The sequence below is a fragment of the Scardinius erythrophthalmus genome (genome assembly GCF_964197995.2).
Source record: "Scardinius erythrophthalmus genome assembly, chromosome: 2".
Lineage (NCBI taxonomy): Eukaryota > Metazoa > Chordata > Actinopteri > Cypriniformes > Leuciscidae > Scardinius > Scardinius erythrophthalmus.
This window is the reverse complement of record NC_138222.1, coordinates 6505638-6566585: the sequence shown is the minus strand read 5'-3', so window position 1 is coordinate 6566585 and position 60948 is coordinate 6505638. Positions and strand designations below refer to the sequence as shown.

At 38.1% G+C, this 60948-nt stretch overlaps 2 protein-coding genes across 15 annotated transcripts in view; both read right to left on the bottom strand.

Annotated features, from left to right (window-relative positions):
• Positions 1–4107: 4107 nt before the first annotated feature.
• parvab (parvin, alpha b) lies at positions 4108–25392 on the bottom strand. Its single transcript, XM_081355566.1, has 13 exons — positions 25155–25392; positions 18451–18540; positions 18289–18359; positions 16799–16901; positions 16580–16720; positions 16212–16327; positions 15747–15805; positions 8947–8966; positions 8002–8063; positions 7840–7908; positions 7657–7758; positions 6009–6081; positions 4108–4264 (listed from the first exon to the last, which is right to left on the bottom strand). Exons 1-13 carry the CDS (start codon positions 25288–25290, stop codon positions 4191–4193), a joined length of 1116 nt encoding a protein of 371 aa, XP_081211692.1. The 5' UTR covers positions 25291–25392; the 3' UTR covers positions 4108–4190.
• Positions 25393–55855: 30463 nt separating this feature from the next.
• The window catches only part of mical2a (microtubule associated monooxygenase, calponin and LIM domain containing 2a), an 83931-nt gene continuing 78838 nt past the window's right edge, over positions 55856–60948 (bottom strand). For 4 of the 14 annotated variants that reach the window (XM_081358837.1, XM_081358827.1, XM_081358828.1 and 1 more), the window contains 4 exons: positions 59103–59179; positions 58936–59014; positions 56303–56340; positions 55856–56079 (listed from right to left, as the gene is read on the bottom strand). In XM_081358837.1, coding sequence (XP_081214963.1) covers positions 56306–56340; positions 58936–59014; positions 59103–59179 — 191 coding nt within the window. In that variant the 3' untranslated portion in view covers positions 55856–56079; positions 56303–56305. Of the gene's footprint in view, positions 56080–56302; positions 56341–58514; positions 59015–59102; positions 59180–60948 lie in introns of those variants that run through there. The other 10 variants (XM_081358838.1, XM_081358832.1, XM_081358834.1 and 7 more) reach the window with 7 other exon arrangements.

The following is a 60948-nucleotide window of genomic DNA, read 5'->3' as shown; positions in this document are numbered from 1 at the left end:
ATATGTTTGATCATTATTCAGACAGCAGACTTGTAGGCTATTAATAAATAATGGATACATACAAGCAGATGACAAATACGTTATAATAACCGTCATTAAACTACTAAACTATACCTGTTTCATCTCTATACAACACTCTGACTCTGTAGGCATTATTGTCCGACTCGAACTGAACGCCGTTACTGAGAGTTTCTGATATTATCATCATTCCGTGAGATGAAATTGTCCTGAGAGACTGAGCGCGAGCTCATGAAGCTCCGCCCCCTGTGTCGTCCAGCAGCAGCTTATTTGCATTTAAAGGGCACACACTAAAACAGCGCGTTTTTCTGAGCCCCAAAAAATGACAATTTAAACATGCTGTAAAAAATGATTTGTTGGGTATTTTGAGCTGAAACTTCACATACACACTCTGGGGACATCAGAGACTTATTTTACATCTTGTGAAAAGGGGCATAATACGGGACATTTAAATACCACCTTACTCTAATAGGAAATACTTCTAAGCAAACTTTTAGACATGGTGTAGACTTGTATTGTTCCCGAGTGCAAGAATTCAAAGAGTGAACGTTTAGAGGGAGTGAGTTACTTCCGGTTTCCAGTGAAGGATCCAGCGCGTTACAGGCAGCGGCTAAAGGCTGATTTATACTTCTGCGTCGGACCTACGCCGGAGCCTCTACGCTGTAGGCAACGTGTTGGTTTTCATTTATACTTCTGCGTCGTTGTCCGCGTTGACCGCGCAGAGCGAGCATGTGAAACCTGAGGGAGTGGTCCTAGCAGATCAATCACAGCGCTTGCGTCCGCGTAGAGTTGACGCGTTGTTACATTTTTGAAGAGGTGCACGTCAGGGTACGCCGAAGGGTACGCGCGCTACACACAGCCTATGACGTAGCTACGGCGTAAGTTCGACGCAGAATTGGGCTTAAAGGCTGTGGAGAATCGTGAAAATGGAGAGAACACGGAGTAGCCAACTTTAGTGATTCAGAATAAGACAAAAAACTCGGTTTGGAAGATGGATTCATTATGTACAAATTAAACATTAATGTAATGTAATTTTAATTTACATTTTGAACATTTTGTGTACCATTAATCTAACTATCTAAACCACATGCCCACAGTCCGTTTAATGACTATTTCTTACTAAACTGCTTTCCCGAAGAAGAAAAGTCAAAGTCTGATTGGCTGATAACATGATGAACACCATGAGGCTGTAAAAGTTGATTCGTGTAGAGATGAGTTTACCTGTTTGGCGACATGACTTTTAATGTCTCTGACAAACTCTGCAGTCCCATTTAGCCACTAGTTAGTAATGAATTTTTTTTTACGAGATAAGTAAAAGTTTTTAAAGAAATCTAAATGGAGTACTGATGTATTTTATATTGTAGGGGAAAAAATGTGAGCTTTTGTGAGCTTGAGAGCCAAGACCTTCAGTAATAAAGGTCTTGTTACACAAGGCTACCTAAATCACCAAACAGAACCTTTAGTTTAGGTTCTGTTTGGTGATTTAGGTATAGCCTTGTGTAAAGTAAATATGGAGAATTCCATTTTATGAAAATAAATTTAAACACTAGCCCATTGCAATTTCTATTCTACCAACACAAGCCCTTGCTAATAAAACGTAACATGTAAAAAGCTTCAAAAGCACTCTCTGGTGGGAATAAATGCCAGAGGCATTCTAATAATCCTCTAAAGACACTGCTTAGATGCTAGAATCAATTACTCGTAATGACCAGGATCTTTAGTACAAATCAATAGAAGCTCAGATCAGATGCTTGGCCAGTGAGAGTCAAGCATTTAGCAGCTATTTCCGTGGCTCCTCGCCTCACCCCTTTGTATTTGTGAGTAAACAGCGGTTCTGGCTCGGTGAAGCAGAAACGCTCTCATGGTCTTGTTTGATATTATGAAGGGAGGGATCAGAAGGAAACTCAGGGGAAGGTAATTGCAGCGGGCTGCTAATGGTGGGGACACCACAATGCAGGACACCTTCGCGCAGGACGCTCGATTGCACAGGTGTTCTTCTCTGTTATTTCTGCTCTCAAAGGCTCTTCTGTGATGAAGACACACTCACCACTAAATCCCCTACCTCTAGTGATAATGGGGCGGCAGAGAATGCGTCGGAACAAAGGTTTATCGAAAGGCAATTGTTGCAGACTCTCCTAAACACACGTTTCGTATTAAACACCAGCACTTAACACCAGCCACAGTACATGATAGGGAGAACATTATTTTTAAAAACACTTCATATGCCCGGACAGCCTGCAATGCGGGTCTGCAATTTAGTAGCTTCACGAAACAACAGACAACCTGCAATTTTTAGGACTGATCCGTTACTTTTGCGCTTGTCAGTATATGAGACTTTATGTGGAATTATTGCACTGGACCTTCCTGTCTCTCCTCTCCACATACATTGTTAAAAGTGGTGACATGCAATCGTTCCCCTAAACCAATCTAGCCATTACTGTAAATCTGGCGAAAAATTTCCTATGCAAACTTCACGGTCACACGAATTTGCTGCATTGATCAACAGAAAGTTGCTTGGAAACAGAAAGTGGCTTTTGTGTGAGCTGTGCTGTTTTATACACCGCCTTTATATTGACAAATGACCTTTTTTTGACCTTTTCGAAACTTTGCTGAAAATCGCTAATGTGACCGCCTGAATGTATACAGCTGAATATTGAAAACCTTGAAATTAATTGAAAACATTGACAATAAATGTTTGCATGCTTATGTATGTTCCGTGCCCCGTATGGCAATAAATGCTGTTTGATTCAATCCAAGAGTTGTCATGACTGAAAGAATTATTATGATGTTTGAAGGTCAAACTGACCCAAATTGATTTTAATACAATTAAATTAAAAAAATCACACTTATAAAAACAGTAAAAAGTAACCATTGCAAATAGTAAAAATATCAAAAACGTTACAAAAACATGTTATAAAAATAAATGTAAGACCATATCATAAATAAAACTGTATTAACCATTATCTTTTAACATTTTAAAATAAAATTTACCATTTCATTTCACAAACAATGACTATAATGTAAAACATTTTTTTTTTAAGTTACTTTATGTTTATCCTTTTGGAAATTGATCTTTAGTCCTACTAATCATAATTTAGCTCATTATTTTGTATTTTAGACTTATTCAACACTGTAAAAAAAAAGAAAAAAGAAAAAGTTGCTGCCTTAAATTTTTTAATATAATCAACTTGGATGTCATTTCAACCTAAATTACATTAAACTGCTTTAAAAAAAATAGTTGTATAACTTCAAAAGAGTTACTGTAAAAACATGTTTTCAGAACTTCTTGATAATATAATTGTTTACAGTAAACGTATGTGCTTTTTGCAAATGTAATTATTTAGTTGATTTATTTATTTTTATTTATTTTTTAGGGCGGGACTTGATTTTGTCCAGGAGGAATTGATTGGATGGTTGTGGTTTGCTATTGGTGGATCTCATGTGAGTGACAGGTTGCCCCGCCCTCGTCATCAGAGAAGAGAAGAGATGGAGAAGTTATTTTGGGAAGTTATTTTGATTCAAAATTATGAGGGAACATAAATAAATGTTTAAATCTTTATATAATAAAAACTACATATTCCATAAAAATATAAAATTGGTCAAATTTGATTTCATGGTGGCTTTAAACCTCTACAGTGCAAAAACAATTTAATTGAATCTATTTTAATTGAATGCCCATGCTACTTTCTTAATCTAGCAAACATCTTCATGCATCAATATAATTATCCCACAGCCTAATTGTTCTCAATCCATTTTAAAAGAATAGGTTACTATTATATCTTGTATCTGCTATCATAAAAACACACTTCATATATATTTAAATGCATTTGATAGATGAAGCCAAAGAATCCAAAGTGACTCTTTGTTTTTGAAGAAATCAAGCCAACAAACAAAATACATTTACAGTATCACAGTATTGTGCATTATTTCCATATGTCCATTACCATATTCATCATAAAATATTATATTAATATTATATAAATAGGTCAACGGAATGTGATTGCTAAATATCTTTCAGACTGAATAAAATGTATATGCTCAATTTCAAACATAAAAGAAATACAAAAAAAAATAAAAAATACAACAGCAATATAATACTGATACGGATGTGATCTCTGTGTACTGAGCATTTTGGCTTTATTAAATCAAGCAGTTTCGCTGCCTCTCTGCCACTACACATTCCTGTACTTGGTGAAGAGATTGTAGAGGACCCTCAATGTGGACTTGAGGTCACAGTTGACAATGTCTGAGGAGACACATAAAAGATCAGAACATCACTGAGGTATGACTGTATGCACTGTTCATTTCAATCTAAAACATAATCTTTCCTCTCTCTTGACATACCAGACACCTCAACTGCTAATGTCAAGTGCTGCTTCTAAAATTAATTAACAACTAGATTTTCTCTACAGAATAATGCAAAAAATGCAATAAAAACAACAATGCACTTTAAAGTAAAACTTTTCATTTGACATTGCACTTTTTAAGTGTATTAAAGGGTTAGTTCGCCCAAAAATGAAAATTCTGTCAGTAATTACTCGCCCTCATGTTGTTCCAACCCCGTAAGACTTTCGTTCATCTTCGGAACACAAATTAAGATATTTTTGATGAAATCTGAGAGCTGGATCACTGCTCCATAGGCTTCTATGGGATCCAAACTTGCCGGCCCAGAAACGTTAGTAAAGACATTGTTAAAATAGTCCAAGTGACTACAGTGGCTCAACCTTAAATTTATCAAGTGGCAAGAATACTTTTTGTGCGCAAAAAACGAACAAAAATGACGACTTTATTCAACTCTTCATTTTCTTCTGTGTGGGCCTCTGAGTGAGTTCACGTAGTGTAACAGCACAGCGCTTCTGGGTTGTACGTCAGAACGTAGGCTCACTATTGGCCGACGCTGGTCATGTGTGTGATGCGTGTGATGCTGGCCAATAGTGAGCCCAGAAGCGCTGCGCTGTTACACTACGTGAACTCACTCAGAGGCCCACACAGAAGAAAATGAAGAGTTGAATAAAGTCGTTATTATTTTGTGTTTTTTGCGCACAAAAAGTATTCTCGTCACTTGATAAATTTAAGGTTGAGCCACTGTAGTCACTTGGACTATTTTAACGATGTCTTTACTAACGTTTCTGGGCCGGCAAGTTTGGATCCCATAGAAGCCTATGGAGGAGTGATCCAGCTCTCAGATTTCATAAAAAATAACTTAATTTATGTTCCGAAAATGAACGCAAGACTTACGGGGTTGGAACAACATGAGGACGAGTAATTACTGACAGAATTTTCATTTTTGGGTGAACGAACCCTTTAAGTAATATGGTCATGGAAATCCTCTCTTTAAGTAGGCCTACACTACATGTGCACATTCAATACAATTAAGCACACTTGTTCACAAGGGATTCTAAGTGGTTGTTAGGGTGTTGCTAAGTAAAAAGAGCCCACACCCACATCAATATCATGTTCTGGTCACTAGCTATATTTTAATCTCTCACCCTGCAATGAGAAATAATAAAGACGCTTGCATTAGAAATCACCACTAATAATTAACAGCAACACATTTCATGGTGTCAATGTATTTTGCATTAAACCTCATTTAGTAACAGCCGCCCATAAGGCATATTCTCAGTTAGATCATCTGCGCCACATTAACCAGATGTTGTTTAAGCCTTGAGATTACACAGAGGAACTCTGTTGCAGCGAAATGGAAATGCAATTGTAAATTCAGCATGCGATTGAGGCTTTAAACAAAGCCTTCGAGTAAAGCAACCACAGCACAACTCCAGCCCCATCTGTTGATTAGCTTCTCATTCAAGTAGTTCAACAGCAACAGTAGAGGAGATCAATTCAACTAATACACATGGCAACTCTTCTTAACTACAATAAACTACTGCAATCAGGCATCATGTCATGACTGTTCCTTAGAAATCAAGCACCGTGAAGCACATTATTCATTACAAGGATTGCAAGAAGCTGGGAGAAAAGTTTAATCTCACCTTCTGGCCTGGGCTTTGGCTTCTCCAAATCGCCATCTTGCATCAGTTCAAAGGAAAATGAAACATTGTGCACCTGATACATTACATGTGAAACAATGCTGTGAGTAAGTGGCATTGAAAAATCAACTATTTTAAAACAAATATTGGCATTAAAAGACCAAACTGACCTTTTTTTGTTAATGCATTTTACTAGTCTTATTGTGAACGATTCACTAGTGTATACACTGAAAAAATTTGAAGTGTTATTTTGTCACTTATTGGAATTAGTATGCTAGCTGAAGCCATTTACATCCAGTCTTTGTGCTAAGCTAGGCTAGCGGTGGGTGCATCAGACAGAGTTACGGCACGCACGGAGATGAAAAAGGTACGTATGGACTTATCTAACTCTAGGGGATACGGTGAATAAGCTAAAGTCCCAAAAAGTCGGCGTGTTCCTTTAAAAAGACTGCATGCATTTTGCAGAAGAACATTGTTTTGGTTGTGCTTCGGCTCTGCGTGACTGTGTGGATGAATATGACCATTCATAATAGATAATGTTTAACAATGAACTCTGTTAGAGCACATATGGCAATTTATCTGTACAATAAAATACCTTACCCATCTGTTTAGTAATAAAAACGCCATCATCTCCATGTCGCTTTTACAACATTTTAAATCCCTCAGTTCTCGACATCCCCGAAAAAACAAGCCGATGTTGATTCTTGTTTTATTACGAGCTCTGTCGCGTTCTCTTTTCTCTCCTCTGTTCGCCGTTTGCTTAAAACAGATGATTTCCCGGAGGTTGGAGATTTAGCGGCTCCATGTCAACCTTTCTCATTCGTTGTGACAACTAACCTATGAAACTCCATATACGTGTCCAAGTAGCCACAGCAACTTTACTCTATTTACGGATATGACGAGATGCGCACGGGCGAGTGACATATGTATGGAATTTCTCGTGAAAATCATCTTGCTAGGTCTAAAATATAAGCACTTATAATATGCTTACCATAGTGAATCAGGGTAAGACAAAAACACGTTTTGGAAGAAGGATTGATGATGTATTGACATTGAAATTTTGTTCATTTTGAACAAAAAAAGTTACGTATTGTACCTTTAATAACACTGTCCCTCCATTGACAGTGCTTTCCACCAAAATTTTCAAGCTTCAAAAAGTCATTATAAAAGTAATCCATATGAATCAAGCAGTTTCACCCAAGTCTTCTGAGGAGATTTTGTCATATAATATGATGAACTGATTTTTTTTTTCATTTGTTCACATACAAACATAGATCAACACATATTCATAGAACTTCAAATATAGAAAATGAAAGTGCAAACTTTCTTGCTTGAGGTTCGTTATTGCATGTCATGCAAGCATGTTTGAGCTGCCATTAACCATATTTGATGTGCTCTATGTACTGTATGTACATTTATAGAAGAATTAATCTGCATGATTCATATGGATTACTTTTACAATGCGTTTAAGAACGTCTTAAAGCTTGAAAATGTCATTTGATGATCATTAAAATACAGTTCCTCCCTACATAGTTTTCTTATCCAATGAGCCTTTTTTACTCAGAATTATGTCTCAAAACAGAGGTCAGTAGTAATTTATATTGCCTATTTTAATCTTATAATTATTAACAATATTGTCACAGTAATTTACCTTATGATCAAAATTTTCAGGGATGAGGAAGAAGTTATAGAGGGGCACAAAGTATCCTTCTAGGAGTCCCATCAGTAAGACCAGGTACACGCCATCTGCAAACTATAGGGAATCGCATACATTAAGATTTCAGTTTTTTGGATATGCACGTCTGTGATATTCTGTGAGTCAAAATCATGTTACCTGCGTTTCCAGCTCCGACACATCCAGATTTAACTTGTTTAAGTGCTTGTTCACAAATGTGATAAGAGTCTGAAAAAAAGAGAGACCAAAAGAGACCAAGAGTCAAGTGTCAAACCTTTCAGTGTGTAAAACCTCTCAAGAAATAGTGTGATGTGCACTTGCCTCTTTCACTACATTCAGCTTATCTGGCGCATGGTCAAAAAGGGTATCAAAGGCATCTCGCTCTGTTAGAGTAAAATATGACACGATTGCTCATTTGCAGGGAGGCATTAGAAAACATATCAAATTTTATTTTTAAGGTTTAGTACATCACATCAACTATGAATATTTGACAACAATAAAGTGTCCAAACTCTTACAGGTTCATTTTAGAAAATCCCTTTTTTCTAATTGTGCCACTTTGCATTGCTATTCAAACCACATATTTTTTTTTCCTGTATTTTGGATATAGTACAATATTAGTGTAGGCTACATATTCAATGTCCCCTGTGGTGAAAATTAAGTTTTTAATGTTATTTATATGTCTATGTGGTCTTTTGAATATGCTTTAAGAAAAACCATGTGTAAATTCATAAGTCGGCACCATTGCTGAGTGTTTTCTCCTTAAAACTGCAGTGAACCAAAGACAGTCTCAAAAACGCGGTTTGTAATCGCTGGCGTTTCTGACGTCACAAACTAGCTTGTAACCAATCAGATCAACGTGTTATCGTCAACGTGTGGATCTCTGAGCTGAGTGAGTGAGTGGAGGCGGGGCTCATTTGCATATTCATAGAACCATAAAAAATGAGGAAAGAGTGTAGAGTTACATTCAAGCTACTTTAAGGCATGAAGACTTTTTTCAAGGAAAAAAAAACGCTTAAATATGTCATTTTGGTGATCAAAGATGAGTTTTAAGGGATAAAAAAATATTAACTACTGGAGGACTTTAACTGATACATTTTTGTTTACACATTACATCATTTTGCTATTCAAAAATGTCTAATTTCATTAGAAAAGAAATTCTATTTTAAATCTATCTATCTAATATAGATGCATTCATACATTGTTCAAAATGTTATTCAGGCCACTGTAAATGAATTTTAATATAAGCAAACATAATAATACACACCATATCTTCCAGACAATGCCCTATGGGGAAGGGAAAAGAAAGGATTATTATTTCAATAATAATTTGAGCAACAAAAGAGACCCACAATCTATTTATCTTTGACTGAAAGGGTTTTACACAAACATTCACTAAATGGCAAAATAACAAGCAAAATCAGAGGGTCGTATCAAGAGTGCCAGGATGAAAGGCAAACAAAAAGATTAGGGGGGAAGGGGATGCTCCGGTCCCAGGAGCGGGCCGATCAAACAGAACTGGGTTCCAGGATATTGGCCTAGTGGACGTGTGCCCGGCAGCGGCTCCACAGTCAGTTCTGCCGGGGCAGAGGCATGTCTCAGCAGCTGCTGCCCGAGGAGCTGCTCTCTGCCTTATCTCGAGCCCACTGGACCACTGATAATCAGCAGCAGCAGTGGAGAACTGGCAGAGCAACAGCCCCGCTGCTCAACCTCTACAACCACTGCAAATCACACACACACACTGCTACATGACTCTCATGTCACTGCATGATAAAGCCACCGGATGCCTGATCATATTTTAACATGTTAACCCAACATATACACGTTAAACAATACGACAGACACTGTTGTTCTCTGCCTTATTGTTCATTTTCTCCATTTTTTTTGTCCTGCAAAAGGGAAATAAGGCCCCGATATACTCACGGCGAAGTTCTTTTTTCACTCTTTGACACCCATGACACCCACTGCTGAGAGCAACGTTTAGATGAATATGTAAATATGTGTTGCGCGCTTTCCTCTCAATAACAAAATAAACACATCAAAAATGAAAGCGGTGAGAAAACAGAAGTTAAGAAAGCATAACTCTGCAATTCAGCACTCCAGTTAAGTCACGTCAGGTTAATTTATATAGCACTTTATACAGTAAGCTGCAGCTTTACAGTATTAAACATGAAACACAGGGTCAGTGACTTTTTGAATTAGAATTACAACTTCAGTTTGTTCTATAAAGCGGTGCTCCGGTGTGTTTACGTTTTCACTCACAGACATCTGACCTCGACGTGGATCAGACTCCGCGTCTACCTATAGGAATACGATGCCTATCACAGCATCCATATATAAGCTCCTTCAGTATTATCAGCAGCTATCGCATTTCTCAGGAGCGAATTACCCTCCTCCATCTCCAGCTCCTCCTGTCTCCAGTCAGTATGGCATTCTGATTCCCCTTTGAATCAGATTAAATTCTCGAATTATGTTGCACATTAAAATATTGAATTAATGATATCTGCAATACATTCATGTTGGTTCTGTTCTGTTTACCCTATAAGGGGGGTTATTGCTGCTCTTATCCATGCTAGGCTGTTCTTGCCCTGAACAGAACCATCCTTCCATCCAAACTGTATGCTACTTGTCAATCGTATTTGATGATAGTGGTCCTGACAGAACTACAGTGTTGGCCTGATTTTGTTCAAAATGACGTCACACAGGTTCGTTCTGCGATTTCGCTTGAAGTATATCGGTGCTTTTAGCATTATAAATGCATTTACAGCATATAAAGTTTTTTATAGATAAACTAAACTAAGAATAAAGAGGAGCCTATTTTATAGTATAATTTATTCATATTGGTTAAAGGATATTTGAACCAATATGAAAGGACACGTTGAGTCTCTTTTTTTTTTTTTTGGATGAACTAGAGTGGTGGACATGTAAATTTTGACAATGGGTCCTGTCTCGATTTTGTGACTCGTTTAGAATTGCCCATGACCGCTTCAGAGTGGCTGTCTGGGCATGCACAATTTAACATGTCCTTAAAACAACCCTTAACGTTCGTTTTCAAAACTGTGCAACTCACCGAGTGGTTAGGGATGTTCGTTAAAGATTAAAAACAAATATATCGGCGCAATGCATGATTTCAATCCGTATTATTTGCTAGAGTGGAACTATTTTTTCAGATACCTTACATCAACCGCGTATAAACTTCCGCTCGGTATTTGAGTCTGAAGCGCAGTAAAATCAACGAGCAATGACGCCGGTTTCACACCGCAAGCGTCAGCGGCGCGTGAGCAGCACGTATTTTTTTCGGCGTCCATGTTATTCAATGAGTGCATTCACATCGCACGCAGAAGCGGCGCGGCAGCGCGTAGCAGGAGCAGAGCAGGAACAGCAGTGCAGCGATAGTTTCGGCGCCCAGTCTATTTTTAACGCGCCGCTTACGCTGAATTAAAGTGACACGCATTGATCATGGGCAAAATACACCGCAGTGTTATCCAAAAAGCGCATTGATGATATCTATTGTGTTTTAAACAGTCACTCAAATGACCAACAGCAATTTAAAAAGAAAACAAATGTCCAAAAACAAACTTGTTGCCCGAACAATAAAAACAAAGACGAATCAAAAGTTATATAAATGAAATGATTAATAAAATAAGCTTCTTGACAAGTCTTTTCTCTTAAATGTATTTGAAAACGAAATAAAGCAATGCCAACTTATCCATTATAGAGTACTCTGTCTGTACACAAGCCGCGGTTCAGCCGCGCGTGACAAACGCTGCCAGTGTGAAAGCAAAACGCGCGTGTCCTGCTCCTGCTCACCATACGCACTGCTCCTGCTCTGCTCACGCTCTGCTATCGCGTGCAGTGTGAAACCGGCGTAAGTCCTCCAACAGAAATCAGAGGGATTTTACAAAATGCCAAATAAAACACGACAGAAACTGTATTTTGCTACTCTACTTGTTTAGGAACATCAACGAACATCACTAACCACTCGGTGAGTTGCACAGTTTTGAAAACGAACGTTAACCCCTCATTTACACCGCACACGTCTGCGGCGCATTACGGCTGCGACACGGCTACCGGAGCTGATCGCGCCCATTCTAGTCAATGCTTGTGTTTACACCGACCGCGACGCGGCGCGTTTCAGAAGCTTCCCAGAAGCGGCTCTCCGCGCCGCTTCGCTAAATATAGGCGCCTAGTCTATTTTTGACGGACGCGCGTCCAAGTCGCACCGGAAATACAAAATAAAAGTAAAAGAAAACATTGTCAAATTCAAAATAAACACCCTGTGCAAACTCCCAAACGTATTACACACCAATATCCTTGGTAGAAACCATAGACTAAATGATAGAAACCCCAACATCAAGAAAAAACACGTCGGACAGGCAAATCACGTGGTCTCGCGCATCCAGTCGCTCCGCTTCTGTAATGCTCCTGGTGTGAGTTGGCACCGCGTGGAGGACGGAATAAAACCTTGTCGCAGCCGTAAAGCCTGGTTTATACTCGACGCGTCCGAACGAGCGCGAAGGTGCGCGCGGCAAAAATGACGTCATCGCGGAGTGGGCGGTCGCGCGCGTTGGGTGCGCAAGGGCCCATTTCGCCTGGCGGTGTGCACGGCAGATTTTGTAACAACGCGCGCGGCGCCGCATCCGAAGATGAACGACTTCGAGCCGAATCTGGCCGAGCTCGAACTTCTCACCACACTAGCACCCAGTTTGCACGTCTAAATGAGTTGCTTACATTTTAAAAATGAGCATACAATAGCATAAAAAGTATTTTTAAAGAACATAAAGGTCCATGTTTAATAAAAATGTTCACAAAACTTAAATGTTTAGTGAAATTAGAAAATATGTAAGAGATTGTTAATTTAGTTATGTTGTATACACATTCTCATATCCATATATTTTGTTTTATTGTCACTAGCAATAATCTCAGGGTTTACTGGGTTTTACAGGATTCTTTTTGTAGTGTGGTATTGGTGGCCGTGTACTAAAATAAACATTGTCACGTGTGTATAGCTTTCTTCTTCTCATCGCTGATTCCTGGTGGTTAGAGGATAATTACTGGAGTCGCCCCCTATCGTTTCAAAGAATAGTACAACGGCGAGCGCGTCGAGTATAAACGCCTCGTCCGTTTGGGGAGGTGCGCGCGCAGTCTGCGGAGACTCGCGCTGAGGAGCCAGGCGAAAGTATAACCAAGGCTTAATGCACCACAGGCGTTTGCAGTGTAAATGACCCCTCATTTACACTGCACACGTGTGCGGTGCGTTACGTCTGCGACAAGGTTTTATTCCGTCCTCCACGCGGTGCCAACTCACACCAGGAGCATTTCAGAAGCGGAGCGACTGGATGCGCGAGACCACGTGATTTGCCTGTCCGACGTGATTTTTCTTGATTTTGGGGGTTTCTACCTTACAGTCTATGCTTTCTACCAAGGATATATTGGTGTGCAATACAATCGGGAGTCTGCACATGGTGTTAATTTTGAAATTGACAGTGTTTTTTTACTTTTATTTTGTATTTCCGGTGCGACTTGGACGCGCGTCCGTCAAAAATAGACTAGGCGCCTATATTTAGCGAAGCGGCGCGGAGAGCCGTTTCTGGGAAGCTTCTGAAACGCGCCGCGTCGCGGCCGGTGTAAACACAAGCATTGACTAGAATGGGCGCGATCAGCTCCGGTAGCCGTGTCGCAGCCGTAATGCGCCGCAGATGTGTGCAGTGTAAATGAGGGGTGAGGGGTTACGGCTGCGACAAGGTTTTATTCCGTCCTCCACGCGGTGCCAACTCACACCGGGAGCATTTCAGAAGCGGAGCAAGTGGATGCGCGAGACCACGTGATTTGCCCGTCCGACGTGTTTTTTCTTGATTTTTGGATTTCTACCATACAGTGGTTTCTACCAAGGATATTGGTGTGTAATACGTTTGGGAGTTTGCACAGAGTGTTTATTTTGAATTTGACAATGTTTTCTTTTACTTTTAATTTGTATTTCCGGTGCGACTTGGACGCGCGTCCGTCAAAAATAGACTAGGCGCCTATATTTAGCGAAGCGGCGCGGAGAGCCGCTTCTGGGAAGCTTCTGAAACGCGCCGCGTCGCGGCCGGTGTAAACACCAGCATTGACTAGAATGGGCGCGATCAGCTCCGGTAGCCGTGTCGCAGCCGTAATGCGCCGCAGACGTGTGCGGTGTAAATGAGGGACACGGCTACCGGAGCTGATCGCGCCCATTCTAGTCAATGCTTGTGTTTACACCGACCGCGACGCGGCGCGTTTCAGAAGCTTCCCAGAAGCGGCTCTCCGCGCCGCTTCGCTAAATATAGGCGCCTAGTCTATTTTTGACGGACGCGCGTCCAAGTCGCACCGGAAATACAAAATAAAAGTAAAAGAAAACATTGTCAAATTCAAAATAAACACCCTGTGCAAACTCCCAAACGTATTACACACCAATATCCTTGGTAGAAACCATAGACTAAATGATAGAAACCCCAACATCAAGAAAAAACACGTCGGACAGGCAAATCACGTGGTCTCGCGCATCCAGTCGCTCCGCTTCTGTAATGCTCCTGGTGTGAGTTGGCACCGCATGGAGGACGGAATAAAACCTTGTCGCAGACGTAATGCACCGCAGACGTTTGCAGTGTAAATGAGGGGTAAGGCCGGTGACACACTGGATGCGTGGCGTGAGCGTCTCAGCTGCGTGGCGTGTCCGTTTTTATTTCGGCCTGCGTGCGTGACACGCGCGTCTCAGGCGCGGCTCGAGCCGCGCGGAAAACGCGTGCCTACTAGAAATAGAACCGACGCCTATTTTTCACGCGACACGCAAGCGTCTTGGAAGCGTTTCCAGGCAAAATTGAATAGGAAAAGATGTTTATATGACATTTTGACACGAATACATATTAATAAATGTCATTTTGATGTTTGAAAGTGTCTAGGGTTTGACATAAATGCAAATATAAATGCAATTTAAAAAAATATTATCGATTTTCAAATACTGCACCTGTCAATACAGAACGAAATATTCTATAGTCTATATTGCCGTCAACACTGCCGACGTTGTCTTTGCTGCTATATATTTATGTTTAACATGAAGTATAGGCCTTCCACAACTCTCTCCCCATGTCATCAATATGTCACCTAGCAGCAGCAGCGCCGCGTCAGACACGCTTGTGCAAAGACATGGAAAACGCGATGCAGCCGCCACGCAGCTGACACGCAACAGAAACGCCACGCATCCAGTGTGTCACCGGCCTAACCCCTCATTTACACTGCACACATCTGCGGCGCATTACGGCTGCGACACGGCTACCGGAGCTGATCGCGCCCATTCTAGTCAATGCTTGTGTTTACACCGGCCGCGACGCGGCGCGTTTCAGAAGCTTCCCAGAAACGGCTCTCCGCGCCGCTTCGCTAAATATAGGCGCCTAGTCTATTTTTGACGGACGCGCGTCCAAGTCGCACCGGAAATACAAAATAAAAGTAAAAAAACACTGTCAATTTCAAAATTAACACCATGTGCAGACTCCCGATTGTATTGCACACCAATATATCCTTGGTAGAAAGCATAGACTGTAAGGTAGAAACCCCCAAAATCAAGAAAAATCACGTCGGACAGGCAAATCACGTGGTCTCGCGCATCCAGTCGCTCCGCTTCTGAAATGCTCCTGGTGTGAGTTGGCACCGCGTGGAGGACGGAATAAAACCTTGTCGCAGACGTAACGCACCGCACACGTGTGCAGTGTAAATGAGGGGTTAAGGGTTGTTTTAAGGACATGTTCGTGCATGCCCGTAGCCAGCCACTCTGAAGCGGTCAAAGGCGATTCTAAACGAGTCAAAAAGTCGAGACAGGACCCATCGTCAAAATTCACGTGTCCACCACTCTAGTTCATCCAAAACAAACCAGAAAAGAGACTCAACGTGCTAAATACCGGAATTATCCTTTAATGTTTATAAAATATATTGTTGGTTACTGTTAGTTCAGTGCATTTAATGCTAACTATTGTGTTCATGTTAACATGTCGTACTGTAAAGTGTTACTCTTTTATTTGCCAGGCCTGTCATGAATTAAAAATAAAAACATACTCTATGTTGCCTGTAATTTCCTCCTGAATCTGCCGAGACTGAAGTATTCCCTCTCGTTTCTGTTGGGATAGTGAAACATTTTATTAAATAATGTAAAAAGAAAGGGAAAGTTTATAACCTTTATCAGAAATTCACCAGGGCAAACAAAGCTTCTGCTATTGTGATTACAGTAACATCACAATAAAATAAGATACCAAGTTAAAACAGTATTGTATTACTATGGTATATTTATGGTCAAAGGTTATTTAAAAATATTTGAAAATTATTCAGTCAATAAGTCAATTGCCATATTGCGACAATATGGATTTATGAACATTTACACAGAACTGTTACAAAGGTTGTTGCTCATGTTTTCATTCAGGTCCATTGTGACAAGACCCTTAAACGTGAGTAAAACAATAAAGCAACTGAGAAGCTTAAAGCAAATGAATCAACTATAAATTATGAACGGAGAAATAAAAGCACCTGGACCACGACTACTTGAATGGACACATGGTCTGGCAGTCTGATGGGGGCCCGGAAATGCTGAGAAAGAGCCACCAGCAGGTGAAGAATGGCCACAATGTTCTTCGCATGAACCGCTGAGAAAAACACAACAGAATAAACAGCAGAAGCAACAACAGGAGGGATCTAATGCTTTCAAAACTAGCTTGCTATTGCTAGCTGCTCCTAAATTGCCTACCCTAGCTTTAAGCAGAATCAGTGAAATACCCAGTGACCACAAATGGTGTTAAAAAGAATTAAACTAACCGTTCTGGTTGAGTGATGAACAGTAATGAACGGTATAATTACAGCGTGCCAAAGAGAAAAGAGGCCAAAGCTACAGTACATACAGTCAACATTCCATTTAATGTTCCTGGAGGAAACTTTGAGGGTGTCATTGATCTTTTCCAGAACAGTCTGCAGCTTGTGTTTCTGAGCGATCTCACACTGAGTCATCTCAGCCACATTCAGCTTCTCTCCCTCCAGTTTCTCTGGGAATAAAAACACAATACAATACTGGGTCTTAATGGAACAACAATATAGGCTCTTTTCCAGAACAGATTCCTCACCGAAGAGTTTTTGAAGAACCTGCCCATCATAGAGGTCTTCAGCTAGATCCTTAACAATGATTCTCTCTCCCGCCAACACGTCATTGATCCAATCAATGAGCACCTGTCAAGAAACACCGGAGAAGTGGGATCTTTGAAAAATGACGAATTGAATATGCATGCGAGTTGCAATCATCCATGCATCCCAAAGTAGCAGGGAATTATGTTATTAGTAAGTGAATGTCTTTAAATCATGTTTCACATGATTTGAAGGATGATATAAAATTATAAATATTTTTAGCTTTTTAGAGGGCCTTAACGTGCTCGAAAACTCATGAAACTTTGCACACGCTTCAGAAGTGGTGAAAATGTACGTGTGATATGGTTTTCAAAATTGGGTGGGGCAAATTCGGTAAATTATTGCCCCCACATTTTGCACCGGCTCCTGGTTTCACGTACAGGTATTAAATTTGGTACATACATGATGACGCAATACCTACAATGACGCAATACCTACAAATACCTACAATGACGCAATACCTACAAAAAAGTCTCTTGGAGCGTAGCCCTAAACACAACAGGAAGTCAGCTATTTTGAACTTCCTCTCAGATTTTGGGCAGTTTTTGCCATTTCCAGATGTTGTACTTTAATGAACTCCTCCTACAGTTTTGATCTGATCCTCTTCAAATTTGGTGAGTGTAATCTTAAGGCCTTTGTGACGTTAAATTGCGAAGATCTTGAGTTTTCATCGAAGGGTGTGCATTTCGGCCTTTTGGTGATATATGCATGATCAGATAAGTTCAATATTAATGTTGCTTGCAGTTCCGATGTTGCTAGGCAACCACAGACAGCCTGCAGTAACTCAGGCATACAATTTCCAATCTGCCCCAAACTTCACATGTTTGATAAGAGTCCTGTCCTGAACACATGACCATGCTCATATTCAGTTATAGTAATAGCGCCACCTGCTGGTAGCAGGAAGTGTGGCAAATACAAATTACTTTGACATAGTCCTCCTATATTTACTGCCCACCGTGCTCTGTTTTTCCTAAAGGCGCCGGGTGGCGGTGGCACGGGTGCGAGGGCCCTTTTCATCGCTGCTTGCAGCTTTAATTTTTTATATATAATTTATTTTGTGAATGCCAATGTGATCTTTTGAGTCTCTATTTTACTTTGATGTACACTCTAAAATAAAAATTCTTTATAGGCATTAATGGTTCCATAAAGAATGTCCATGGAATCTTTCCGTTCCACAAAATTCTTTATAGTAGAAAAGGTTCTTTGCACAAAGAAAAATTGGTTATTTTAAGAACTTTTCATCTTTTTTTTTTTTTTGGGGGGGGGAACCAAAAATGCCTCTTTTATGGCATAAAATTAGATCAGGATTTGAACATGTGTATCTTTGCATGATAGATGACAACTGTCCCACTAGACTAACTTGTTTCACTTGAGAGTTGCAAGAGAGTGAAGGAAAAAGGCCAAAGCTCTCGAAGAAGAACAGTTGATTTACCTTCATCAGCTCTTGGAGTTTGGGATCATTCCTTGAGTTGGGATCAACCATGGTACGGACTTCATTCTCGTCTTTTGAGAGAAATGGGAAATACAGCAGCTTTTAGAGGCTTACAGAGGCTGTGTGGTTGAACTCTGAATTAGTAATGTTGAGAAATTTTACCAAGCATGGTGTCTTCAGGGTACAGCTCAAAGGGTGTGGGGCTGAGGGGCAGATTGATCGCGTTCATACCCTCCTCCTGCAGCTCAGACACTATGAAAAGAAATGCATCACAACACACATGACATAAAAAGATTTTCTCTTGAACCACTTCATGCTTCATGTCATGAAAAACGGAATTTGCCATCACAAGATCTCAATGTACGATGAAATATACAGTAAGTTTCAAAGTCTGAACTCAAGACCTTTCATTGAAGCTGAACCTCTGCAACTTTCTGATGTTAAAACAGATCAATAAATTAACATCTTTATATGTCAGCCAAGCCTCGTACGTTCAGAAACTTGGTCCATTAGTCACAGCCAGGTAAAAAAAGAAAGAAGAAAAGGAGAAGCAAAATTACTTCAGATATTAAGTCTTGTTATTGAAAAAGCATCAGTGTTTTGATGCAAGAAACCTTGAGTAGCTTAATATTTTCGCTCAAACTATTATAATGTTGTATGATATGACCTCATAAATTGTAGCATCATCTAGCAGCAATCCTCAAAGAACTGGCAGAGCTGAACACACAGCTCTTTTTAAGCTGTGCCTCTCATCGCTGGAGGTCAGTTATGCAGCATTAGCCTCACTGGGGAGGGGGCTACTCAAAGCCTCTCATTTAATGCTATGCATTCATCCCTGAACACGTTCAGATTAACAAAAGAACTACAATTCAGACCTTCAATCAATAGCCTACAGCAATATTTGCCAAAATGAAAAATGTTCAGAAACCAGTACAAAATATCTAGAATCCCATTTCAACATTATGTTGAAGGTGAAGAGTGTATTTTTTTATTATACAAAATATTCTATAGAATTTTAACTAAATTCTTTCTCTAGAATTATTTTCTTATAAATCCTGATTTTGCAGAGTTAGACGCGTTCCTGGGTCAACATGTTTTGTTGATCCTGAAACAACAATTCTGTCTGAAAATTTAAGCCTAACCCTATCCCACCCCTAAACCCAACTCTACAATGAATGAATGAATGAATGAATATATAAATGAATGAAGGAACGAACAAATTAATGAATGAACGAACAAACAAATTAATAAATGGATGATTGAATTAATTAATTGACAAACGAATGAACGAATAAACGAATGAATGTATGAACAAATAAATGAATGCATGACTGAATGAACGAATTAATGAACAAATGAATGAACGAAAGAATGAACGGACAAATGAACAAACGAATGAATAAATTAATATAGGAGTGAATGAATGAACAAATTAATGAATGAATGCATGAATGGACTAATGAACAAACAAACAAATTAATGAATGAATAAAAGAACGAATTAATGAACAAATGAACGAATTAATAAATAAATGAATAAACAAACGAATGAATGAATGAACAAATGAACGAACAAATAAATGAATGAACGAACGAACGAATGAATGAATGAGGCATTTATATAGTGCTTTACAATGCACTACTGTAAGCACTTCACAATCATATCAGGAGTTTCTCCTCACCCACCAGTGTTCAGTATCCAGACGTATGATACGACTGCACCAGTGCGCTCGCACACACGCCAGCTATAGGTGGAGAGGAGAGAGAGTGATAGAGCCATGGCTTTAATGTATATAGGGATTATTCAGAGGCCATGATTGATAAGAGCTAATGAAGGGAATCTGTCCAGGGCGCCGGGGTTACACCCCTAATCTTTACAAGAAGTGCCATGGGATTTTTAATGACCACAGAGAGTCAGGACCTCGGTTTAACGTCTCATCCGAAGGACAGAAGTGACTAACACTGGTGTAGAAGCATCTAACTGGATGAAAGCCTAAATTTGACATAAACTGTAAACTTGTCCCTCAAATCTGATTGGTTGATTACTGTATATGATCTGACTGTATATCTCGCAAGACTTTATAACTCACAATTACGACTTTGTCTCGCAATTACGACTTTATATCTCACAATTCTGTCTATATAACTCGCAATAACGACTTTATATCTCGCAATTCTGACTTTATATCTCACAATTCAGACTTTATATCTGGCAATTCTGACTTTATATCACGCAATTCTGACTTTATATCACGCAATTCTGACTTTATATCTCACAATTCTGACTTTATATTTCTCAGGTCGGAATTTATATCTTGCAATTCTGACTTTATATCTCTCAGGTCAGAATTTATATCTTGCAATTCTGACTTTAAATCTCGGAATTCTGGCTTTATATCTCGCAATTCTGACTTTATATCTCTCAGGTCGGAATTTATATCTTGCCATTCTGACTTTAAATCTCGCAATTCTGGCTTTATATTTCTCAGGTCGGAATTTATATCTTGCAATTCTGACTTTAAATCTCGCAATTCTGGCTTTATATCTCTCAGGTCGCAATTCTGACTTTATTTCTTGCAATTCTGACTTTATATCTCGCAATTCTGGCTTTATATCTCGCAATTCTGGCTTTATATCTCGCAATTCTGACTTTATATTTCTCAGGTCGGAATTTATATCTTGCAATTCTGACTTTAAATCTCGCAATTCTGGCTTTATATCTCGCAATTCTGACTTTATATTTCTCAGGTCGGAATTTATATCTTGCAATTCTGACTTTAAATCTCGCAATTCTGGCTTTATATCTCACAATTCTGACTTTATATTTCTCAGGTCGGAATTTATATCTTGCAATTCTGACTTTAAATCTCGCAATTCTGGCTTTATATCTCACAATTCTGACTTTATATTTCTCAGGTCGGAATTTATATCTCGCAATTCTGACTTTATTTCTTGCAATTCTGACTTTAAATCTCGCAATTCTGGCTTTATATCACGCAATTCTGACTTTATATTTCTCAGGTCGGAATTTATATCTCGCAATTCTGACTTTATTTCTTGCAATTCTGACTTTACATCTCGCAATTCTGACTTTATATTTGACTTTAGATCTCGCAATTCTGACTTTATATCTCGCAATTCTGTCTTTATATGTCTCGCAATTCTGACTTTAAATCTCACAATTATGACTTTATATCTCGCAATTGAGACTTTATATCTCGCAATTCTGACTTTATTTCTTGCAATTCTGACTTTAAATCTCGCAATTCTGGCTTTATATCACGCAATTCTGACTTTATATTTCTCAGGTCGGAATTTATATCTCGCAATTCTGACTTTATTTCTTGCAATTCTGACTTTATTTCTTGCAATTCTGACTTTATTTCTTGCAATTCTGACTTTATTTCTTGCAATTCTGACTTTACATCTCGCAATTCTGACTTTATATTTGACTTTATATCTCGCAATTCTGACTTTATATCTCGCAATTCTGTCTTTATATGTCTCGCAATTCTGACTTTAAATCTCACAATTCTGTCTTTATATCTCGTAATTACGACTTTATATCTCTCAGGTTGGAATTTATATCTCTCAATTCTGACTTTATTTCTCGCAATTGTGAGAAAAAAGTCAGAATTGGAAGAATTGTGAGATAAAAAGTTGCAGTTATCTTTTAAATTGTTTTATTCTGTGGCGGAAACCAGGCTTGTGAAAAATTCAGAATTTCAGAATTGGCCTCCATTCAATTCATGAATTTGAATTTGAATTGAATTAACTCCGCCCCACAGGACGTTGAATTTAATTGGAATTGGAATGACAGGAAGTGGAATTAAATTCATGGCAATTCAAAGAAATTACACACAGTCACACAACAGAGAGAATGTGTTGAGTCTCGCATGCATTCAGTATTAGGAAGGTTACTTTGGAAATGTTATTGCTTACTGTTATTAGTTACCCATTATAAATGTGGTTTGGATTACTTTATTTGGATAACTTTATCAATGCAAAGCAATTTCGTTTTAAGTTGATTAGTAACTAATTGAATTAAACATTTTACCTCAGTAATACAACTAAATACAATTACATTCATTTTGTAATTTAATAACAGAAATTTCATTTCACATAACTATTTACTCCTCAACCCTGCATACATTTTGTTCTAAAATAGATATTGATCAAATTCTTGAAATAAATTACCCCCTCAATGTTGTTTAATTAATTTTGTTTTTAACATTGCTTTTAACATTCATTGCTTGGGAAAACATATCCTTTTAATGTAATCTGTACAAGTAGTTCAAACTAATATCATTTATAATGCAATCATATCTGACATATACTGTAAAGCTTCATTGTTAAACACTTCACTAAAAATATGTATATGAATTTCTTTGAATTTTTATTGAATTGCAATTCTGCTTCCTTTAATTCAAATTCGAATTGTAATTCTAGATCCTGTTTTTGACATCAATTCAAATTCAAGAATTGAATTGGAATTAAGGAGAAGGAGTCATTCTCAATTCAATTCTGAATTGTGCACAAGCCTGGCAACAATGGCATCGAGCGTTTTTTTTTTTCAGGTTGTGCAAAAAAAAAAACATGAAAGCGAGTGGTATTTACACCAACTGCACTCTCAGAAAAAAAGGTACAAAAGCTGTCACTGTGGCGGCACCTTTTCAAAAGGTACACCTTTGTACCTAAAAAGTGCATTTTAGTCCCTCAAAGGTACATATTGGTACCAAAATTGTACATATTAGTACCTAAATGGTACATATTAGAACCCTTTTGAAGGGTACTGTCCCAGTGACAGCTGTTGTACCTTTTTTTCTGAGAGTGTGGAGCGATTTGTTTGCTAAACTAAAGAAGCCATTGAGCATCGTCGAGAGGTTAAAAGGAATTGGATTGACGGTCGTGCGAGAGCCAATAGCGCGCCAGGTGGATAAGCCAGTGTGATTGGTCCCCGCAGATTTGTAACGGAAGCAGGATAGAAGAATGTACATGTTTCCAGCCTGAGCTGGAGGGCGAAATCAAATCGCCGGCAGATCGGGCTGGGTTTGGTGCACATTCTACACAATTAAGCACACTTCTTTTTCACAAGGGATTGCAATTCGCTCTATGACATGAATATGCCGTCAGTGGGGAATTGCTATCGTTAGTTAGCTTGCTACTGTTATAGTGGACATTGAACGTGTAACTCTCAAACCTATTAACAGATTAGTGTTAGTTAATGCTTATAGATCAAGCCTCTGAATCTTGCTGTTCCATTGAATCTCTCATTTAATTGACCCTGTCTGCCATCCTGTGAATCAGCACATGGTGTCTCAAGCAGGTGATCTCCTAAACACCCTCTCTGTCTCCATCTGCCCAGTGGCCCGTCGATACTGGCCGATCAGTAAAGCAATGCTGGAGCACATCTCTGTGAGAGGCAGTCCAGAAGAAGAATCGGTACAGATCCCTAGAGATATCGACATCCTGTTTTTAATCAGCGCCGAATCCTGCCATCGTTGCTGCTTCTAACAGCGGACGGCAAGGAGAAGCAACTTCCCAATGAACTCACAGGTTTAGAACGTATCCATAACAGTAGATTTACAGCTTGTAAATGAACTTTTGACAAGATTTTTCATTTCTCTCGGGGTGCCATATGGTCCTTCCTGTTGTGGCTTGCGGTTCTTTCGCTCAGTGAAAATCTAAACCCACAAATAAACATACCAGCTAACTAAATATGTCTCTGCCACATGGGACCAAAAAAAAAAAAAAAAAGACAAACAATTTCTCCTATGCTGTATACAGTATAAATATGTGTGTGTGTATATATATATATATATATATATATATATATATATATATATATATATATATATATATATATATATATATATATATATAATACACAAACAATCAATTCTTCAAGTTTTTTTTCTTCTTATGTTTGGATTACAGATTTTTTAGGAAAAATTAAGAAATTGTTGTTTTAAAATAATTTTGAAACATTTCTGACAGTGTACTGATTATATGCACAACATAATTTGGTAACTTTATTTTAAGGCGTCCTTTTTACAGTGTAATCATACATTTAAGTACTGAGTAATAATAATTAGCTACATGTAGCCTACTTACTATAGGGTTAGGGTAGGGATGGTTTAGGGTTAGTTGCATATAATTATGCCTATTATAGATATTACTACAGTAACTACATGTAACATGTGTAACAAGGACACTGTAAAATAAAGTGTTACCCAGAATTATTAGGCAATAATTAGGCAATCATTTTCAATCCTTTACACATTAACCCAAAATCTCACAATGAGTATAGGCTATTTAAAACAGCCACTTTTCTTCCTTATATGGTCACAGCAGAGAGGGGCAGCCTATTGTAAACACTCACATTGTTAAGTTTATATCAACAACAGTGTAATACTTACAATTTACATGGTCAAAATTAAACAAGTAACATGACAAAAGAAAGAAAGAAAGAAAGAAAGAAAGAAAGAAAGAAAGAAAGAAAGAAAGAAAGAAAGAAAGAAAGAAAGAAAGAAAGAGATTTTTCTGAGATAAAAAGCACATTTTAAAATATCTTAACTTAGCCTATGTTAAATTAGTATTAAACATATATTAGCCTATATTGTATAATTTATATAGGCCTATTATAAGATTGCACTACTGCATTACGTAAGACACTGTAAAAAATAAAATGAAACAAACACAGTGCAGGTGTTCATAACTATTTACAGTATATAGCAGACAGATCCATGCCTTAACATCAGTGAGCTTTAGAGAGCAGAGAGATTTATTTGACATTCATAGAATCAAATATAAGAGAGCCTAATATCAGAGACAGCGGCTATCCATGCAGTGAAGTTGAATTCACACCTTCTTTTGCCTTTTTTCTTCTTGCTAAAGTTCCACCAAGTTTTCCAAGAAAAGACTCATCTTTTTTCCTGGAGGAAGGCGACTTCGGAGTGGGAGCTTTCGGCGAGGACGGTGATTTCTGCGGTGAAGAAGCCATTTGACAATACAGTAAATGTGCCTCTTATCTAGACGTGCGGGTTTAAAGTTGTGGAGAATTATTGAATTCCACTGAACGGAAGCGGAATTCCAAACATTAGTGTAATGACTGTCTCTTGCTTCCCTGCAGCGCGAGCGCGTTTCCCAGACCCGCCCTGACTGACTGACTGACTGACTGATGGTGACTGACTGAACGATACTTTCGCTTTTTTCATATCCTCATCATATTTCGTAACATATTATATAAACTATTTAAGTTAGTTTTCAACATCACTATTAACTTAACATAGGGTGAAGTTTGAGTGGCTGTAGGCTACTAGCTCCCTTACGAAAAAGAAGTGTAGGCTACTTCAAGTTAATGAAGTATACTTAAGTCATGTGTTCAAGTATATTTTAAGTATACTTAATATAGTAAGTATATCAATATCAATGTGTACTTGTAAACTTGTAAGTGTACTATTTCAATACTGCTTGTTGGGACTAAATTGGCCAACTTTTAGCATATAAAAGTATACGTTTAAATGTACTATAAGTGCAAGAGGAGTAACCTTTAAGTGCACAACTAGGTTTCTCATTTGTAATGCATCTGTACTACAAGTGAACTTATAAGTATAGTTAACACAACTACAAGCCAAGTATAGGAATACTTAATTATACTTTTAAGTCTCAATCAAAATATTGAGTACAAGTACAGACCAAATATACTTGGACTTTTCTCTCAGTATAAGTCAAGTACACTTAAGTGTAATTTTAAGTATATTTCTGAGAAGTACATAAAGTATATTTTTGAGAAGTATATAAAATGTAGACTGAAAGTATACTTTTTTATTTTTAGTTTAAAAGAAGTATACTAATAGAACACTTGAATAAACTTCTTTTTCGTAAGGGCTACTACGTTCTAATAATGACAAACTGGCGATTTATTAAGAAATATTCCATGTGTTTATCAATTCCTTTCTCTAATTAAAATAAAATCAATTTAAAGACAAGAAATGACATCGTCCTACAGGAAGTGACATCCTTTTGGTGCTAATAGCTATTAGCAGTAGCCTAAACATGGTTTGAATATGATTGGAATTCTTTCAATTTTTGATAAATCTGGTATTTTTTTGATTTATGAAAAATTTATGTCTGGCGAAAATGCCTTGTTGATGCTAGAGGTCAGAGGAGAATGGGCCGACTGATTCAAGCTGATAGAAGAGCAACTTTGACTGAAATAACCACTCGTTACAACCGAGGTATGCAGCAAAGCATTTGTGAAGCCACAACACGCACAACCTTGAGGCGGATGGGCTACAACAGCAGAAGACCCCACCGGGTACCACTCATCTCCACTACAAATAGGAAAAAGAGGCTACAATTTGCACGAGCTCACCAAAATTGGACAGTTGAAGACTGGAAAAATGTTGCCTGGTCTGATGAGTCTCGATTTCTGTTGAGACATTCAGATGAGTCAGAATTTGGCGTAAACCGAATGAGAACATGGATCCATCATGCCTTGTTACCACTGTGCAGGCTGGTGGTGGTGGTGTAATGGTGTGGGGGATGTTTTCTTGGCACACTTTAGGCCCCTTAGTGCCAATTGGGCATTGTTTAAATGCCACGGCCTACCTGAGCATTGTTTCTGACCATGTCCATCCCTTTATGACCACCATGTACCCATTCTCTGATGGCTACTTCCAGGAGGATAATGCACCATGTCACAAAGCTTGAATCATTTCAAATTGGTTTCTTGAACATGACAACGAGTTCACTGTACTAAAATGGCCCCCACAGTCACCAGATCTCAACCCAATAGAGCATCTTTGGGATGTGGTGGAACGGGAGCTTCGTGCCCTGGATGTGCATCCCACAAATCTCCATCAACTGCAAGATGCTATCCTATCAATATGGGCCAACATTTCTAAAGAATGCTTTCAGCACCTTGTTGAATCAATGCCACGTATAATTAAGGCAGTTCTGAAGGCGAAAGGGGGTCAGACACAGTATTAGTATGGTGTTCCTAATAATCCTTTAGGTGAGTGTATATGAAACAATGATCCATTTATTTTTTTCAATGTGAAAAAAAAAAAAAACTCAAAACTTTTGGAATATATCTTCATATAGGTATGCACCTTGATTCTTCCAGATCCATTGTTCGTTTTTAAAATTTTAGATGGAATTTTTTTCATTCATAAGCAAAAATTTGTTGGTAATACCACTGATGCATAATGTTTTCCTTTGCATGTGTTTATAACGTTAGCTTTTTTTGTGTGTGTTTAGAAACTTTACATGACAGTTACAGCTATTTAATTTCTTTAAATATGTCTGGATATATAATATTTCTTTATTCTGTTTGCTTCTGTGACATTTGTCGAAAAGATGTTCTCCTCAAGACACCTAATAATTAATGTACACTGACATTAATGCATTAATCTGTTTATTTACATCTTTACTGTCTCTGAAGAGCTACACGTGTTGTCATTTTGTGTTAGACCATGTTTCTTTATAAGTGTGGTTCTAGCGGAAGTAATCATTATGCTTTTCACTCATCATTTAGCCATGACTGGCTACTTACTCCTCTAAAACTCATTTAGTACAATGAGAAGCTTGGCCTAACAAAGACCCCATTCAGTTCGTAAGCTTTTTCTCCCTCCCTCTGATACAATTATCTCCACAAAGCCATGTAAACAAGAAGCACAATAGACACAGCCTTGCCCTGGGCTGTCATTACAGCAGATTTTCCATGCAGTTATGCTCTAAAATCTTACGCACGGCCCTTTCGGAGACTGGGAGGAGCCCATGTTGGATATAAGTCTTTCACTGCAAAACAAGGCCAGCGCTCTGCCTCGACACATGGCCTGACCTTTTTTCCTAGGACACAGCTTTTATCACAGAGCCGAGATGAGTCACGCACACAGACAGGAATTTGAATGGATAATAAAGTCTAATATGAATGCACAGTAAAATAATTGTGCAAAGTTGTGTTATGTTTACCAATGATTTCTGAGGATGGGAGTTATTCTCTTTATCAGTCTTAAGTTTTCTTCCAGGAATGCAAACGCCACAATATTCCAATATATGGTTGAGTTAGTTAGTAGTGTGTTGAAACTTGCGGTAAGGGGAGTGACATTTCCCAAACACACTTGAAGCAGTTGACAATCACAACACACCGATCCAGCCGGCCAATCAGAGCACATTGCGCTTTTTGGAAGGAGGGGCTTCATAGAGATAGGAACTAAACAGAGTGTTACTGACAAACTGGGAAGAGAGAGGAGCTGCAACAATGTCAAATATGTGGAAAAATAATGTGTTTTTGAACATTCAAGCATGAAAACCTATTCTAGTAGAGACTAGAAAAATCAAGACTTTGAAAAAGGGCACAATAGGTCCTCTTTAAATTAATACTGTCTGTTTCTTTCTGCCCCAACTTGAAGTACGTCCGCCTCATCATACGATGCAATTTCCCCACTTCATTTCCTATTTGAATGCTAATAGTTGTGCTGTGCATGTCGTATATATATTTTCACCTTGGACTATTCAAGTGAAAACATGAAAATCTCCCCGGATCCATCTTCAGATGTAATGCACTATACAAGAGAGGACAAAAGCAAGGAAACAACCAGGACTATTGACCTCTGGAACAGCTTCTAGTTACGCTACACAACAAGCTTCCCTCGCTATTTTCAGTGCGGTGAATGACAGCATGAGGTCAGACTGTGTGCTCTTGACACCTTCACTGTGAGGTCAATACTTCACTCTTCCACATGGCATTTTCTGCCACAGTGAAGAGCATGAAAGAGGCCGTATGGACACTGTTTCATTTATACACCATATGTCATGAGTCACACTTTTCTCAGGGGATATGAGGAAGATATTGTTGCACAGACAAACGTGTGGAGGATGAAATAACTGTACATAGTGAATCCACACCTGGATAAACACAACACAGATGACGGGATTTTGTTTATAACTCTTCATTCTCATTTAACACTGATTCCATCCAAGCAGGTCTTAACGCTGCTTTATCCTCCAACTGGAGTCGGATATCATGAAATAAGATGATACAGAAAACGAATGGCTGATTGGCAAGACCCCTGTATTTTTAAAGTCGACATGTTGCAATAGTCGTGATAGTCTTTTATTCTCTATTGTGACGGATATCTGAGTGAAATGGCTTCTTGAACAAGACAAAATGTAGGGCGGGACTTGATTTTGTCCATTGGGAATTGATTGGATGGTTGTGGTTTGCTATTGGTCGATCTCGTGTGAGTGACAGCTTTGCCCCGCCCTCACACCAGTAAACACGTCATCAGAGAAGAGAAGGGAGGGGAAGTTATTTTGATTAAAGATAATAAGGGCAAAAAAAAAATTATCGGCATGGATAAATAATTTATAATAAATACTGCAATATTCCTTTAAAATGTTTTTTTTTTCACGATGACTTTAATTCTTCTGTTTATGGATTTGTAATTTTTGTTTATAAGCTACACATATGGCTTCCTAACCAAAGGTGCTTTGAAGCAATATTTTGTGATGCACATTAATAATAAATAAGTTTGAGCTTCCGCTAACCATTTTTGAGGTGTTCTGTATGTGCATTGATCGGTGTTTATATGTGAATAAAAGTCTAATTAAATCTGTTCACCACCAATTTACAAACATCAATTACAATGAACAATAGAATTTATTACACTTTTTATAATATTTGTTTATTAATTATATTTAGAGCTTTTTATTATAAATGCTGTGGGAAAAAAAGACATGCTCTCTGCTGTACAATATAGCGTACATGAATTACTGGTTGCAGATCCATACAGGTGGAGCTGGGGAAGGTGGAGGGTTTCTGAAAGCGCGCTGCAACAACTAGCAAACGCTAACCAATTATTTGAAGGTTGAGCAGCGAGCTCATTGGCTACTGATACAGCAGGAGAACCAATCAGCTGTGTCCTATGTGATTGCAAGCAGATTGGGGGCATGTTAAAGTTCAAAACGGTGCGCAACGTTTTGCTACGGTTTCCGGGTTGAACGTCATGTTTCCTGGAAACGGCGTGCACCGGTGTGCAACGGGGTTTGAGATACGTTTTCTCTTGTTTGGTGGGTGTGTCAGAACTGCAGTCCAATCAGCAGCAACATGTATATAAAGCACGCACGCGGTATTAAAGTGAACTGCACAATGGGTTCAAGGAAAGTAATTTACAAATGTGTTCAATGCAGCTCGGTATACGCAACAACTGAGGATATTAGAAGACATGTTTGTCGTACATTTCTTTGTAAAAATATAGGATATCAACTAAATGTAGTTGTTTATATTTTTAGCTTTATTGCAAGTGTATGACATTTGGTATAGAAATAAACAATGGTAATTAAGTGCTTTTCCTAAAAGTGAGAAAGAAAAACAGGGTATTAAAACAGTATGAACTACAAATAAAGTCAGGATGTGAGGCTAAGTAGATGTGTTTTAGTCTGAATTAGGTAAGATGTGTGCTTTCATTTTAGTTTCCGCAATCCCTTCACTCGATTGGGATGTTCTCTTTTGTTCTGGGCGGCAAGTGCAGCAACTGTAACATCGGGCATATTTTGTAGTATTAAACATATTTATACCGACTTCATCAGGCTCCAAAAATTCTTCACAAAGAACACAAAGAATGGCCTTCTCAGCTGCCATAGTTGTAAACTCTTGCGGCATCAGAACAGTGTGTTCAACGCATCTCCGTTTCTGTTTAAAAAACGTTGTGCAACGTTTTGTCGGGGCTGAACGCAGCCCTGATAACGTTCTGTCAAAGCCCCCCTGTAGTTAATAACTTTATCCCTTAAAACTCATCTTTGACTTTGATCACACTTTGAAACCTACATATTTTAACGTTTTTTCCTGTAAAAAAATAAAAAATAAAAAATCTTCATGCCATGAAATAGCTTGAATATAACCCTACACCCTTGCTTCATTTAGTAGCCTAATCGCGGTTCTATGAATATGCAAATTAGCCCAGCCTCCACTCTCTCAATTTAGCGATTTCAAACCGAAAATAGTCAGCAATGGTGTTGACTTATGAATTTGCACATGGTTTGTCTAAAAGCACATTAAAAACACAGATAGACATATAAACAACAATACAAATTTGATTGATTTTCACTACAGGGGGACTTTAAATGTTAACTTTGAGAGAAGGACCTTGCCAGAACGTTCTTAAAACATTCCCTGTCAGGTAAGAATGGAAATTTTGCATGGACAATATATTCTTCAAAAATAGTTAAAACCAACATGTTTTAGCATTATACATTTACATAAGACTGAGGTTAGTCCATTGAAGAGTCCAGTCTTTGACAGTGCTGTTATATATGATTGGTATGTTTAAAACACTGTATTCTTGGTCCTCCAGAGGCCTTTGTAGATGTGTTTGATCTGCTATTTTCTCCCTCCACTTCAGTGGGATCCTGCAGAGCCGCGCAGTCAGAGCAGCTCACCAGAGAGAGGAGGGTTAGTGCTTTCACTCACATCCCGGATTATGGCTTCCGGCCGCCCATGAGGCACTCACTGCATCCCCGCTGAGGTCACTCTGGCCCAGGTCAGGAACAGAAAAACACCTCCTGACACTACAGTCTCTCTCTCGCTCTCTGGGCCTGTGCCATCTACGCCTGCTGTGGAAAAGCAGTGTACGGAAATATCCACTGGGCCTCAAGGTCAACTCCGGTGTTCCCAGACAAAGTCCCTGAATGCCGCGCTCTAGCTGAGCCAGTCTGAACTAACAGCATGTTCCCGTGTGGAGCATGAAATGAGAGTAAAGTGTTCCGATTTTTGACAACCTATTTTAAGAAAGAATTCACTCAAAAGTAACATTTCTGTCATCTTTTATAGACTCACCATCAGGTCACTCTGAACCCATTCTTCTGTGCGACACAATAGGAGATATTAGGCAGAATGTTCATGCTGCTTTTTTCCATGTAAAGAAAACGAAAGAGAATTTATAAATGCTGTTGAGTTCCGACGCTGCACCATAATCCAAGTCTTTGTGTGAGGAAAAGAGCCAAACTTCAGGGGTTATCCGCTGAAATCCCTTCCAATGTAACTGTCGAATCTCATTTGTGTTGTTCATGTTGATTATGTTGATGTGAATGAGATTTGAAAACCATTGCTGAGATTTTCAGTGAATATCAACTTTAATTTTGCTCTGTTTCAGGGTCATTATAGTTAACTAAAAACTATTTTTTTTTTAAATGTTACTTGAAATAAAATAAATGTTAACTGAAGTAAAATAGATAATTCTTTAAAAATATTTTAAATTTAGTTTATCTTGACTTACAAAAACTGAAATAAAATGAATTAAAACTATGGGCTTGGATTTTTTTTTTTTTAAAGAGAGACTAAAATATTAAAATGATACTTTTAAAATGTATTTTTTTTATTTTAGTTTTTATTTTGTCATTCCTAAAGTTCTGCATACACATTTGCTTTCACTGTACAGAAAATACATATTTTATACCACCAACATCGAAAGAAAAATAATTTACGTTTTCAGGTGAACGGATGATCTGGATGTGAAGGACAGCTGTAAAACACACTCAACACACACACACACACACACACACACACACACACACACACACACACACACACACACACACACACACACACACACACATCATTCACAAATATTCATAAAAGTTCCCAGAGCTTGTATAATTCTATACTGTTGACCTTTTTTCTCTCCAGTCTCCAGGCATGTAATGCTGCACGACTCACACACCACTTATCCAAAGCAAAAGAGATCATCTGCCCAACATTATTGGGCTAAATGCTTTTCGACTGGATATCTATTTTCAGGAATTGCGTAAGCAAAGAGTGTTCTGTTTTAAATGCTTCTGTAACGTATGCCCCCGTATCGCATAATTGAATTGACTAGCACATGTTGGTGGAAGGACATGAAACCAATCCGCAGCGTACGCAATCTGGTGTAGAGAACTGAGCCCAGGCAAGATTACATAAGACATGATGAAGGTGTGGAAACTATAGGTAAAGAAAGAAAGCATGAATTAGATGAGTAGATAAACAAAGAAGCGGAAGAGGGAAAAAGGAAATAGTAAGAAAAGCTGAACCAAAACAATGTTTCAGTTTTGACCTTTTGACATGTCTATGTTCATGTTGACATCAATAGTGAGATGTTCATGAACAACATTAACCTTTTCTTTGTCTGGATGACATAAAGAGATAACCTTCTGCTTTGGAACGTCTGCTTCTTCTCCGTCTTATCTGCTGAGTTCAGAAAGGGCTGTAGATAAAGATTCAGCTGGCCTACACTTTTATTTGCTTCACTTTTCCGAAGGGATTCTGGAACACACGCTGTAATATTAGCTTGTAATATGGGTATATGCTTTACACTTTGATGTTCGGTTTGTACAAACAAAGATTTCAAATTTACATAAATTCTTATTTGCAAAAATGTAACAGGTAATCTTGTGTATCTTGTGTGTGTGTGTGTATATATATATATATATATATATATATTTTTTTTTTTTTTAAAGGCTAATGCAGAAACCAGCCTCACAATAAAAATTGTAAAGATTTTCATAGCATAAAAAAGCTGAGCAGCAGCAAAAAAACAAACAAGTAAAGACCAAAAATACAGTTTAAATGAAGCAAGCAACCACAACAGGCTAATCTTTGAAGTAGACTTGCTAAACAGCCGTACACATTAATATCAGTCACATTGTGTGGTTTGTGGTGGTCAAAATCGCCCTCTGGTGGTCAGACCTGTAACAGTTAATAAAAAAGTCGATTTTATTTTCATTATCACTGTGTACAATAGAAAATATCTAAATAATAAACAAACAAAAGCATTTGATTCAAATAAATAACATTTGTCAAATAAACAGATTTTGATTGAATAAAAGGGTAGCCTACATATTACAGTAGTACTACAGAAAATAGAGGAAAACACAATGTAACGTAATCAACTGTATTGACTCATCCACTGTATTAATTGGGTCTTTATACTTGAAAATATATAACTGTCTTTTGAATTTTCGGATGAGGGTCCCTCAACCATATTTGGGGATCCATGGCAATGGCATCTTTAAAGACTGAAAACCTGTAATCACTGTTCTTCTGATCCACGGTTAACTAGCTAAACATATATAAGATTGACAGGACAATTAGCATTTGATTATTATTATAAATAAGCATTATTTAAGCCATGTAGATTTACAAATACAGAATGTAGGCTACCTGAACAACGGCAGCAAGAAAAAATGGCAGTCCAAGTTTTAAGGCAATGTGAATGTGTGTACTGAAAATCTTCGGCTGCTATTCTTTGCTGAAACAAGCAATAAACTATAAGCAATTAACTATAAACTATCTCCTCCTATAGGTCTAAACAGAAAGCATTTAGAGTAAACCTGTTTGAGGACACAGTGCAATCATATACATAACGGACACAGAGTGTTGCAGGTATGACATCACTTTGTAGGCCAAAACGTGGAAGCGAGTTAGCATATTAGCACTTCCGGTTCCATCGTCCCGAAGTTAATGGGTTTTTCGAATGGTTTTGGTTAAATGTCTGAAACAAGGTCTGTGGTGAACACAAGCTCAAGACACGTTCACATTTTATTCTATGATATAACATTTATCAATATTACCACAGTTACGTGTCTTGAAAAAGGTGGTTGCTAACAAGTGGCTAAATGTGACTACAGACGCTGTCGAGGAGATTAAACGTCATCACGCTGAAAAGGTAAACTCAGTCCATTTTTACAGCATCTTTATGCTTATAATCGTGCTTATATCTTATAGCTATCTTATAGCTAATATCTTATCGCTATTCTAACTCAAACCTTCAGGGAAAATGTTTTTAGATAAAAACTGAAAGAGTTGTCGAAAGCTTAGTGATGGTGACGCTGAAGTCATGTGATCGTGGTGTAGTTCGTTTATAGCCTTTAGCTTTTTACTTCTGACGACTGCATTTAAGCTTCAAAATTCATAAAAGTTGTGTTCATCTGTGAAAATATTATCAAAACATGTAAGTATCATAAACTTTTGTTGATCTGTTTTTTTTGCTATATGGAAAAATCCTATACATAGTTCCCACAGGCCAATTAATGTCACGTGACCTCCCCGGAGACGCCATCTTTGAGGGCAAAAGCTGCTGTGTTTACAATGTTTTACCATACTGTCTATGAGTTTTACAAGCAAATTTCGAATATTTCTTTCCATTTATAATGTTACGAAAATCATGAAGAGACAAAGTGACAGAGATTATAAAGAGACTCTATTAACACAAGACAAAGAGAGGTGCAATGCGAAAATTTCAGTCATAAATGGTGTGGATCCGTATGCGCTAACAAAGGAAGCACTGAGCACTGATTATGCAGCTTTGCCTCAGATACAGTATTATCATGTGTGCCATTATCTGGTATTGGCTAAGAGTTTTAATATATGTGAGCAATTCCGAGCCTGGAAATATGTGCATGAATACGAATATACACGGTATGAAAATAAATAAAACTCGCGTGCAAATTAATTAAAGGTCCCGTTCTATGCCCCTTTTCACAAGATGTAAAATAAGTCTCTGATGTCCCCAGAGTGTGTATGTGAAGTTTGAGCTCAAAATACCCAACAGATCATTTTTTACAGCATGTTTAAATTGACATTTTTTGGGGCTCAGAAAAACGAGCCGTTTCAGTGTGTCCCCTTTAAATGCAAATGAGGTGCTGCTGGACGACACAGGGGGCGGAGCTTCATGAGCTCGTGCTCAGTCTGTCAGGACAAATTCATCTCACGGAATGATGATAATATCAGAAACTCTCAGTAACGGTGTTCATTTCGAGTCGGACAATAATGCCTACAGAGTCAGAGTGCTGTATAGAGATGAAACAGGTATAGTTTAGTAGTTTAATTACGGTTATTATAACGTATTTGTCATCTGCTTGTATTATTTATTAATAGCCTACAAGTCTGCTGTCTGAATGATGATCAAACATGTACTGATGAGTATAATAAAGTTTATTGTACATCACACAAAAGATGAAGCGTCAGTTTTACTTCAGAAAATCACCGTAAGAGCTGAGTAAACACAGTAGCCTAAGTTATAAGAAGTGTGCAAGTAGCCAGTAGAGTTGAGGGAGCATTCCTGTGGGCGGAGGTTAGTCAAGAAACGGTTCTGGTGATGTCACCAATGCAGGATGTAGAGGGATGTAGTCCAATCGAGCCGTTTTTTGTAGTCAACTTCTGTTGAATAAAATATCTCGCTTGGCATTGAACTTTGAGCTTTATAATTTTACAGATATTATTTATGCTCTAACAGCAACATTACACACTAACTAAAGTTTGAAACATGGAATCGCATGCAACGGGACCTTTAATGTAATGCGGAACTACTTTATACGCGGGTTCTTTAGGGACATAATCTGAGATTGCCGTGCTGGAATGTGTGCGTGTGAGTGTGTGTGAGAGAGAGTGAGAGAGTCGCGGGCGTGATCGAACAGTGGAAACAATGTTGTTTTTGTATGTTTTTAATATCTCGTCATTTTGTTTATACAGGACAAAATTCAAACTGCAAAGTGTTAACTTCTATTTGTGTACACTCGCAATAAAAAACAACAAATTCTTGCGTGTTTTGAGGGAGTTTCTTTCCGGTTTATCCTCGCCAGCCATAACCTCCGTCGTTGTTCTGACAAAAGCTTAGTCTTCTCACATTCATGAAGTCTAATGACGGGTATACTGTAAAATCCAAATTTAACTGAACCTCCAACACGATTTAAACATCCATTGACCCAGCAGGAGATCACCATTTTCACTTTTTTTCACGAAATTAACTCGCTTCAGCTTCTTCTACTATTGTTCTGCCCACAGAAATGGCGCCGGGTCGGCAAATGCTAAAAAACTCAATTTAACTGAACCTCCGGCACGATTGGAACATACATTGACTCAGCAGGAGATGACCATTTTCACTTTTTAATCACAAAATTTCCGTTTCAGCTTCTTCTTCTCATGTTCTGCATTGTAAGAATGTTGTGTTCTGCCCTCAAAAATGGCGCCGGGTCGGCAAATGCCCGTATGTTGTGACGTCATGTGGGAACTATGTATTGGGTTTTCCAGTGAGATGCTTACTGCTGATTGGCCTAAAAAGTGACATCATACAAATATGCACACACAAATCGCACACAAACAAGACCAAGAAGAGAAGAAACACTGGGGATTAAACACACAAGGGCAGAACAGGTGTGAGTGATTGATTAGTTGCTAAGGTAACAAATGAGGGTAACTATAGAAACTAACAAAGCAGGAAACACAGGAAGTCAAACAACAGGAACAATAGGAACACTATTCACTTCAAAATAGTAGTCCAAAACACAAGATAGGAATCATAAGAATATAAGGATGGGATGTTCAGGGGCTGGACTAAAGCAGTGATGTCTGAGATACCAAGTTCCAGTTACCATCTATATCACACCAGATTTGTAGATAGGTTGAGGTGGAGTCTTTATCAGTTTATCACACGCCACTGCAGGGATAAACAACCGCACTTCACTTCCCAGCATCCCTCATGTTTCCCACCTGCACACCATCAGCCATCACCTAATTACATAAGCACCTGCACCTCTTCATCAGCACTCCCTATAAAGAGACGCTTCTCCTGCACTCCCTTGTCCGGTCTCGTCTATGACTTACGCCACAGACCACTCACCTGAGTTTCCCAAATCCGAAACCTACTTACCTGAAGTCCCGTTCTTCCCGTCATCACCGATCTACGTTACCCTGGTTCTTACCGTCTTCATCTACCTGCAACAAGAGACATCATTACTGTCAGCTAAGTCATCATCAGTTCATCGATCTTTATACTTCTCTTCTGCATACCTTCCCTGCATTGCTCTTTCCTCTGCACAACTTAAACTTATATTATTCAGTAACCTTGTCTGTCCTCTTCTGATTGTGACAGCCAGGGTCGACTACAGGGACTGTAAGCACAAAGCTCTTCCTATGGACACAGTCGGTTCAGCAGTCAAGTTGGGTGTATATACATCGAATACTGATCACATCTACTCATTCCTATTAGATAGAGAAGGAGAAGGAAAAATATAAAAAACAAAACAAGAACAAAAAGAGAGCAAGTAACACAACATCCACACATCTCCCTTTTACAGGGCAGCATTACATTAGCACCAGAAGAAACCTTCATCCTGCAACCTGTTAGAGAGTAGACTTTTTATGAAGCCATCCTGTAAAGAAAATGAGGTTGTTAGTAACAAAACAACATTTCATGTTATTTTAGCTTATCATGAGGGTTATCTTAGCAGTGAGTATTTTTGGAGTTAGAAGAGCAAGCAGGAAAAAGTGCAGTTTGTGTGAGATGCATCCATCGAGGCAAGCCTGGCTTGATTTCATCAGGTACTGAGGTTGAGGCTGTCAACAACACTGGATTGTGAAGACATTGGTTTCTACTTTCACTTGTGCTGAAGGTATACCTTCTATACATTATGTTGCATTATGTGACAGATCTTTTGAGCTCTGAGGGCAGAGTTTGGCACCAAACTGTATCTGCAGTATTTTATTTCTGCTATAGACGCAATATCGCCATCTACAGGACATTGAATGTACTATATTGTAATGAAGTTAGATGTTATGTGAAGGAGGCAGGAACCAGTTCAACGTTCAAAAGATTTTAATAAAATAAATAAACTAATACAAAACGAAGGTAAAAGACAGCAGCCCCTCACAGACGACTGCTGACAGAAATAATAAAACAAAACACAACATAAATCCAGGCCTGGGGCTCGTTCTTCGTACGTTGCTTATTACATCCGAGATCAAATGACACATCCAAGATGATATCATCGTGCTAATCATGATCCGGCTAATTGGGTTCTTCGAACTCACCTGTTGTTTATGATTAATATAGCTGGATTGAGTTATCTGAGATAAGTGCGCGTTCATGCGCTGGTTTAAAAGGGGATATGTATCGATCGTAGAAACATTGATCAGCAACGCTGCTATTGGCTGCTCAGCGTGGCCAAAGAGCGCGCACAGTTTTTCTCCTCAGCAGAGCAAGAACTAATAGTCGAAGTTTATTCGGAATTTTAATGTTTAATCAAAACGCCAGGGAACACAAAGTCTGCAAAAGCCAGGAGGGCGGGCAAAAAGTAGCAGACAATTTAAATCCGTTAGAAGTGGCCATGTTAGATGTTTTTTATCACTTATTAGCCTTTTTTGTATTTTAATAATTGCATAATTAGGCTACTTTGTTCATTGTAATGTCAGAGTCACCACACTAGAACACGGGAACAAATAAAAGTGAAGTACAAAAATATTCTACATAGCCTAATGGTAATTTTTAGTTATATTATAGTCTCTTCTCTTCTATAAAAGGCACTGTTAAATAAATGGTTGTCTGTTTATAAAAGCAACCAAGAAAATGGCTGAAAAAAAGAAAAGATCTTAGTAGCCTACACTGTAAAATAATTGTACAAATATTGCTGCATTAAATGAAGGCCGCATTAAAAGTAATGATGAATTGCTATGACTTGTGAAAGTGAAAACTGATAAACTTATGTTAATGTAAAAATATTTTGCCATGAGTTATTGATCACATTTTCCCGAGTGTAGTTCATTGTAATGACATTGTGTTTTCCTCTTTTGTGCACTTTTACATAATACACCAACACTTGTATCTGTGCCCAATAAAGTGGTGGCTGAAATATGTGCAGTAAGTGGACATTTTCTAACTTTCCAAAGGAAAGAAAGTATAAGACTTTGTAATGTCCATTTGTTTCCATTGCACTGGACAGTGAATAAACCCTCTCAGATAACTGTCATATGGAGGAACTAGCCTACCTACAAGAGCATAAATAACTTTACTTCATTTATACTTGTATGCTTTATGGCTGCAATATAAGTTGCAGGATTCCACATCTACAGAAAGGCCTACAGAAGAGTCTGCACAGACAGAGGACACATAGGCCTACAGGTGGGCAGTGTATAGCCAACTTTTCCTTTTTATTTGTTGCATGAGGCATTTGTCTAATATTTCTTGTTGCAGGCACTTGACCACTGGCTTTTCTTTACAAAGAACAATTGAAATAAAACTCAAGGAACTAAGCATATTTGTCTTTTATTAAACATTTAATGAAAGGTGTTGGTTTTTTTTTTTGGCAATGTTGTGTAATATGGCACATGCAACAATGTCACAGGCCCTGTCAGGTGTGCAACCCTCAAGCCGGCCGCACACCGGACGCGCAGCTCAGCGCCGCGCAGCGCCACCAAAGAGTATAGAAGTAACAAGAGGCGAAACTCCGTTGCAGTTTTGACAACAGCCACTAGGTGGCGCTTCGGTAGCGCGGCCGCCATTTTGGACTGAACCAACGGCTTTACCGTTAGCACAACTACTGTACAGCATTAACATTATGTCTGGAAATAATTGGAAACAAAGAAAAAAAAACAGTGTTCTGCCATCAACTGCAACAACTAGTGTACAACCAATCAACTAGCATTTCATAGATTCCCCAAAGATCCAGAGAGGTAAAGTAAAAGGTTTTATTAACTTTAAAGTGAGCTTACGTAAACGATAACAGGTGCTGTAACGTTAATGTAAGCTATCCCATAACCGCAGTAAAAGTTTGCTAATGTTATGTATTTGGTCGAAATTGTCAAGACTCGAAATGGGCTTTTTAAATCGCATAACTTACTTTCAGAGATATATGAACACCTAACCTGGCAAATGATCGCTTTATTAATTCATTGTTATCACTAAATTAACCCTTTAACTGTCACCTTTTTTTCGCATAAACATGAAAATCACTATCCAAACTTAAATGGTTGTAACGTTAATTCAAGAATGCTTTGGAATTTAGACCTATGGTTGGTCTTGTTTTAATTTGTCAGATTATTGTTGAAGTGAAATAAATTATGAAAGTGAAACAGAAAAAAGTTATATAAGTTTGAGTTTATTAAAATGTACAAATTTAAAAAAATATAATTATTTATATTTTATATAAAATATATATATATTACAAAATATATTTTACTTTAGAACTGCAAGAAAATGAAAGCAAAAAATCTGAACAAGTTGTGTTCCATATTTTAGGTTGATAAGTTATGTTGATATCTCGCTTCCTCACCCTTTCTGCCGTGTGCTCTCTAGCTAACGTTAACGTTAACGTTACACGGTTTGGAGCTGCGCGCTCTTGCTCGCTCCGGGCATCAGGGAGCCGCTATCAATATGCGGGAGACTCCCGGATCTTCCGGGAGACATGGGATGTCTGCTCTAGAGATATTAAAAACTAGAAACTACTTTTTAGTTCATTTAACCGCTTTTGAATTTGAACCGGTATCGTTCAATCCTATGACAGCTGTGTTGCATTCAGTCCAAGATGGCGGCGCTGCAGCTCTGCTGCGCATGGGGGAGTTTGTTGCAATGGAACGTTCTATTGAGTTTCGCCTCTTGTTACTTCTATACTCTTTGGCGCCACGTCTAGGAAAGCGTCCGGTATCACACACCAGACGCGCACGTTCTATTCGCGCGAGCTCAATTTTTTGAATCGACTCCTGGTAGAAGAGCTGCACGATGGGTGAGTTTTAACTTTATTTATTATTTATTATCATTATTTAGTTGTTTTATGTTAATTGAATAATAGCTGACATGTTGAACGTTAAAAGTTAACAGTAAAAGTATCAACAATTGTTTTGTTGTATCCGTTGTCTAGGCAACTATGTAACATAGTGTTTACTAGCTGACTCGAGTGAAAACGTTAACCAAACGATTTAAACTATTAAAAAAGTTTATAAGTTGAGTACCAAAACATATTAAAGAAAAACTATTAAACTAAAATACAGTACATTTATCATTCATTGTAAAAAAAACGTTACTAAACCAAACGAGTTATTTGATATATTCTTGTTTATCTCATTGTACGTAACTGGCATTATAACATTATTTTACAAACTAATAATATATTGCCAGTTACGTACAATGAGATAAACAAGAATATATCAAATAACTCGTTTGGTTTAGTAACGCTTTTTTTACAATGAATGATAAATGTACTGTATTTTAGTTTAATAGTTTTTCTTTAATATGTTTTGGTACTCAACTTATAAACTTTTGGTACATTCACTTATAAATTATTCACTATTCAACAGTCATATTTACATTTGGGTATATTTAACCTACGTAACTTATGAAGGCTTTTTTGTATGAATGCCTTGTTTTTCCTATTCTTCCCAAAACAGATACAATTTTGACCGACAAAAAAAAAACTGCTGTACTGCTACTTTTACGTCGCAGACTGAAAAATAAAGGCAATCGAATTTGGGTACACCCTCTAAATGAAAAAAGGCAACAATTTGGAACTTTCCACCACCTTGTTCAGGAGCTACAATTAAGTCCAGAAAAGCACCAGCAGTACTTCAGAATGAATGCAGAGCAGATGGAGGATCTGCTGTCAATTATTGGACCTGACATCACAGGGATGTCAGTAAATTACCGGACACCAATTGAGCCAAAAGAAAAACTTGCAGTAACATTACGGTAAGCAATTTTCTATATAATCTATATCTGATTTACAGTTTACATTTATTATGTTGGAAGAATGAAGACATTTTTTAACATAATTCATTTAATAGATTTTACCATGTGAGCCATATGTTAAGATGGCACAGTAATGTACACATAGATAATTCTAATAAAAATAATAATTGCTGACCATTCTAGCCAGCCTCCACATACAATTACGGGTGGGTCCAAACATCACATACAACAGTAATAAAAAACAATATCTGTATGTAATTCTACCATAAAACAGGATTAGGTTAACAATTCCCAAATCAATCAACCAATCAAACAAACAACTGTTACATCTCATTAAACTATATGAATATGGTTGTTGAGAAAGCTGAGAGTGGCACAATATTTTAATTTGGAGCATTCCAGCTACCAAACAGTGGTGGTCCTGTGTGGTAGCTAATCACACCTTGCCCATGATGTGCCTGACTCTGCAAATCCAGGTCATCCAGGATACGTAGCATTTCTATTTTGGCCCCTGTTTGTTCCCTTTTTCCCAAGGACCTCATTTGAGGTGCTAAACTTAAAAGGAAAAGCTCGGTTTCATCATGCTGTTTTGGTGGTACTGTTGGTGTTGCTAAAAAGTCAACAAGCTTTTCATTAATTTGTGTTTGGACTTTTTGGGTCTCTTTTTTTTTTTTTTTTCTTGGGTCTCTGTGGCCATCCTGAAACTTCACTTTCGGTCCCTGCTGTCTCTGGTACTGTGATTTCCTCTTCTGGAGTCATTTGTGTTTCTAAATCACCTTCATGGGTCGATCCATCCACAGAGGTGTCGAATTCAACGTTACTGATTGTACTGAGAAAAAGAGAGACAAACAAGAGCACAAAGTTTATAACATTTATTTATTTTTTTACAGTTAAAAGTCTAATTCAACACATACTTTAGTCCCTTGTATTGTATGTTAGAAAACAAATTTAATATACATATAAATCTATAAATAGTACCTTCTATTTTGTAGGAAGATATTCAGGAAGGAAATTGCGGCAGCATATTTCCACTCCTGTAGACGCACTGCTCCAGAGCCACTTGGCAATTGTTGTCTTTTCTTCCACTTGATGTAGTTGTCTCTTAGGGACTTCCATCTCATTCTGCAGTCATTTTCTGTCAAAAGGGAGAAATTAATGTTTACATTAATGTTTATGTTTTACAGATATCTGGCCACAGGAAATTCAGTAAGAACGATTGCCTTTAACTACCGTATGGGGGAGAGCACAGTGGCTAAATCCATCAAGGACACATGTGCAGCAATTAACAGGCGGATGATGGAAACATACCTAGCAAAACCAACTGAGCAGGAGTGGAGGAATATTGCCTCAAAATTTTCAACTAGGTGGAATTTTCCTAACTGCATGGGAGCGATAGATGGGAAGCACATCCTCCTCTTTGCACCACCACATTCAGGCAGCCTTTATTTTAACTACAAAAAAACATTCTCCGTAGTATTACTGGCTGTTGTTGATGCCGAATATCGCTTCCGCCTAGTCCATATTGGAGAGTATGGACGGTCAAGCGATGGGGGTGTCTTTGCTGGCTCAGCCATAGGGCAGGCACTAGATGCAAAGAAGCTGGAGGTGCCAGATGAACAGCATCTTCCAGGAGCAGAGCATCTGGGGAAAATGCCATTCACCATTGTTGGGGATGCAGCATTTCCATTAAAAACCTACCTGATGCGGCCTTACCCTGGTCGGGACTTGACGAGACAACAACGCATCTTCAACTACAGATTGTCTCGAGCGCGCAATGTAGTAGAAAATGCCTTCGGCATTTTGTCAGCTCGCTGGAGAATCCTGCATAGCAGGATCAACATACACCCTGACAAAATAAACAGTCTTATTTTGTCAGCTTGCATCCTGCACAACTTTCTTCTCAAGCCAACGGAAGTAGAGAGGTGGCTGGATACCAGTGCCCCAACTACTGGATCCATGGAGAGCATTTCCACCGTTGGTGGACTTCGTGGTGCAAGGGAGGCCTACACGGTTCGAGACAAATTCTGTTCTTATTTCAACTCTGAGGGACATGTGTCTTGGCAGAATGAAATGGTTTAATGGTCACCATTAGTTTATGTATTCAATTTAATTAATTTTAGAATTGATCACTTCCTTGATATCTTATTACTGTATGTAAATATTTAGGCTAATATCTTAATGTATGCCTGCTTACCTCATAATTTAGTCTTTGATTAGCATTAATATTAGATTAGCACTAATCAATTATTAGAATTATTCTGTATTACAAATCAATTGCAACATTTCTTATAGCTACTAATATGATTTGTTTGTTCAATAAAACAAAGATGTTACATTTTTGTGGTTTAAGCTATTGGTTTCATTTGTAAACAATTGGTATTCCTGTGGTGCACTGAGGCAGGTAATTGGAGTCTTAATTCAATAAGATTTATTTATGGAAATATCATTGTCAGTTTGTGGTAAAAAAATATTATGTTAAGGACATTATGACATTAAAATAATGTATGTAATGTATGTTATTTTACTATACAATTACGTATAGTCGTTGCTAACGTCACAGAACATTTTACCTCAGGTTGTAAGTTAACATAATTAGAGAATCTTACCTGAAAATCCGATGACATCGGCGATCTTCCTCCACGCTGCTGACTTCCTTGTGTTGTCTTTAAAAAATCTGTGGTTTATTGCATATATTTCAGGGTATTTCCCTACTTCATTGAGTTTTTCGTCGTCCATTTCGCTCCGCTACTACGCTACAGAAATGACCTGAAGTGTGTTGTGACCTGGTAAATCCAGTAGGTGGCAATACACGACAGTGAGTGAACGTAACCACGATAGGCAAGCGCACTGAGATTAAAGTATGGTTAGTATGGAAGAGTATCGAAAAATGGCACAAAAGGGAAAAATAAAAGATTAAAAGGTCTATGTTTGTTATAATTTAAAGATGTTAAATTAGGAATTTAAAACTAAACATATATTACAGCACAGGATGAAATCAGTATGTACATTAACGACGATTTGAGACAAATAATGTAAATTTAGTATTAAAAACTATGTAAATGGCGCTCTGTGGCGCGGCAGGATTTTGAACACGGTCCTGAGCCGTAGCTGGGCGCCGCGGACACACGCCGACAGACGCCGCCGGTGTGTGTACTCTCATAGAGAATAATGTGTTCGAATTTAAAAGACGTGGCGCTGAGCTGCGCGTCCGGTGTGCGACCGGCTCAGACTTTTCAGACTCTGAAATCTTCCCTTTAGTTAGCTGAAGTTCATTTCATTGTGTGCCCTTGTCCTGGCTAGAGCTGCATTGTAACTGGTTTGGGTCAGGGAATGGGGTCATAAAACCCCTGTCTGCAGGAACATGTCATAATCACCTATGAAAAAATGCAGTTCTGTTAGGATCAATAAGTGTATGTAATACAGTGAGCTTGATATTTAATTGTGGAACTTTCCTTACCACTTTCAAATAATGTGCAGGAATGTGAATCTCTGAAAATTCTTAAGTCATGCACAGATCCTGGCCTTTTTGCTTTCACATTTGTGATTATGGAAGATTTTAGTCAACTGCCTTTTTTTATTTGATATAATATTATTAATCTGGAATATTAAGAATCCCAATTGTAACTGGGCTGCACATTTACATTTTGAACCCCCTTTCTGTTCACATAATCCCCCTTTCTGTTCACATAATCCCCTTCATTGAGGCCTTGATGGCAGCCTATAGTCTATTTTACCAATCACGTTAGTGAAGCCTGAGTGACATATACTGTAATCGGCATGGTCATGATTGTATGCTCTTCACACAAAATGATGATAGCCTAAAAAAAATTGCTTTAAAAAAAGTGGCTTGGAAATGCCTCAAAAAAAAAAAAAAAACTTTTTTAAACCTAAAAGCGCCAGGTAAACTCCAAATGACACGACAGACAGCACTTTCCATCAAGTTCTCTGCATCTCCAATAGTGTAAAGGAAAGAGCCACTCGCAAATAATCTTAGGGCAATGCAAACAGTTTATGCTGTATTTAAAGCCAGACTCCGACAAGTCGAAAATAAATGTGCGTTTCCAACAATTTAGTAATGTAAACGACAATCTCACGAGTCACGAGAAAAAAAAAACATCTCAGAAAGTGCACTATCGCGCTGCGCTGGACTTCCCGTATCAGCTCCGCTTATGAAGCCGCGATCTAATCCTGTTTACATGAAATAAGCCTGCTCCCGAGCAGGTTTAAGCTTGCGCAGCTGTTGCTATGACAGCAAGTCCAGGATGAGCTTCGAAGAACCAAACGATCCAAGATCATGCCAAATCGTCAACAATCAAATCCAGCTAACTGAGTTAGCGACGTACGAAGAACGAGCCCCTGGTCTCTCTCTTCCTTCACTGTTGTCGCTCCACTTGCTTCCGCTCCTCCGCGAGAGATACGAGACCGGTGCGTCGCGCAGGTGTCACTCATCGTTAATCCCGCCACCGACCTCACACCGTTTTCTCATGGCCCTCGGCCTTGTCCTGCTCGCCACAGATATCTTGTGTATTTTTCCTTTACTCAACCAAACTTGTCAACAAGGTTACTTTACGTGCAAGTGAGTGCATTAGCAGCTTGAAGAATCACAGGTGTTTCATAATCATATATGAGATGAGGACATAAGGCCGAAACCAGCACATCCAGTGCAAGTAGACTTAACATTATTTCATTCATTTGTTATATTGAAGAGACCTTTTTCTAGGACAATGGTTTATTAATGCCCCCATTTTTGAGCACTTCTACTTAACTGAGACTTGAGTGTTTGTAGATGCTTAAGAGGCTGTTGTGTCGACTTTGATTTATTGCAATATTGAGCTGTTCAGGAGTTTAGAAAATAAACATGTGATTGCTCTCCTGGCAAATTAACTGTTTCTTGTTTTTCACTGTCATGTATCTTACCTAGTGCACACTTACCTAGAAAAATACTCAAGTACCTACTCTTAAAATCAGATACTCGAAAGTTGCGTTTACACGACAACGATATGCTTAAAACTTACTTTGAGTTTTCTGCGCACAGATGACACCTTTGTCTAAAGATCCGCTGTATTATGCTGCCAGGCCATTAGATGGCGATGAACACTATAGACTGAACACGTAATACGCATGTGCATGACGTCATTGTCTTCAGAGATTCTCGTTTTTGTGTGTTTACACAGAGACTGTTTTCAAAAACTTGCACTTTGAGTGAAAACTGGCACCCAAAATGCTGTTGTTGAGTAAATGAACGGCCAAAACGCATAAAAAGTTTTTAGTTGAAAACGGTGTCGTGTTAGTCTTAGACACAGCCCCTAAGACTTTTACTCAAGTCCTATTAGAATTGGTGACTTGTAATGGAGTCATTTTGTCTGTGTCTGTGTACTTAAGCATGTTTTTCAGGTTCTCTTTACAACTCTGCATTTTATGATAGCACCACTATATTGAAGGTGGTATGCAATGTGAAACTTTTGCTCCCAAAACCATCACTGTCCAGTGCTTCCAAAATTCCCCATTTCCCCATTTGAGAAAAATGTCTCTCCGTAAAATTTCTACAACCTTGGCATCAGCGGCAGTCCTGAAATGAGAAGGTTTTAGCCCACTCATATTGATGATCAGAAGGTAACAACATGAAGTCAAGATGAAGATGCATAATTGGTTCCTTCAGACAAAGACTCTTTGTCCTTCTCAAATTTTGGTTTCATTTGCAAACAGTGGAGACATCTGGACAATTTGTCTTTCACAATCTGTCGTCATTTCTCAAACTCTTTGGTGGATGATACTATGATATACATCAGTCAGTTTGGTTCTCTGGCTCGCTGGTCATGGTTTTCTCCAACCCAAATTGATTGTGTGCATAAATGCACAATGGGATGAGTTGAGACAGTGTGGAATTACAAGAACCAGATAAGCCTTGAAGATGCATTTTGTTGTTTGTCAGTAGTAACGAAACGGCGCTATCGACATTATGCTATCCTCGCCTCCAAGGTTAGCATGTAAAATGGAAAGAGTCTATGCAATTTATTTGGACTGAGACCAGGAGCCATCACTGCGTCTGGAGGACTGTAGGGCTTTAACCAGAGCTTTTCCCACTAGTTCAGTCACTTTATGATCAACAGATGTCTGGGATGCAGGAGTGCTGCTTTGGGCTTGAGCACATGGAAGTGTATTTGTTTGAGGGAGAGAAGGTCTGCGATGCTTCTTCCGTTCAGGGCATTTGTTGGCCAAATGCCCCATCCTAGCACAACTGTGGTGGCCTTTAGATTTCTGACTCTTCTGCATGTTAATAACGTCTTGTGCTCGAAATCCCCCCTGCAATAAATGCTGCCCAATTGGGAATTTGGGGGAGAGATGATCTGAACAACTGAGAGAATTTTGCATTCAAATTAGTTTGTGCAATGGGTAAAATAATTGCCAAATCTAAATTGTGACTTCCACAGGCATTTTGTTTACCCCATTATGGCTCTATTATTTGAGATAATACAGGGCTTCCAACTGTTGAGTTTAGCTTGGAGTGAGAATTATGGGGATTGGGGGGATGTAAAAAAAAAGAAGAAAAAAACTTGCATCACAAACAATAAGCGTAGGCTATTGTGATTGTCAAAACATTTGGTAGCCTAACTAAACATAATTTTATTAAGTTTAGTGACAGCATGGTGCAATAATTGGTATAGGCTGCTTGTTTTATTATTGCTTGATACAAATTTTACAATTTCAGTTTAATTCTTGTGGTTTTATTCCGATCTTGATTCAGTTTGGATGCATATTAGGTACAGTAGATACATGTTAATTTTTTTCAAGAAAGAAAATCTCACCTATAAATGCTGTAAACAGGCTACAGAGAGCCCTGTCAGCTGGTAGGCCTATAATTAAAGGTTAAAAATTACAACTCAAATTAAATATAGGCCTAATGCGGCCTAAACAACTTTATAATATTTTAATGATAGAAGTAAAAAATATAATAAATATGTAACAATATGTAGCAAAATACTCATTTATACTAAATATATTATGAAATACAAATTTTTCTTGCCAACTTACGCGCTATGGTAATTAAATGGCTTTCCTGAGGTAGGCTAAATATAACATAATGTGACATGTATACTCCAGCTATTTTATTTACCTCTTTCCACGGTTGAAAAACACTGATTGGTCGATATTATGTATGAGGGATATACATTTCGGTAAGTTGTACTGGATCTTTCAACACACCCATTGATCATTCATGTATAGTAGGCTAAGAGAGATGATCGGTTCACGTGCCGTTTGATGTCACATTTAAAAGCGCCAAAACGGTAGCCTATTTATTGTTTGAATTTCGTAATAAAATTGACCGAATTTGAGAGCCCACCGTTGGGGCAAAACGCCCCCTTTGTACAAAAATATTTTCAGTCAAAATACTAATTAATTTTGAAGGCTGAGCAATTTTAATATTTGGTGAATAGCCTAACTCCTGCCATAGTCACTCAAAACCGGGATGGCAATTCTAGTCACATTTATGTTTTGTTTTCCTTAAAGGGGGGGGTGAAATGCTCATTTTCACTCAATCTCCTGTTAATCTTGAGTACCTATAGAGTAGTATTGCATCCTTCATATCTCAAAAAAGTCTTTAGTTTTATTATATTTATAAAAGAAAGATAGGCTGTACCGAGTCTTTTCGGAAAAAAACGAGCGGATGAAGGCGGGCCGTGTGGGCGGAGCTAAAGCTGTGCTAACGCGCCGAGCTAACAACACACAGAGACATTTGAAGCAGTTTTACTCACCGCCCGGTTCCAACCACGACCGTGAACCTTTATCATTGTGACTGCTCGATCCTTAAGCATTAGACGATCTGCAAATCCGTTGATCTGGGCTTTGTTTATAAAACAAGCATCGTCGAAATGCAGGGAACAAACCTCCGTTGATGCTCTGAAAAAACAAACTCCATCCACGGGTGCCTTAACGCTGGGTTCTTTGGGAATCTGTGCAGGGTTGTTTTGCCCTGGCAACCAAAAACCCACTTCTTTGGTGACATTGACTTCCCAAAAGCCGGGCATAGCGTTTTGATGGGCGTACTGCTTTCGCTCTCTCGCTCTGGTCTACGGTTGCGCGCGCGCCCGCGTCCTTCCGGGAGAAGTGCCCTTAGGGCCCGTATAAGGAAATTCCGCTCCATCTGACGTCACACAGGCCCATACTCGAAAAAAACTTTCCGAAACTTGTGACAAACCGGAAGGAGCATTTTTGGAACAGAAATTCTCCTTCAAACGTACAATTTAATTTTTTAAACTTTGTCCATGTTTAGCATGGGAATCCAACTCTTTAACAGTGTTAAAAACTCAGTATGCATGAAATAGCATTTCACCCCCCCCCCCCCTTTAAGGGGAGCATTTTCCCCCATTCTACCCTATGTAAAAGAAAATGCCAGACACAAACCAGAGGGCTCTTATAAATATCATAATAGGATATATATTTTGGGATAATGTCTGACTGACTATATTCCACATATTACATACTGAAATATAGATTTAAGCTTAGATTTATAACATTGTCCATCTAAGCCTTTACGGGTAATAATAACCTAAACAATATGACTGCTCTTATACAACTGCTCAATAAATTAATATGGAGTAACTTAGGCTACTTTTTAGACATCATAAGTTACATGAATCAATCATTACATCTCGAAGTTAAACAAGGTAGGTGGGATTTTATTTCCTGAATGTATCACTGCTGTATAAATCGAGGTGAAGGATTTAATTACTCATATAAAGTGAGTCACATGTCGCCACCTACTGGTCTAACGATGTAACATACAGGAAGAATCATTAAAAACCCCATCGCTGATGCACAGACATTTACAGCATTAGTTGAGGGATTTTTTTTTTTCTTGAGAAAAATGGACATGGGCTGTACCTGATATATCTCCACAAATGAATCAATATCGAACCAAAAACTTGTCCGATTCGAATCGTGATTCGCGAATCGGACAAACTCCGTCAGTGCTTTTGCGACACGCTCAGTATGAAGCAACAAAAGAGTCGTTTGCATGCTGTTTTATTGGTGTTTTTGCACACCAGACCCTACAATGCGCTAAACTGAATTAGTGTATTGAGTGGCATTTCATTCGCATTCGCCGGTGCGTTGGTTGGTTGAAATAGAAATTTACCATCTTTCCAGAATAGTTAGGTGGGCAGATCTGTTCACAGATGGCTAGTGTAAAGCTCTTTAATGGTCAATCAATTTGCTTGTGCAGTTGTCTATAAACTATCCCAGACATCAGAATTTGGATCATTTGATTTCGTTGTGGGGAGAGTTGTAAATTATTATGCATATTTCTCCCAGGCATCGCTTTGGAAACAATCGTTCGTCCTGTAGCCAAAGAAACAAGATCCAATATTCATTTAATCATCGTGTTTGGCTGTCATATATTCCTTTTAATACTCGTTAATAATGAATATTTATTAATGCTATGTTTTATTATTTTAAGCTGACGTAGCCTAGTCTGCTCGTGTATTTTCTTATCTTGTGCTCTTCCTCCTGTTCCCGGTTGTGTAACAGATTGTCCTGCTCTTGTTAAACCACTCGAGGGCGTAAGTGGACCATATTTTCTCTCTCCTGTTTTTTGGCTGAAAGCTCTAGAACACGAGGCTTCAGTGAATATTGTTTTTATTTATGAATTGCTTTTTATTAATGAATGTCTCTTTCATTTATGTGTTAATCAAATTGTTCAGCCATGGACATGGCCCTGATAATCAGCAAATATACATCCGGATAAATAAACAGAAGAATGTTTTAATTCAACTGAACTTGCCTCATGCAAGCATCCTTTTTTTGTGTGTATCTGGATATTACTGAAAAACTGTAATGTGCACTCTAGTGTTATTTGCAGTCATTACATTTAAAAACAGATTTTAACAACAAACACACAGTCACCAAAAATATGAAGCAGCCTATAGTTGTGTTTTGTGTGATGGTAGCCTATTAATGCTGAAAGACTGTGGAATCAGATAATGCACTGATGAAGAGCACACATTAAGGCTTATTAAAGTGTGTGTGACGCAGCATGTAGGCCTTGACCTCACCCCCAAAACCCTTATCTGTGTAACGTCCAGCTAGACAGACTGTCTCATCCAGGGCCACTCTGAACACTTATCAGCACTCACAGGGTCTTGGAAGCTTTTTTTCTCACCCACTTGAAGCTAGTTATGGAAAGAGTTTTAGAGTTCAATCTGGGGCAGTCAGAAATATGTACATTGTGTTACCATACTAAGAAGAGTTCTGTGAATATGTAAAACAATATGTGAATTTATTCATGATCATTAAGCAGTAGAAAAATTAAATACTATGGAAGTCAATGGGTGCCGTCAACTGTCTGGTTACCAAAAATATTTAAAATATCATCTTTTGTGTTCAGCAGCAGAAAGAAACTCATACAGGTTTGGAGGAACATGAGGGTGAGTAAATGATGACACAATTTTCATTTTTGGGTGAACTATCCATTTAAGGCAAAATTACCGTACAGGCAAAACCATTGGTTTTTCCATTAACTGAGCTATTTTGCTTCCATTACATGCTTCTTTGTTTACGTTTTTTAACGGATAAAAAAATATATGAAAATTCCGCTCTGAAATCAACTTTATCTCTGAGTAAATCAAGAATTTTGAACCTGGCTTTAACCAATGTTCAGATTTCTGTAGAATGCATATTAATTACCACGCCTCATTTGAATATTTTAACCTAACATTTTAAAAAACGTATAATACATAAAAATGGTCTTAATATACTGTGATTAATCAACTGACGAAGCATGGTGATATAAAAAAAAAAAAAGATATGTAAAAGAAAATGCCAGACACAAACCAGAGGGCTTTTATAAATATCCTAATAGGATTTGTTTTGGGATAATTTCCGACTGACTACATTATTCAACATATTACACGGCTATACCAAATAAATCTAGATTTAAGCTTAGCTTTATAACAATGTCCATCTAAGCATTTATGGGTAATAATAACCTAAACAATATGACTGCTCTTATACAACTGCTCAATAAACAAGAGTTAATATGGAGTAACTTACTTTTTAGACATCATAAGTTACATGAATCAATCATTACATCTCGAAGTTAAACAAGGTAGGTGGGATTTTATTTCCTGAATGTATCACTGCTGTATAAATCGAGGTGAAGGATTTAATTACTCATATAAAGTGAGTGAGTCACATGTCGCCACCTACTGGTCTAACGATGTAACATGCAGGAAGACTCATTAAAAACCCCATCGCTGATGCACAGACATTTACAGCATTAGCTGAGGGATTTTTTTTTTTCTTGAGAAAAATTGACATGTACTGTACCTGATACCAGGCACGTGCACAGGTAGGGCTCAACCTGTGCAGAGCACATGCCCTTTTTGCCCTGACACTCCGAAGTGCCCTTTTTTGGGTGGTGTTTTTTTTTTTTTTTTTTTTTTTTATCAATGCTATTGGTTACCATTTACGTCCGTCTGTCTGTTTTACAAATATTTAGCCAATGAAAGTTCTTAAAATGAACTTGTGTAAATCGTATTCAATCCTCAAGCTGTCAGTATGCTGATAACTCCGCCCCCTCTATATTCACGGAATCAACTGAAGTTCCACAGCAGCCGCACAGTAGACCGCAGCTGAACGAAGTTTTGCGAAGGGTAAATAAATATCTTGTTGTTTGAATAAATAGGCTACTACTAAACACTGTCTATAAAGGCTAATATTTTATTTATTTGATGTCTGACTCACTGAGACATGTGGGACGTCGCCTGAGACTGAGAGGTATGGCTAGCATTTGCCATCTAGTCATAGCCAATACATAGACACTTAAATAGCCTGTGCATACAGTAGCCTTTCATCTTTTATAAAATGCGATTTTGGCAAAATGTATTTTACAGAAGGAAAAACTGAGCGCCCATATAGGTACAACAAACTAGTTGGTTATAACCTGTTGATGAAAATGTAATGTGATGCCGCCGGCGCCGTTTTAATGACGGACAAAAAATGCACATTTTCACACATTCGCTGGTCAAAAACTAGATACTGATAAGTAATACAACAACATATAATTTGTTTTTACCATCGGAAAAATAACAGGTGCGCCCCCGCGCTGTTTCGTACTGGAACTTACACAAAGCGACGAGTGATCCTCGTCACCTAGGTAACATATATTTCTAAGAAGTAAGACATTTCTTCTTTGATTTATGATTGCTGATATACACCTAATTTATTAACATTTAGACTAATCATGTTATGGTTAATTCAAGGGGTTTAATATGCACGTATTATCTAGCTAATTTTTTAATCTATAGTATTCTATACTCTCCGCTCGTCCTCACATGGTTTTACTACAGTAATATTGTAGTAGTGACTTACATTTTTTTTTACAGAAGATCACTGAAATCTTTATATTTTATCATGCAGAATGTAATTCATGATTTAATTCATTCCAAGGCTTCATTTATTTGATCCAAAATACAGCAAAAACAGTAATATTGTGAAATATTTTTACAATTTAAAATAACTGTTTTCTATTTGAATATATTTTAAAATGAAAAAATTGTGATCAAAAGTGATCAAAGCTGCATTTTCAGCAGCATTACTCTGCATTATTCAGCATTACATAGTGTTACGTGATCCTTCAGAAATGCTTTTCACTGCAACTGTACTTTTCACACTATTTTTTTTTTTTTTTCATTGCTTTTCATTTTCAGACCTTCAAGAGACCAACATCCCTGCTCACTGAAGGTTGCTGTTAGGTTTAAAGAAGCCCTTACAACCATGTTTATCTATATTATCTATATTATTATTATTATGATTGTTATTAATCGTGAATAAATCTAAAGCTTTTGAGACTATTATTTTGTGTTATTGAAAATGGGAGGGGGGTGCCCTTTTTTTAGTTTCAGCACATGCCCCTCAAAAAGTCTGTGCACGGCCCTGCCTGATACTTGTCTTATCTTGTGAGTCCGAATCAGATCGTGAAATTTGTGTGAAAACCCAGCCCTAACCACTAATGAGAATATGTTTAGGATACCACATGCATGTATGTAACAGATGCCTATGTAAAAATTACCAAACCTTTTATCTTTTTTTATTGCAAGAGTATGGCTTAAGATAAATAAGGCAACAACAAATGTCTCAAATGGAAAACATACAGCAAGAAACTCTTCAAACAGTTTTACAACATGTCCAATAAAAGGTGCAACTTTAACTAAAGGCCATTTAGGGAACTAATGGCCTGCTTTCATTGGCACGAGGGCGCCTGGCCTGCGTGTGGGTTTCTGAAATGTAAGCCACCTCTGAAACAAAGAAATGAAGAAAAGACAGAGACTGCATAAGCAAATAATTAGCGGGCCTTGAAGAAAGACAGAAAAGAGAAACATGTCAGACGTGACGTGCAGATGAAAGAAGCAGAGGCAGGCGGTTAGTGTCATGCGTTTCCACAGCTGTGAAACACGTGGCTTTCCAGAGCCATAGCAGAAGGTGAAAGACACTACAAGAAGTGACCTTGCAGACGATCACCTTTCAGTCAGCAGACGCAGAGGAGAGCTTGAACAAGACTACAAGTGAATGAAACAAAGGAGAAATAGAAATGAGAAGGGAATCATATCACAACGCAGCCTGTAAACAGTGTTCTGAAACAAGCGGCTAATGCGCAAAAATAGGATTTAACTTAAACATCCATGCTTTATTTTCATGCATGTCTTTTGATGATCAATCTGCAATCGCCATCCATACCAATAAACATCACACTCTTAACAATCACCTTCCAGTGTCAACAAAAAAAGTATTTTTTTATATTATTAATACTTCTGACTGGGGAAAAACTGTGCATTTTACTTGCACTTAGGAACTGTAAATGTGTAAGTACAGTATTGCCGTGCACTCACACAGTACATTATAGGTAGCAAATGACATCTAAAGAAACCACAGGAATAGTCCAGTGAATCAGATGAAGGGGTGAAAGTAGTTTCTCTGTGTTTTGCATGATTCAGAAGTATGACAAAAACTTTCATTTGAACAATGGTTTGAATATGGCTGGTTTTCCATAGTGTAAATTTGATCACAAACTAACACCCTGGTAAACAGAGACACCAACACATGTGCGTTTGGAACTGATCAGTGGCTCTCCATGAGAACTATACATTAAGCCTGAGAACAAAGTATAATGCATTCATATTTGCTCTGTTGCATACAGGGATGCACAATACATCAGTGGTCATGTTGCTCAGTAAATGTGACTTTTTAATGTTATCTGTATATCAGTCTAAGTAAAATAAACAGATATATTTAAATATAAATTATAGCCAAATGATATGGAGGCGTGTTTTCGCCACGGCATAAAATAATTTAAAACATCATTTCTACTTTTTATCTCACAATTCTGACTTTTTTTCCCTCGGATTTGTGAGATATAAAGTTGCAATTGCGTGTTATAAAGTCAGAATTGCGAGATGTAAAATTAAAAATAGTCTTTTTTATTTTTGTATTCTGTTGCAGAAACAAGCTTCCATAAAATGATCATAGGACCCCTAATTAACAATATATATTATATATATCTTAATTTTTTTTATATAAAGAATTATTTATTTATTTTATTATTGTTATTATATATATATATATATATATATATATATATGAATGTCTAATTTATTTATTCCAATGGATCATAGTAGGTCAATTTGTTAAAAGATTGTGGAAAAACAATAATCATTGTTTTGAAAAAAGAAAGTTTTCTGTTGTTGCACCTGTTTTAAATCTGGATTTTTAAGGTGGCTGTTTTTTGTAATCAATCTCACAAAATGTAGTTTGATATGAAATATTAGCCAATATATCTATTGGCTTCAAAATGTCCATATCGATGCATCCCTAGTTACATATACACAACACATGTAAGAGCAAAGACGGTCTTTAAAGCTTAAAGTTAAATTTTAAGTTAATCTCCATGGGCAACATCTGTGAAACACTGTTTAACAGAGATAATAATTGTAAACCCAAACAAATATTAGATTTACAGTAAAGCACGTTCAATGGAACTATATAGAACAAGACATTACGTGGGGAAAAAAAATGATTCCAAAATTATTATATTGTTTTGAATGTACAGCTGCAAGACAACCCATTATGTTAACTATATAGTGTACTAAAACCGCCTGAAATGTTCACAAATTTTATAGCTCGTTTGTTTTGAAGAATTACTATAAGCCATTTGATAAAAACATACTGTATAAGTATGTACAGTAGTAACATCTTGTCTCCTAGACTTCCACTGTAATACAGATTCTACTATCTGATGGAAGAGACGCAATTATTTTCTGTGGTAATCAACATTTCACAGATGATGTCAATAGATTAGCTTGTGTTGAACCCGGCATTCCTTTACAGCTATGCAGTATGATTTTCATAAGAAGTGTAAACATACGAGAAGAATGTGACTCCAGCGTTCATGAATGGTTAACCGAGTAAACGAGACGTGTTTGCAGCTTGATCAGTCAGGTTTTGTAAACTTGCAGTCTAGACAAAGAAAGTCCATTAATAATTAAAAGCAGAACGTCTCTTTTAATCATGCGTATGAAGGCAGCTCACTCATTAAAGTGCTTAAAGTTCACTCCGTGTTTGACACTTTTTTCTCTTTTTACTCAAAACTTTGGTAATTTGCACACACTCCAAACCAAGCAGTTGAATTTCTACCCTCTGAATAAGTAGGAAATGAATGTTGATGTGCCAACATCTCAAGGTCAGACCGTTCTGTTCATCAAAACATCTCAAGGTTGTTCTATGTGTTTTTCCGTTCTGAACGAATGTCCACTTAATGACCCTTTTAAAGGGCCACGACGTTGCCTGATGACGTTTCTCTCACACTAAGACCCAGTGGCCCATGTGTTCTTCCAGCCAGTGCTGTAGAGGCTCTAGATTGAGCGGTTCGGTCTCTGCGTACATTTGGACGAGCTGTTCGTGGAGAACGGCGAGCAGAGGCAGACTCACGCTGAGCAGCTCGTACAGAAAAGCGTAATCCCCGGCGTTATCCATCAGGTGAACACCTGCGGCCCACACTTTACCATGCAGCCAGTTAAACACACCACGGGGCACAGAACACACAGACTGGCTCACGTGCAGCGGCCAGCGCAGGCTTCTCTTCAGAGAGGACATGATACCTGGAGACTCGGCCTGAAGATGAGTCTCGCGTTCCTCTGGACTCCAGCTAGAGCTGTCGGGGGATCCGTTATTACATGTCTGAAGGAGAAATATTAAGAAGGATGGACTGTAAGACAACTATTGAGGAAATGCGAAACATAGATGAATGGCAGAATTGTGTTTTTACCGTATGTAGATTTTGTGATCTTCCATTCGTCACTAAGGATTTCCGTTGTGCAAAGTGGAGTTTGCAGTACAACTTTCCTATGGGAGGAAAAGAAACCGTTAGTGTAAAGGTTTGGTCACATTCACCACTGCTCGAGTCATTTCAATAGGAATCTACGTGTTCTGGAGTTTCGAGTTAGGGCGAAAAAGTTTAATTCAAATCCTAAATTAAATCTGTTCATCATATAAAGTGATCGAGTCTCTTCAGAAAATCTGGACTAAACCGCTCAATTCATATGGATTCGTTTTACGATCTCTTTATGAACTTTTTGAAGCGTCCAAGTGGTAGTTACGTAGCTGTCAATGGAGGAACAGAAATCTCTCAGATTTCATCAAAAAGATCTCCATTTGTGTTCCGAAGATGAACATAAGGGATTAGTTCACCTTCAAAAAAAATTTTGCTGATAATTTACTCACCCCAATGTCATTCAAAATATCCATGTCTTTCTTTCTTCAGTCGAAAAGAAATTAAGGTTTTTGAGGAAAACATTCCAGGATTTTTCTACACAGAATGGACTTCAGTGGCAACCAACTATACCAATGTTCAAAGAAGGTTCAAATGTCCGTCTCAATGCAGCTTCAAAGTCTCGACACGATCCCAGTCGAGAAATAAGGGTCTTATCTAGCGAAACGATCTGGGCCCGGTTCCCCAAAACGTTCTTATCGCTAAGTAGGTCTTAACCTATTCCTTAACCTCTCTCTTAACGTTATGACACGATTCCCGACACGTTTGTACTCTAAGTATATCTTCTGTAAGTCACACTTTCGTAAGGTTGTTCTGGACCACTCTTAGCTTTACCTTATCACTGTTGCAGGTCTATACGAATATAATTCTGACGTTTTAATACACCCAGACAGTATTCAATTAGGCTAATTCAAGTGTTTTCATGCAAAGAATAAAATTGTCATTACACTGATTGTTGTTAGATTTTTAATTATATTATTATACAATATTATTAATTTAATTAAAAAGCTCTTTTAAAGGCCAGTGAAAGCTACTGCCAGTTAAGTCCTATTCGGACGCTTATATTGTTTCTCATGGGCTTGTACGGTATTTTAAACATTTATAGGGGTAAGTCGGTGATTTTAGTGCCGTCCGAATCCATAATATCAGTGTTTTCTCACCCATCCCGCGTAAAAATCCCTGTCCAAATTAGTACCTACTGTTTTTTGACAAACAGGTTGTGTGGTAATTTAATTGCTGTCTGAATCCACATCTCTGAGTTTACAAGAAGAGATTCAAAATTCACGGTTTAAATCCTTTTTGATCACTGCCGAGCACCGTACGTAAGATGTAAACTTTTAATACTGAAATGCTGGAAAGTATTTACAAGAACAATATTTCATCGCAGCTCCACCTCAGCGAACAAAAATGGGAAAGAGAAGAAAGCACGTAAAATTTTTGAAATGCTATTGTGGCAGCAATATATGATACAATTTTAAAATATGTAGGCTAGGCTATTATAGGCTATTATAGTTTGGATTATTTTTTTTATAAAATCCAATAGTCCTAATAAATAATTTCAACTATTTCTGAAGTGCTTCTTTTATAAAGAACACCACTTTCTAGCATAAAGCAGTGAAACAGCGCCTGGACAAGAGAAGGTATACAAGAAGGTATATCTTAAAGCAGCTTTCTAAGGTATGGTTGGGGGAACACACTTAGGAACATAAACAACTTTGGTAAGATATATCTTTCGAGTCTTCTTAGCGCGCTAAGAGTGAGCGTTATCGGGGAACCAGGCCCTGTCATTTTCTAAAAAAATTAAATATATACTTTTTAACCACAAATGCCCGTCTTGTACCAT

Bases quoted from the DNA above. Each gene is read 5' to 3' on its own strand.
- parvab (XM_081355566.1), bottom strand. From the start codon at position 25,290: ATGGCTTCTTCACCGCAGAAATCACCGTCCTCGCCGAAAGCTCCCACT. The intron at 16,902-18,288 runs GTAAATCAACTG...GTTTCTTGACAG, and splicing joins AACTCCAAGAGCTGATGAAG to GTGCTCATTGATTGGATCAA. The intron at 7,759-7,839 runs GTAACATGATTT...GATTCCCTATAG, and splicing joins TGTCGGAGCTGGAAACGCAG to TTTGCAGATGGCGTGTACCT.